Source organism: Ambystoma mexicanum, chromosome 9 (genome assembly GCF_040938575.1).
Source record: "Ambystoma mexicanum isolate Mex_15411 chromosome 9, UKY_AmexF1_1, whole genome shotgun sequence".
NCBI classification, from domain to species: domain Eukaryota; kingdom Metazoa; phylum Chordata; class Amphibia; order Caudata; family Ambystomatidae; genus Ambystoma; species Ambystoma mexicanum.
The window spans coordinates 508,819,134-508,891,222 of NC_090931.1; positions in this window are offsets into that span (position 1 = coordinate 508,819,134).

The window sequence follows — 72,089 nt, forward strand, 5'->3', positions numbered from 1 at the left end:
TCTAAAACCAAACATGAGAACCATCCTATAACATGAGATGTGAAATCCAAATCCTTCCCTTCCCAAATCTGAGACCCTTCTTATAGCTTGAGATGTGATATCTCAATGCTTCTAATACCAAACCTGAGACCCGTCCTAAAACATGAGATGTGAGATCCAAATCCTTCCCCTTCCAAACCTGACACCTTTCCTTTAGCATGAGATGTGATATCCAACTCCTTCCCATTCCAAACCTGAGACCCTTCCTATACCATGAGATGTTATATCTTAATGCTTCTAAAACCAAACCTGAGACCTTTCCTATAACATGAATTGTAATATCCAAGTCCTTCCCATTCCAATCCTGAGACCCTTCCGATAGCAGAGATGTGATATCGCAATGCTTATACCAAACCTGAGACCCTTCCGATAGCATGAGATGTGATATCTCAATGCTTCTAATACCAAACCTGAGATCCTTCCTATAACATGAGATGTGATATCCAAATCCTTCCCCTTCCAAACCTTAGACCCTCCCTTTAGCATGAGATGTGATATCCAACTCCTTCCCATTCCAATCCTGAGACCCTTCTGATAGCATGAGATGTGATATCTCAATGCCTCTAATACCAAACCTGAGATCCTACCTCTAACATGAAATGTGATATCCAACTCCTTCCCCTTCCAACCCTGAGAGCCTTCCTATAGAATGAGATGTTATATCCAAGTCCTTCCCATTCCAATCCTGAGACCCTTCCTATAACATGAGATGTGATATCCAACTCCTTCCCATTCCAACCTTAGACCCTTCCTTTAGCATGAGATGGGATATCCAACTCCTTCCAAATCCAATCCTGATACCCTTCCGATAGCATGAGATGTGATATCCCAATGCCTCTACAAAACCTGAGACCCATACCATGGCATTAGATGTGATTTCAAACTCCTTCCCATTCCAATCCTGAGACCCTTCCTATAGCTTGAGATTTGATATCCAACTCCTTCCCATTCCAATTCTGAGACCCGTCCTATACCATGAGAATTGATATTTCAATGCTTCTAATACCAAACCTGAGACCGGTCCTATAACATGAGATGTGATATCCAAATCCTTCCCCTTCCAAACCTTAGACCCTTCCTATAGCAGAGATGTTATATCTCAATGCTTATACCAAACCTGTGACCCTTCCTATGGCATGAGATGTCATATACAACTCCTTCTGATTCCAATCCTGAGACCCTTCCTATAGCATGAGATGGGATATCTCAATGCTTATACCAAACCTGAGACCCTTCCTATAGCATGAGATGTGATATCCAACTACTTCCCATTCCAATCCTGAGACCCTTCATATAGCTTGAGATGTGATATCTCAATGCTTCTAATACCAAACCTGAGATCCTTCCTATAACATGAGGTGTGATATCAAACTCCTTCCCATTCCAAACCTTTGCTTCTATCAAACCTGAGACGCTTCCTTTAGCATGAGATGTGATATCCAACTCCTTCCCATTCCAATCCTGAGACCCTTCCTATAACATGAGACGTGATATCCAACTCCTTCCCATTCCAAACCTTTGCTTCTATCAAACCTGAGACCCTTCCTTTAGCATGAGATGTGATATCCAACTCCTTCCCATTCCAATCCTGAGACCCGTCCTAAAACATGAGATGTGAGATCCAAATCCTTCCCCTTCCAAACCTAAGACCTTTCCTTTAGCATGAGAAGTGATATCCAACTCCTTCCCATTCCAAACCTGAGACCCTTCCTATAGCATGAGATGTTATATCTTAATGCTTCTAAAACCAAACCTGAGAACCATCCTATAACATGTGAAATCCAAATCCTTCCATTTTTAAACCTGAGACCCTTCCGATAGCATGAGATGTGATATCTCAATGCTTCGAAAACCAAACATGAGAACCATCCTATAACATGAGATGTGAAATCCAGATCCTTCCCTTTCCAAACATGAGACCCTTCCTATAGCTTGAGATTTGATATCAAACTCCTTCCCATTCCAATTCTGAGACCCTTCCTATACCATGAGATGTGATATCTCAATGCTTCTAATACCAAACCTGAGACCCGTCCTAAAACATGAGATGTGAGATCCTAATCCTTCCCCTTCCAAACCTGAGACCATTCCTATAGCTTGAGATGTGATATCAAACTCCTTCCCATTCCAATACTGAGATAGCTTGAGATGTGATATCCAACTCCATCCCATTCCAATCCTGAGACCCTTCTGATAGCATGAGATATGATATCTCAATGCTTCTAATATCAAAACTGAGACCCTCCCTATATTATGAGATGTGATATCTAAGTCCTTCCCATTCCTATCCTGAGACCCTTCCGATAGCAGAGATGTGATATCTCAATGCTTATACCAAACCTGATGACCCTTCCTATGGCATGAGATGTGATATCCAACTCCTTCCCATTCCAAACCTGAGACCCTTCCGATAGCATGAGATGAGATATCTCAATGCTTCTAAAACCAAACATGAGAACCATCCTATAACATGAGATGTGAAATCCAAATCCTTCCCTTCCCAAACCTGAGAGCCTCCCTATAGCATGAGATGTGATATCCAAGTCCTTCCCATTCCAATCCTGAGACCCTTCCTATAGCATGAGAAGTGATATCTCAATGCTTATACCAAACCTGAGACCCTTCCTATAGCATGAGATGTGATATCCAACTCCTTCCCATTCCAATCCTGAGACCCTTCCTATAGCATGAGATGTGATATCTCAATGCTTCTACCAAAACTGAGACCCTTCCTTTAGCATCAGATGTGATATCCAACTCCTTCCCATTCCAATCCTGAGACCCTTCCTATAGCATGAGATGTGATATCTCAATGCTTCTAATACCAAACCTGAGATCCTTCCTATAACATGAGATGCGATATCCAACTCCTTCCCATTCCAATCCTGAGACCCTTCCTATAGCATGAGATGTGATATCTCAATGCTTCTAATACCAAACCTGAGACCTTTCCTATAACATGAATTGTAATATCCAAGTCCTTCCCATTCCAATCCTGAGACCCTTCCGATAGCAGAGATGTGATATCTCAATGCTTATACCAAACCTGAGACCCTTCCTATAACATGAGATGTGATATCCAAATCCTTCCCCTTCCAAACCTTAGCCCCTCCCTTTAGCATGAGATGTGATATCCAACTCCTTCCCATTCCAATCCTGAGACCCTTCTGATAGCATGAGATGTGACATCTCAATGCCTCTAATACCAAACCTGAGATCCTACCTCTAACATGAAATGTGATATCCAACTCCTTCCCCTTCCAACCCTGAGAGCCTTCCTATAGAATGAGATGTTATATCCAAGTCCTTCCCATTCCAATTCTGAGACCCGTCCTATACCATGAGTCTTGATATTTCAATGCTTCTAATACCAAACCTGAGACCGGTCCTATAACATGAGATGTGATATCCAAATCCTTCCCCTTCCAAACCTGAGACCCTTCCTATAGCAGAGATGTGATATCTCAATGCTTATACCAAACCTGTGACCCTTCCTATGGCATGAGATGTCATATACAACTCCTTCCGATTCCAATCCTGAGACCCTTCCTATAGCATGTGATGGGATATCTCAATGCATATACCAAACCTGAGACCCTTCCTATAGCATGAGATGTGATATCCAACTCCTTCCCATTCCAATCCTGAGACCCTTCATATAGCATGAGATGTGATATCTCAATGCTTCTAATACCAAACCTGAGATCCTTCCTATAACATGAGACGTGATATCCAACTCCTTCCCATTCCAAACCTTTGCTTCTATCAAACCTGAGACCCTTCCTTTAGCATGAGATGTGATATCTCAATGCTTCTACCAAAACTGAGACCCTTCCTTTAGCATCAGATGTAATATCCAACTCCTTCCCATTCCAATCCTGAGACCCTTCCTATAGCATGAGATGTGATATCTCAATGCTTCTAATACCAAACCTGAGATCCTTCCTATAACATGAGATGCGATATCCAACTCCTTCCCATTCCAATCCTGAGACCCTTCCTATAGCATGAGATGTGATATCTCAATGCTTCTAAAACCAAACCTGAGATCCTTCCTATAACATGAGATGTGATATCCAAATCCTTCCCCTTCCAAACCTGAGACCCTCCCTTTAGCATGAGATGTGATATCCAACTCCTTCCCATTCCAATCCTGAGACCCTTCCTATAGCATGAGATGTGATATCTCAATGCTTCTACCAAAACTGACACCCTTCCTTTAGCATCAGATGTGATATCCAACTCCTTCCCATTCCAATTCTGAGACCCTTCCTATAGCATGAGATGTGATATCCAACTCCTTCCCATTCCAACCTGAGACCCTTCCTATAGCATGAGATGGGATATCCAACTCCTTCCAAATCCAATCCTGATACCCTTCCATGATATGTGATATCCCAATGCTTCTACAAAACCTGAAACCCATACCATGGCATGAGATGTGATATCAAACTCCCGTCCTATACCATGAGACTTGATATCTCAATGCTTCTAATACCAAACCTGAGACCGGTCCAATAACATGAGATGTGATATCCAAATCCTTCCCCTTCCAAACCTTAGACCCTTCCTTTATCATGAGATGTGATATCCAAGTCATTCCCATGCCATTCCTGAGACCCTTCCTATAGCCTGAGATGTGATATCTCAATGCTTCTAATACCAAACCTGAGACCCTTCCAATAACATGAGATGTGATATCCAAGTGCTTCCCATTCCAATCCTGAAACCCTTCCTAAAGCATGAGATGTGATATCTCAATGCTTTTAATACCAAACCTGAGACCTTTCCTATAACATGAATTGTAATATCCAAGTCCTTCCCATTCCAATCCTGAGACCCTTCCGATAGCAGAGATGTAATATCTCAATGCTTATACCAAACCTGAGACCCTTCCGATAGCATGAGATGTGATATCTCAATGCTTCTAATACCAAACCTGAGATCCTTCCTATAACATGAGATGTGATATCCAAATCCTTCCCCTTCCAAACCTTAGACCCTCCCTTTAGCATGAGATGTGATATCCAACTCCTTCCCATTCCAATCCTGAGACCCTTCTGATAGCATGAGATGTGATATCTCAATGCCTCTAATACCAAACCTGAGATCCTACCTCTAACATGAAATGTGATATCCAACTCCTTCCCCTTCCAAACCTGAGAGCCTTCCTATAGAATGAGATGTTATATCCAAGTCCTTCCCATTCCAATCCTGAGACCCTTCCTATAAAATGAGATGTGATATCCAACTCCTTCCCATTCCAACCTTAGACCCTTCCTATAGCATGAGATGGGATATCCAACTCCTTCCAAATCCAATCCTGATACCCTTCCGATAGCATGAGATGTGATATCCCAATGCCTCTACAAAACCTGAGACCCATACCATGGCATGAGATGTGATATCAAACTCCTTCCCATTCCAATCCTGAGACCCTTCCTATAGCTTGAGATTTGATATCCAACTCCTTCCCATTCCAATTCTGAGACCCGTCCTATACCATGAGACTTGATATTTCAATGCTTCTAATACCAAACCTGAGACGGTCCTATAACATGAGATGTGATATCCAAATCCTTCCCCTTCCAAACCTTAGACCCTTCCTATAGCAGAGATGTTATATCTCAATGCTTATACCAAACCTGTGACCCTTCCTATGGCATGAGATGTCATATACAACTCCTTCCGATTCCAATCCTGAGACCCTTCCTATAGCATGAGATGGGATATCTCAATGCTTATACCAAACCTGAGACCCTTCCTATAGCATGAATTGTGATATCCAACTACTTCCCATTCCAATCCTGAGACCCTTCATATAGCATGAGATGTGATATCTCAATGCTTCTAATACCAAACCTGAGATCCTTCCTATAACATGAGGTGTGATATCAAACTCCTTCCCATTCCAAACCTTTGCTTCTATCAAACCTGAGACCCTTCCTTTAGCATGAGATGTGATATCCAACTCCTTCCCATTCCAATCCTGAGACCCTTCCTATAACATGAGACGTGATATCCAACTCCTTCCCATTCCAAACCTTTGCTTCTATCAAACCTGAGACCCTTCCTTTAGCATGAGATGTGATATCCAACTCCTTCCCATTCCAATCCTGAGACCCGTCCTAAAACATGAGATGTGAGATCCAAATCCTTCCCCTTCCAAACCCGAGACCTTTCCTTTAGCATGAGAAGTGATATCCAACTCCTTCCCATTCCAAACCTGAGTCCCTTCCTATAGCATGAGATGTTATATCTTAATGCTTCTAAAACCAAACCTGAGAACCATCCTATAACATGTGAAATCCAAATCCTTCCCTTTCTAAACCTGAGACCCTTCCGATAGCATGAGATGTGATATCTCAATGCTTCGAAAACCAAACATGAGAACTATCCTTTAACATGAGATGTGAAATCCAGATCCTTCCCTTTCCAAACATGAGACCCTTCCTATAGCTTGAGATTTGATATCAAACTCCTTCCCATTCCAATCCTGAGACCCTTCCTATACCATGAGATGTGATATCTCAATGCTTCTAATACCAAACCTGAGACCCGTCCTAAAACATGAGATGTGAGATCCTAATCCTTCCCCTTCCAAACCTGAGACCATTCCTATAGCTTGAGATGTGATATCAAACTCCTTCCCATTCCAATCCTGAGATAGCTTGAGATGTGATATCCAACTCCATCCCATTCCAATCCTGAGACTCTTCTGATAGCATGAGATATGATATCTCAATGCTTCTAATATCAAAACTGAGACCCTCCCTATAGTATGAGATGTGATATCTAAGTCCTTCCCATTCCTATCCTGAGACCCTTCCGATAGCAGAGATGTGATATCTCAATGCTTATACCAAACCTGATGACCCTTCCTATGGCATGAGATGTGATATCCAACTCCTTCCCATTCCAAACCTGAGACCCTTCCGATAGAATGAGATGTTATATCCAAGTCCTTCCCATTCCAATCCTGAGACCCTTCCTATAACATGAGATGTGATATTCAACTCCTTCCCATTCCAACCTTAGACCCTTCCTATAGCATGAGATGGGATATCCAACTCCTTCCAAATCCAATCCTGATACCCTTCCGATAGCATGAGATGTGATATCCCAATGCCTCTACAAAACCTCAGACCCATACCATGGCATGAGATGTGATATCCAACTCCTTCCCATTCCAATTCTGAGACCCGTCCTATACCATGAGTCTTGATATTTCAATGCTTCTAATACCAAACCTGAGACCGGTCCTATAACATGAGATGTGATATCCAAATCCTTCCCCTTCCAAACCTGAGACCCTTCCTATAGCAGAGATGTGATATCTCAATGCTTATACCAAACCTGTGACCCTTCCTATGGCATGAGATGTCATATACAACTCCTTCCGATTCCAATCCTGAGACCCTTCCTATAGCATGTGATGGGATATCTCAATGCATATACCAAACCTGAGACCCTTCCTATAGCATGAGATGTGATATCCAACTCCTTCCCATTCCAATCCTGAGACCCTTCATATAGCATGAGATGTGATATCTCAATGCTTCTAATACCAAACCTGAGATCCTTCCTATAACATGAGACGTGATATCCAACTCCTTCCCATTCCAAACCTTTGCTTCTATCAAACCTGAGACCCTTCCTTTAGCATGAGATGTGATATCCAACTCATTCCCATTCCAATCCTGAGACCCTTCCTATAGCATGAGATGTGATATCTCAATGCTTCTACCAAAACTGAGACCCTTCCTTTAGCATCAGATGTGATATCCAACTCCTTCCCATTCCAATCCTGAGACCCTTCCTATAGCATGAGATGTGATATCTCAATGCTTCTAATACCAAACCTGAGATCCTTCCTATAACATGAGATGCGATATCCAACTCCTTCCCATTCCAATCCTGAGACCCTTCCTATAGCATGAGATGTGATATCTCAATGCTTCTAAAACCAAACCTGAGATCCTTCCTATAACATGAGATGTGATATCCAAATCCTTCCCCTTCCAAACCTGAGACCCTCCCTTTAGCATGAGATGTGATATCCAACTCCTTCCCATTCCAATCCTGAGACCCTTCCTATATAGCATGAGATGTGATATCTCAATGCTTCTACCAAAACTGACACCCTTCCTTTAGCATCAGATGTGATATCCAACTCCTTCCCATTCCAATTCTGAGACCCTTCCTATAGCATGAGATGTGATATCCAACTCCTTCCCATTCCAACCTGAGACCCTTCCTATAGCATGAGATGGGATATCCAACTCCTTCCAAATCCAATCCTGATACCCTTCCATGATATGTGATATCCCAATGCTTCTACAAAACCTGAGACCCATACCATGGCATGAGATGTGATATCAAACTCCCGTCCTATACCATGAGACTTGATATCTCAATGCTTCTAATACCAAACCTGAGACCGGTCCAATAACATGAGATGTGATATCCAAATCCTTCCCCTTCCAAACCTTAGACCCTTCCTTTATCATGAGATGTGATATCCAAGTCATTCCCATGCCATTCCTGAGACCCTTCCTATAGCCTGAGATGTGATATCTCAATGCTTCTAATACCAAACCTGAGACCCTTCCAATAACATGAGATGTGATATCCAAGTGCTTCCCATTCCAATCCTGAAACCCTTCCTAAAGCATGAGATGTGATATCTCAATGCTTCTAATACCAAACCTGAGACCTTTCCTATAACATGAATTGTAATATCCAAGTCCTTCCCATTCCAATCCTGAGACCCTTCCGATAGCAGAGATGTAATATCTCAATGCTTATACCAAACCTGAGACCCTTCCGATAGCATGAGATGTGATATCTCAATGCTTCTAATACCAAACCTGAGATCCTTCCTATAACATGAGATGTGATATCCAAATCCTTCCCCTTCCAAACCTTAGACCCTCCCTTTAGCATGAGATGTGATATCCAACTCCTTCCCATTCCAATCCTGAGACCCTTCTGATAGCATGAGATGTGATATCTCAATGCCTCTAATACCAAACCTGAGATCCTACCTCTAACATGAAATGTGATATCCAACTCCTTCCCCTTCCAACCCTGAGAGCCTTCCTATAGAATGAGATGTTATATCCAAGTCCTTCCCATTCCAATCCTGAGACCCTTCCTATAAAATGAGATGTGATATCCAACTCCTTCCCATTCCAACCTTAGACCCTTCCTATAGCATGAGATGGGATATCCAACTCCTTCCAAATCCAATCCTGATACCCTTCCGATAGCATGAGATGTGATATCCCAATGCCTCTACAAAACCTGAGACCCATACCATGGCATGAGATGTGATATCAAACTCCTTCCCATTCCAATCCTGAGACCCTTCCTATAGCTTGAGATTTGATATCCAACTCCTTCCCATTCCAATTCTGAGACCCGTCCTATACCATGAGACTTGATATTTCAATGCTTCTAATACCAAACCTGAGACGGTCCTATAACATGAGATGTGATATCCAAATCCTTCCCCTTCCAAACCTTAGACCCTTCCTATAGCAGAGATGTTATATCTCAATGCTTATACCAAACCTGTGACCCTTCCTATGGCATGAGATGTCATATACAACTCCTTCCGATTCCAATCCTGAGACCCTTCCTATAGCATGAGATGGGATATCTCAATGCTTATACCAAACCTGAGACCCTTCCTATAGCATGAATTGTGATATCCAACTACTTCCCATTCCAATCCTGAGACCCTTCATATAGCATGAGATGTGATATCTCAATGCTTCTAATACCAAACCTGAGATCCTTCCTATAACATGAGGTGTGATATCAAACTCCTTCCCATTCCAAACCTTTGCTTCTATCAAACCTGAGACCCTTCCTTTAGCATGAGATGTGATATCCAACTCCTTCCCATTCCAATCCTGAGACCCTTCCTATAACATGAGACGTGATATCCAACTCCTTCCCATTCCAAACCTTTGCTTCTATCAAACCTGAGACCCTTCCTTTAGCATGAGATGTGATATCCAACTCCTTCCCATTCCAATCCTGAGACCCGTCCTAAAACATGAGATGTGAGATCCAAATCCTTCCCCTTCCAAACCCGAGACCTTTCCTTTAGCATGAGAAGTGATATCCAACTCCTTCCCATTCCAAACCTGAGTCCCTTCCTATAGCATGAGATGTTATATCTTAATGCTTCTAAAACCAAACCTGAGAACCATCCTATAACATGTGAAATCCAAATCCTTCCCTTTCTAAACCTGAGACCCTTCCGATAGCATGAGATGTGATATCTCAATGCTTCGAAAACCAAACATGAGAACTATCCTTTAACATGAGATGTGAAATCCAGATCCTTCCCTTTCCAAACATGAGACCCTTCCTATAGCTTGAGATTTGATATCAAACTCCTTCCCATTCCAATCCTGAGACCCTTCCTATACCATGAGATGTGATATCTCAATGCTTCTAATACCAAACCTGAGACCCGTCCTAAAACATGAGATGTGAGATCCTAATCCTTCCCCTTCCAAACCTGAGACCATTCCTATAGCTTGAGATGTGATATCAAACTCCTTCCCATTCCAATCCTGAGATAGCTTGAGATGTGATATCCAACTCCATCCATTCCAATCCTGAGACTCTTCTGATAGCATGAGATATGATATCTCAATGCTTCTAATATCAAAACTGAGACCCTCCCTATAGTATGAGATGTGATATCTAAGTCCTTCCCATTCCTATCCTGAGACCCTTCCGATAGCAGAGATGTGATATCTCAATGCTTATACCAAACCTGATGACCCTTCCTATGGCATGAGATGTGATATCCAACTCCTTCCCATTCCAAACCTGAGACCCTTCCGATAGCATGAGATGAGATATCTCAATGCTTCTAAAACCAAACATGAGAACCATCCTATAACATGAGATGTGAAATCCAAATCCTTCCCTTCCCAAACCTGAGAGCCTCCCTATAGCATGAGATGTGATATCCAAGTCCTTCCCATTCCCATCCTGAGACCCTTCCTATAGCATGAGAAGTGATATCTCAATGCTTATACCAAACCTGAGACCCTTCCTATAGCATGAGATGTGATATCGAACTCCTTCCCATTCCAATCCTGAGACCCTTCCTATAGCATGAGATGTGATATCTCAATGCTTCTACCAAAACTGAGACCCTTCCTTTAGCATCAGATGTGATATCCAACTCCTTCCCATTCCAATCCTGAGACCCTTCCTATAGCATGAGATGTGATATCTCAATGCTTCTAATACCAAACCTGAGATCCTTCCTATAACATGAGATGCGATATCCAACTCCTTCCCATTCCAATCCTGAGACCCTTCCTATAGCATGAGATGGGATATCCAACTCCTTCCAAATCCAATCCTGATACCCTTCCATGGGATGTGATATCCCAATGCTTCTACAAAACCTGAGACCCATACCATGGCATGAGATGTGATATCAAACTCCCGTCCTATACCATGAGACTTGATATCTCAATGCTTCTAATACCAAACCTGAGACCGGTCCAATAACATGAGATGTGATATCCAAATCCTTCCCCTTCCAAACCTTAGACCCTTCCTTTATCATGAGATGTGATATCCAAGTCCTTCCCATGCCATTCCTGAGACCCTTCCGATAGCCTGAGATGTGATATCTCAATGCTTCTAATACCAAACCTGAGACCCTTCCAATAACATGAGATGTGATATCCAAGTCCTTCCCATTCCAATCCTGAAACCCTTCCTAAAGCATGAGATGTGATATCTCAATGCTTCTAATACCAAACCTGAGACCTTTCCTATAACATGAATTGTAATATCCAAGTCCTTCCCATTCCAATCCTGAGACCCTTCCGATAGCAGAGATGTGATATCTCAATGCTTATACCAAACCTGAGACCCTTCCTATAACATGAGATGTGATATCCAAATCCTTCCCCTTCCAAACCTTAGACCCTCCCTTTAGCATGAGATGTGATATCCAACTCCTTCCCATTCCAATCCTGAGGCCCTTCTGATAGCATGAGATGTGACATCTCAATGCCTCTAATACCAAACCTGAGATCCTACCTCTAACATGAAATGTGATATCCAACTCCTTCCCCTTCCAACCCTGAGAGCCTTCCTATAGAATGAGATGTTATATCCAAGTCCTTCCCATTCCAATCCTGAGACCCTTCCTATAACATGAGATGTGATATCCAACTCCTTCCCATTCCAACCTTAGACCCTTCCTATAGCATGAGATGGGATATCCAACTCCTTCCAAATCCAATCCTGATACCCTTCCGATAGCATGAGATGTGATATCCCAATGCCTCTACAAAACCTCAGACCCATACCATGGCATGAGATGTGATATCAAACTCCTTCCCATTCCAATCATGAGACGCTTCCTATAGCTTGAGATGTGATATCCAACTCCTTCCCATTCCAATTCTGAGACCCGTCCTATACCATGAGACTTGATATTTCAATGCTTCTAATACCAAACCTGAGACCGGTCCTATAACATGAGATGTGATATCCAAATCCTTCCCCTTCCAAACCTGAGACCCTTCCTATAGCAGAGATGTGATATCTCAATGCATATACCAAACCTGTGACCCTTCCTATGGCATGAGATGTCATATACAACTCCTTCCGATTCCAATCCTGAGACCCTTCCTATAGCATGTGATGGGATATCTCAATGCATATACCAAACCTGAGACCCTTCCTATAGCATGAGATGTGATATCCAACTCCTTCCCATTCCAATCCTGAGACCCTTCATATAGCATGAGATGTGATATCTCAATGCTTCTAATACCAAACCTGAGATCCTTCCTATAACATGAGACGTGATATCCAACTCCTTCCCATTCCAAACCTTTGCTTCTATCAAACCTGAGACCCTTCCTTTAGCATGAGATGTGATATCCAACTCCTTCCCATTCCAATCCTGAGACCCTTCCTATAGCATGAGATGTGATATCTCAATGCTTCTACCAAAACTGAGACCCTTCCTTTAGCATCAGATGTGATATCCAACTCCTTCCCATTCCAATCCTGAGACCCTTCCTATAGCATGAGATGTTATATCTCAATGCTTCTAATACCAAACCTGAGATCCTTCCTATAACATGAGATGCAATATCCAACTCCTTCCCATTCCAATCCTGAGACCCTTCCTATAGCATGAGATGTGATATCTCAATGCTTCTAAAACCAAACCTGAGATCCTTCCTATAACATGAGATGTGATATCCAAATCCTTCCCCTTCCAAACCTGAGACCCTCCCTTTAGCATGAGATGTGATATCCAACTCCTTCCCATTCCAATCCTGAGACCCTTCCTATAGCATGAGATGTGATATCTCAATGCTTCTACCAAAACTGACACCCTTCCTTTACCATCAGATGTGATATCCAACTCCTTCCCATTCCAATCCTGAGACCCTTCCTATAGCATGAGATGTGATATCCAACTCCTTCCCATTCCAACCTGAGACCCTTCCTATAGCATGAGATGGGATATCCAACTCCTTCCAAATCCAATCCTGATACCCTTCCATGAGATGTGATATCCCAATGCTTCTACAAAACCTGAGACCCATACCATGGCATGAGATGTGATATCAAACTCCCGTCCTATACCATGAGACTTGATATCTCAATGCTTCTAATACCAAACCTGAGACCGGTCCAATAACATGAGATGTGATATCCAAATCCTTCCCCTTCCAAACCTTAGACCCTTCCTTTATCATGAGATGTGATATCCAAGTCCTTCCCATGCCATTCCTGAGACCCTTCCGATAGCCTGAGATGTGATATCTCAATGCTTCTAATACCAAACCTGAGACCCTTCCAATAACATGAGATGTGATATCCAAGTCCTTCCCATTCCAATCCTGAAACCCTTCCTAAAGCATGAGATGTGATATCTCAATGCTTCTAATACCAAACCTGAGACCTTTCCTATAACATGAATTGTAATATCCAAGTCCTTCCCATTCCAATCCTGAGACCCTTCCGATAGCAGAGATGTGATATCTCAATGCTTATACCAAACCTGAGACCCTTCCTATAACATGAGATGTGATATCCAAATCCTTCCCCTTCCAAACCTTAGACCCTCCCTTTAGCATGAGATGTGATATCCAACTCCTTCCCATTCCAATCCTGAGGCCCTTCTGATAGCATGAGATGTGACATCTCAATGCCTCTAATACCAAACCTGAGATCCTACCTCTAACATGAAATGTGATATCCAACTCCTTCCCCTTCCAACCCTGAGAGCCTTCCTATAGAATGAGATGTTATATCCAAGTCCTTCCCATTCCAATCCTGAGACCCTTCCTATAACATGAGATGTGATATCCAACTCCTTCCCATTCCAACCTTAGACCCTTCCTATAGCATGAGATGGGATATCCAACTCCTTCCAAATCCAATCCTGATACCCTTCCGATAGCATGAGATGTGATATCCCAATGCCTCTACAAAACCTCAGACCCATACCATGGCATGAGATGTGATATCAAACTCCTTCCCATTCCAATCATGAGACGCTTCCTATAGCTTGAGATGTGATATCCAACTCCTTCCCATTCCAATTCTGAGACCCGTCCTATACCATGAGACTTGATATTTCAATGCTTCTAATACCAAACCTGAGACCGGTCCTATAACATGAGATGTGATATCCAAATCCTTCCCCTTCCAAACCTGAGACCCTTCCTATAGCAGAGATGTGATATCTCAATGCATATACCAAACCTGTGACCCTTCCTATGGCATGAGATGTCATATACAACTCCTTCCGATTCCAATCCTGAGACCCTTCCTATAGCATGTGATGGGATATCTCAATGCATATACCAAACCTGAGACCCTTCCTATAGCATGAGATGTGATATCCAACTCCTTCCCATTCCAATCCTGAGACCCTTCATATAGCATGAGATGTGATATCTCAATGCTTCTAATACCAAACCTGAGATCCTTCCTATAACATGAGACGTGATATCCAACTCCTTCCCATTCCAAACCTTTGCTTCTATCAAACCTGAGACCCTTCCTTTAGCATGAGATGTGATATCCAACTCCTTCCCATTCCAATCCTGAGACCCTTCCTATAGCATGAGATGTGATATCTCAATGCTTCTACCAAAACTGAGACCCTTCCTTTAGCATCAGATGTGATATCCAACTCCTTCCCATTCCAATCCTGAGACCCTTCCTATAGCATGAGATGTTATATCTCAATGCTTCTAATACCAAACCTGAGATCCTTCCTATAACATGAGATGCAATATCCAACTCCTTCCCATTCCAATCCTGAGACCCTTCCTATAGCATGAGATGTGATATCTCAATGCTTCTAAAACCAAACCTGAGATCCTTCCTATAACATGAGATGTGATATCCAAATCCTTCCCCTTCCAAACCTGAGACCCTCCCTTTAGCATGAGATGTGATATCCAACTCCTTCCCATTCCAATCCTGAGACCCTTCCTATAGCATGAGATGTGATATCTCAATGCTTCTACCAAAACTGACACCCTTCCTTTACCATCAGATGTGATATCCAACTCCTTCCCATTCCAATCCTGAGACCCTTCCTATAGCATGAGATGTGATATCCAACTCCTTCCCATTCCAACCTGAGACCCTTCCTATAGCATGAGATGGGATATCCAACTCCTTCCAAATCCAATCCTGATACCCTTCCATGAGATGTGATATCCCAATGCTTCTACAAAACCTGAGACCCATACCATGGCATGAGATGTGATATCAAACTCCCGTCCTATACCATGAGACTTGATATCTCAATGCTTCTAATACCAAACCTGAGACCGGTCCAATAACATGAGATGTGATATCCAAATCCTTCCCCTTCCAAACCTTAGACCCTTCCTTTATCATGAGATGTGATATCCAAGTCATTCCCATGCCATTCCTGAGACCCTTCCTATAGCCTGAGATGTGATATCTCAATGCTTCTAATACCAAACCTGAGACCCTTCCAATAACATGAGATGTGATAACCAAGTCCTTCCCATTCCAATCCTGAAACCCTTCCTAAAGCATGAGATGTGATATCTCAATGCTTCTAATACCAAACCTGAGACCTTTCCTATAACATGAATTGTAATATCCAAGTCCTTCCCATTCCAATCCTGAGACCCTTCCGATAGCAGAGATGTGATATCTCAATGCTTATACCAAACCTGAGACCCTTCCTATAACATGAGATGTGATATCCAAATCCTTCCCCTTCCAAACCTTAGACCCTCCCTTTAGCATGAGATGTGATATCCAACTCCTTCCCATTCCAATCCTGAGACCCTTCTGATAGCATGAGATGTGACATCTCAATGCCTCTAATACCAAACCTGAGATCCTACATCTAACATGAAATGTGATATCCAACTCCTTCCCCTTCCAACCCTGAGAGCCTTCCTATAGAATGAGATGTTATATCCAAGTCCTTCCCATTCCAATCCTGAGACCCTTCCTATAACATGAGATGTGATATCCAACTCCTTCCCATTCCAACCTTAGACCCTTCCTATAGCATGAGATGGGATATCCAACTCCTTCCAAATCCAATCCTGATACCCTTCCGATAGCATGAGATGTGATATCCCAATGCCTCTACAAAACCTCAGACCCATACCATGGCATGAGATGTGATATCAAACTCCTTCCCATTCCAATCATGAGACGCTTCCTATAGCTTGAGATGTGATATCCAACTCCTTCCCATTCCAATTCTGAGACCCGTCCTATACCATTAGACTTGATATTTCAATGCTTCTAATACCACACCTGAGACCGGTCCTATAACATGAGATGTGATATCCAAATCCTTCCCCTTCCAAACCTGAGACCCTTCCTATAGCAGAGATGTGATATCTCAATGCTTATACCAAACCTGTGACCCTTCCTATGGCATGAGATGTCATATACAACTCCTTCCCATTCCAATCCTGAGACCCTTCCTATAGCATGTGATGGGATATCTCAATGCATATACCAAACCTGAGACCCTTCCTATAGCATGAGATGTGATATCCAACTCCTTCCCATTCCAATCCTGAGACCCTTCATATAGCATGAGATGTGATATCTCAATGCTTCTAATACCAAACCTGAGATCCTTCCTATAACATGAGACGTGATATCCAACTCCTTCCCATTCCAAACCTTTGCTTCTATCAAACCTGAGACCCTTCCTTTAGCATGAGATGTGATATCCAACTCCTTCCCATTCCTATACTGAGACCCTTCCTATAACATGAGACGTGATATCCAACTCCTTCCCATTCCAAACCTTTGCTTCTATCAAACCTGAGACCCTTCCTTTAGCATGAGATGTGATATCCAACTCCTTCCCATTCCAATCCTGAGACTCTTCCTATAGCATGAGATGTGATAGCTCAATGCTTCTAAAACCAAACATGAGAACCATCCTATAACATGAGATGTGAAATCCAAATCATTCCCTTTCCAAACCTGAGACCCTTCCTATAGCTTCAGATGTGATATCAAACTCCTTCCCATTCAATGTGATATCCAACTCCTTCCCATTCCAATCCTGAGATCCTTCCTATACCTTGAGATGTGATATCTCAATGCTTCTAATACCAAACCTGAGACCCGTCCTAAAACATGAGATGTGAGATCCAAATCCTTCCCCTTCCAAACCTGAGACCTTTCCTTTAACATGAGATGTCATATCCAATTCCTTCCCATTCCAAACCTGAGGCCCTTCCTATAGCATGAGATGTTATATCTTAATGCTTCTAAAACCAAACCTGAGAACCATCCTATAACATGTGAAATCCAAATCCTTCCCTTTCTAAACCTGAGACCCTTCCGATAGCATGAGATGTGATATCTCAATGCTTCGAAAACCAAACATGAGAACCATCCTATAACATGAGATGTGAAATCCAGATCCTTCCCTTTCCAAACCTGAGACCCTTCCTATAGCTTGAGGTGTGATATCAAACTCCTTCCCATTCCAATCCTGAGATAGCTTGAGATGTGATATCCAACTCCTTCCGATTCCAATCCTGAGACCCTTCCTATATCATGAGATGTGATATCTCAATGCTTCTAATACCAAACCTGAGACCCGTCCTAAAACATGAGATGTGAGATCCTAATCCTTCCCCTTCCAAACCTGAGACCTTTCCTATAGCTTGAGATGTGATATCAAACTCCTTCCCATTCCAATCCTGAGATAGCTTGAGATGTGATATCCAACTCCATCCCATTCCAATCCTGAGACCCTTCCGATAGCATGAGATATGATATCTCAATGCTTCTAATATCAAAACTGAGACCCTCCCTATAGTATGAGATGTGATATCTAAGTCCTTCCCATTCCTATCCTGAGACCCTTCCGATAGCAGAGATGTGATATTTCAATGCTTATACCAAACCTGATGACCCTTCCTATTGCATGAGATGTGATATCCAACTCCTTCCCATTTCAATCCTGAGTTCCTTCCTATAACATGAGAAGTGATATCCAACTCCTTCCCATTCCAATCCTGAGACTCTTCCTATAGCATGAGATGTGATATCCAAATCCTTCCCCTTCCAAACCTGAGACCCTTCCTTTAGCATGAGATGTGATATCCAAATCCTTCCCATTCCAATCCTGAAACCCTTCCTATAGCATGAGATGTGATATCTCAATGTTTCTAATAAAAAACCTGAGACCTTCCTATAGCAAGAGATGTGATATCCAAATCCTTCCCAGTCAAATCCTGAGACCATTCCTATAGTGAGATGTGATATCCAACTCTTTCCCATTCCAACCTGAGACCCTTCCTATAGCATGAGAAGGGATATCCAACTCGTTCCCATTCCAATCCTGAGACCCTTCCTATACCATGAGATGTGATATCTCAATGCTGCTAATACCAAACCTGGGACCCGTCCTATAACATGAGATATGATATCCAAATCCTTCCCCTTCCAAACCTGAGACCCTTCCTTTAGCATGAGATGTGATATCCAAATCCTTCCCATTCCAATCCTCAAACCCTTCCTATAGCATGAGATGTGATATCTCAATGTTTCTAATAAAAAACTCGAGACCCTTCCTATAGCAAGAGATGTAATATCCAAATCCTTCCCATTCCAATCTTGAGACACTTCCTATAACATGAGATGTGATATCCAACTCCTTCCCATTCCAACCTGAGATCCTTCCTATAGCATGAGAAGGGATATCCAACTCCTTCCCAATCCAATCCTGAGACCCTTCCGATAGCAGAGATGTGATATCTCAATGCTTCTAATACGAAACCTGAGACCCGTCCTAAAACATGAGATGTGAGATACAAATCCTTCCCCTTCCAAACCTGAGACCTTTCCTTTAGCATGAGATGTGATATCCAACTCCTTCCCATTCCAAACCCGAGACCCTTCCTATAGCATGAGATTTTATATCTTAATGCTTCTAAAACCAAACCTGACAACCATCCTATAACATGTGAAATCCAAATCCTTCCCTTTCCAAACCTGAGACCCTTCCGATAGCATATGTGATATCTCAATGCTTCTAAAACCAAACATGAGAACCATCCTATAACATTAGATGTGAAATCCAGATCCTTCCGTTTCCAATCCTGAGACCGTTCCTATAGCTTGAGATGTGATATCAAACTTCTTCCCATTCCAATCCTGAGATAGCTTGAGATGTGATATCCAACTCCTTCCCATTCCTATCCTGAGACCCTTCCGAGAGCAGAGATGTGATATCTCAATGCTTATACCAAACCTGATGACCCTTCCTATGGCATGAGATGTGATATCCAACTCCTTCCCATTCCAATCCTGAGACTCTTCCTGTAGCATGAGATGTGATATCTCAATGCTTCTAATACCAAACATGGGACCAGTCATATAGCATGAGATATGATATCCAAATCCTTCCCCTTCCAAACCTGAGACCCTTCCTTTAGCATGAGATGTGATATCCAACTCCTTCCCATTCCAATCCTGAGACTCTTCCTGTAGCATGAGATGTGATATCTCAATGCTTCTAATACCAAACATGGGACCAGTCATATAGCATGAGATATGATATCCAAATCCTTCCCCTTCCAAACCTGAGACCCTTCCTTTAGCATGAGATGTGATATCCAACTCCTTCCCATTCCAACCTGCGATCCTTCCTATAGCATGAGAAGGGATATCCAACTCCTTCCCAATCCAATCCTGAGACCCTTCCAATAGCAGAGATGTGATATCTCAATGCTTATACCAAACCTGAGACCCTTCCTATGGCATGAGATATGATATCCAACTCCTTCCCATTCCAATCCTGAGACCCTTCCTATAGCATGAGATGTGATATCTCAATGCGTCTATTAAACCTGAGACTCTTCCTTTAGCATGAGATGTGATATCCAAATCCTTCACATTCCAATCCTGAGACCCTTCCTATAGCATATGTGATATCTCAATGCTTCTAAAACCAAACATGAGAACCATCCTATAACATGAGATGTGAAATCCAAATCCTTCCCTTCCCAAATCTGAGACCCTTCTTATAGCTTGAGATGTGATATCTCAATGCTTCTAATACCAAACCTGAGACACGTCCTAAAACATGAGATGTGAGATCCAAATCCTTCCCCTTCCAAACCTGACACCTTTCCTTTAGCATGAGATGTGATATCCAACTCCTTCCCATTCCAATCCTGAGACCCTTCTGATAGCATGAGATGTGATATCTCAATGCTTCTAATATCAAACCTGAGAACCTCCCTATAGCATGAGATGTGATATCCAACTCCTTCCAATTCCAATACTGAGACCCTTCCAATAGCATATGTGATATCTCAATGCTTCTAATATCAAAACTGAGACCCTCCCTATAGCATGAGATGTGATATCCAACTCCTTCCCATTCCAATCCTGAGACTATTCCTATAACATGAGATGTGATATCTCTATGCTTCTAATAGCAAACCTGAGGCCCTTCCCGTAGTATATGTGATATCCAACTCCTTCCCATTCCAAACCTGTGACCCTTCCTGTAGCATGAAATGTGATTTCTCACCCCTTCCAATACCAAACCCGAGACCATTCCCACAGCCTGAGATTTGTAATCTCATTTCTTCCAATACCAAACCCGAGACCCTTCCGATAGGATGAGATTTACTATCTCACTCCTTAAAATAGCAAACTCGAGTCCCTTCCTAAAGGATGTGATTTGATTTCTCAGTGCTTCTAATGCCAAACCTGAGACCCTCCGTATAACAAGAGATATATCCAACTCCTTCCCATTCCAATACTGAGACTCTTCCGATAGCATGAGATGTGATATCTCAATGCTTCTAATACCAAACCTGAGACCCGTCCTAAAACATGAGATGTGAGATCCTAATCCTTCCCCTTCCAAACCTGAGACCATTCCTATAGCTTGAGATGTGATATCAAACTCCTTCCCATTCCAATCCTGAGATAGCTTGAGATGTGATATCCAACTCCATCCCATTCCAATCCTGAGACTCTTCTGATAGCATGAGATATGATATCTCAATGCTTCTAATATCAAAACTGAGACCGTCCCTATAGTATGAGATGTGATATCTAAGTCCTTCCCATTCCTATCCTGAGACCCTTCCGATAGCAGAGATGTGATATCTCAATGCTTATACCAAACCTGATGACCCTTCCTATGGCATGAGATGTGATATCCAACTCCTTCCCATTCCAAACCTGAGACCCTTCCGATAGCATGAGATGAGATATCTCAATGCTTCTAAAACCAAACATGAGAACCATCCTATAACATGAGATGTGAAATCCAAATCCTTCCCTTCCCAAACCTGAGAGCCTCCCTATAGCATGAGATGTGATATCCAAGTCCTTCCCATTCCAATCCTGAGACCCTTCCTATAGCATGAGAAGTGATATCTCAATGCTTATACCAAACCTGAGACCCTTCCTATAGCATGAGATGTGATATCCAACTCCTTCCCATTCCAATCCTGAGACCCTTCCTATAGCATGAGATGTGATATCTCAATGCTTCTACCAAAACTGAGACCCTTCCTTTAGCATCAGATGTGATATCCAAATCCTTCCCATTCCAATCCTGAGACCCTTCCTATAGCATGAGATGTGATATCTCAATGCTTCTAATACCAAACCTGAGATCCTTCCTATAACATGAGATGCGATATCCAACTCCTTCCCATTCCAATCCTGAGACCCTTCCTATAGTATGAGATGTGATATCTCAATGCTTCTAAAACCAAACATGAGATCCTTCCTATAACATGAGATGTGATATCCAAATCCTTCCCCTTCCAAACCTGAGACCCTCCCTTTAGCATGAGATGTGATATCCAACTCCTTCCCATTCCAATCCTGAGACCCTTCCTATAGCATGAGATGTGATATCTCAATGCTTCTACCAAAACTGACACCCTACCTTTAGCATCAGATGTGATATCCAACTCCTTCCCATTCCAATCCTGAGACCCTTCCTATAGCATGAGATGTGATGTCCAACTCCTTCCCATTCCAACCTGAGACCCTTCCTATAGCATGAGATGGGATATCCAACTCCTTCCAAATCCAATCCTGATACCCTTCCATGAGATGTGATATCCCAATGCTTCTACAAAACCTGAGACCCATACCATGGCATGAGATGTGATATCAAACTCCCGTCCTATACCATGAGACTTGATATCTCAATGCTTCTAATACCAAACCTGAGACCGGTCCAATAACATGAGATGTGATATCCAAATCCTTCCCCTTCCAAACCTTAGACCCTTCCTTTACCATGAGATGTGATATCCAAGTCCTTCCCATGCCATTCCTGAGACCCTTCCTATAGCCTGAGATGTGATATCTCAATGCTTCTAATACCAAACCTGAGACCCTTCCAATAACATGAGATGTGATATCCAAGTCCTTCCCATTCCAATCCTGAAACCCTTCCTAAAGCATGAGATGTGATATCTCAATGCTTCTAATACCAAACCTGAGACCTTTCCTATAACATGAATTGTAATATCCAAGTCCTTCCCATTCCAATCCTGAGACCCTTCCGATAGCAGAGATGTGATATCTCAATGCTTATACCAAACCTGAGACCCTTCCTATAACATGAGATGTGATATCCAAATCCTTCCCCTTCCAAACCTTAGACCCTCCCTTTAGCATGAGATGTGATATCCAACTCCTTCCCATTCCAATCCTGAGACCCTTCTGATAGCATGAGATGTGACATCTCAATGCCTCTAATACCAAACCTGAGATCCTACCTCTAACATGAAATGTGATATCCAACTCCTTCCCCTTCCAACCCTGAGAGCCTTCCTATAGAATGAGATGTTATATCCAAGTCCTTCCCATTCCAATCCTGAGACCCTTCCTATAACATGAGATGTGATATCCAACTCCTTCCCATTCCAACCTTAGACCCTTCCTATAGCATGAGATGGGATATCCAACTCCTTCCAAATCCAATCCTGATACCCTTCCGATAGCATGAGATGTGATATCCCAATGCTTCTAATATCAAAACTGAGACCCTCCCTATATTATGAGATGTGATATCTAAGTCCTTCCCATTCCTATCCTGAGACCCTTCCGATAGCAGAGATGTGATATCTCAATGCTTATACCAAACCTGATGACCCTTCCTATGGCATGAGATGTGATATCCAACTCCTTCCCATTCCAAACCTGAGACCCTTCCGATAGCATGAGATGAGATATCTCAATGCTTCTAAAACCAAACATGAGAACCATCCTATAACATGAGATGTGAAATCCAAATCCTTCCCTTCCCAAACCTGAGAGCCTCCCTATAGCATGAGATGTGATATCCAAGTCCTTCCCATTCCAATCCTGAGACCCTTCCTATAGCATGAGAAGTGATATCTCAATGCTTATACCAAACCTGAGACCCTTCCTATAGCATGAGATGTGATATCCAACTCCTTCCCATTCCAATCCTGAGACCCTTCCTATAGCATGAGATGTGATATCTCAATGCTTCTACCAAAACTGAGACCCTTCCTTTAGCATCAGATGTGATATCCAACTCCTTCCCATTCCAATCCTGAGACCCTTCCTATAGCATGAGATGTGATATCTCAATGCTTCTAATACCAAACCTGAGATCCTTCCTATAACATGAGATGCGATATCCAACTCCTTCCCATTCCAATCCTGAGACCCTTCCTATAGCATGAGATGTGATATCTCAATGCTTCTAATACCAAACCTGAGACCTTTCCTATAACATGAATTGTAATATCCAAGTCCTTCCCATTCCAATCCTGAGACCCTTCCGATAGCAGAGATGTGATATCTCAATGCTTATACCAAACCTGAGACCCTTCCTATAACATGAGATGTGATATCCAAATCCTTCCCCTTCCAAACCTTAGCCCCTCCCTTTAGCATGAGATGTGATATCCAACTCCTTCCCATTCCAATCCTGAGACCCTTCTGATAGCATGAGATGTGACATCTCAATGCCTCTAATACCAAACCTGAGATCCTACCTCTAACATGAAATGTGATATCCAACTCCTTCCCCTTCCAACCCTGAGAGCCTTCCTATAGAATGAGATGTTATATCCAAGTCCTTCCCATTCCAATTCTGAGACCCGTCCTATACCATGAGTCTTGATATTTCAATGCTTCTAATACCAAACCTGAGACCGGTCCTATAACATGAGATGTGATATCCAAATCCTTCCCCTTCCAAACCTGAGACCCTTCCTATAGCAGAGATGTGATATCTCAATGCTTATACCAAACCTGTGACCCTTCCTATGGCATGAGATGTCATATACAACTCCTTCCGATTCCAATCCTGAGACCCTTCCTATAGCATGTGATGGGATATCTCAATGCATATACCAAACCTGAGACCCTTCCTATAGCATGAGATGTGATATCCAACTCCTTCCCATTCCAATCCTGAGACCCTTCATATAGCATGAGATGTGATATCTCAATGCTTCTAATACCAAACCTGAGATCCTTCCTATAACATGAGACGTGATATCCAACTCCTTCCCATTCCAAACCTTTGCTTCTATCAAACCTGAGACCCTTCCTTTAGCATGAGATGTGATATCTCAATGCTTCTACCAAAACTGAGACCCTTCCTTTAGCATCAGATGTAATATCCAACTCCTTCCCATTCCAATCCTGAGACCCTTCCTATAGCATGAGATGTGATATCTCAATGCTTCTAATACCAAACCTGAGATCCTTCCTATAACATGAGATGCGATATCCAACTCCTTCCCATTCCAATCCTGAGACCCTTCCTATAGCATGAGATGTGATATCTCAATGCTTCTAAAACCAAACCTGAGATCCTTCCTATAACATGAGATGTGATATCCAAATCCTTCCCCTTCCAAACCTGAGACCCTCCCTTTAGCATGAGATGTGATATCCAACTCCTTCCCATTCCAATCCTGAGACCCTTCCTATAGCATGAGATGTGATATCTCAATGCTTCTACCAAAACTGACACCCTTCCTTTAGCATCAGATGTGATATCCAACTCCTTCCCATTCCAATTCTGAGACCCTTCCTATAGCATGAGATGTGATATCCAACTCCTTCCCATTCCAACCTGAGACCCTTCCTATAGCATGAGATGGGATATCCAACTCCTTCCAAATCCAATCCTGATACCCTTCCATGATATGTGATATCCCAATGCTTCTACAAAACCTGAAACCCATACCATGGCATGAGATGTGATATCAAACTCCCGTCCTATACCATGAGACTTGATATCTCAATGCTTCTAATACCAAACCTGAGACCGGTCCAATAACATGAGATGTGATATCCAAATCCTTCCCCTTCCAAACCTTAGACCCTTCCTTTATCATGAGATGTGATATCCAAGTCATTCCCATGCCATTCCTGAGACCCTTCCTATAGCCTGAGATGTGATATCTCAATGCTTCTAATACCAAACCTGAGACCCTTCCAATAACATGAGATGTGATATCCAAGTGCTTCCCATTCCAATCCTGAAACCCTTCCTAAAGCATGAGATGTGATATCTCAATGCTTTTAATACCAAACCTGAGACCTTTCCTATAACATGAATTGTAATATCCAAGTCCTTCCCATTCCAATCCTGAGACCCTTCCGATAGCAGAGATGTAATATCTCAATGCTTATACCAAACCTGAGACCCTTCCGATAGCATGAGATGTGATATCTCAATGCTTCTAATACCAAACCTGAGATCCTTCCTATAACATGAGATGTGATATCCAAATCCTTCCCCTTCCAAACCTTAGACCCTCCCTTTAGCATGAGATGTGATATCCAACTCCTTCCCATTCCAATCCTGAGACCCTTCTGATAGCATGAGATGTGATATCTCAATGCCTCTAATACCAAACCTGAGATCCTACCTCTAACATGAAATGTGATATCCAACTCCTTCCCCTTCCAAACCTGAGAGCCTTCCTATAGAATGAGATGTTATATCCAAGTCCTTCCCATTCCAATCCTGAGACCCTTCCTATAAAATGAGATGTGATATCCAACTCCTTCCCATTCCAACCTTAGACCCTTCCTATAGCATGAGATGGGATATCCAACTCCTTCCAAATCCAATCCTGATACCCTTCCGATAGCATGAGATGTGATATCCCAATGCCTCTACAAAACCTGAGACCCATACCATGGCATGAGATGTGATATCAAACTCCTTCCCATTCCAATCCTGAGACCCTTCCTATAGCTTGAGATTTGATATCCAACTCCTTCCCATTCCAATTCTGAGACCCGTCCTATACCATGAGACTTGATATTTCAATGCTTCTAATACCAAACCTGAGACGGTCCTATAACATGAGATGTGATATCCAAATCCTTCCCCTTCCAAACCTTAGACCCTTCCTATAGCAGAGATGTTATATCTCAATGCTTATACCAAACCTGTGACCCTTCCTATGGCATGAGATGTCATATACAACTCCTTCCGATTCCAATCCTGAGACCCTTCCTATAGCATGAGATGGGATATCTCAATGCTTATACCAAACCTGAGACCCTTCCTATAGCATGAATTGTGATATCCAACTACTTCCCATTCCAATCCTGAGACCCTTCATATAGCATGAGATGTGATATCTCAATGCTTCTAATACCAAACCTGAGATCCTTCCTATAACATGAGGTGTGATATCAAACTCCTTCCCATTCCAAACCTTTGCTTCTATCAAACCTGAGACCCTTCCTTTAGCATGAGATGTGATATCCAACTCCTTCCCATTCCAATCCTGAGACCCTTCCTATAACATGAGACGTGATATCCAACTCCTTCCCATTCCAAACCTTTGCTTCTATCAAACCTGAGACCCTTCCTTTAGCATGAGATGTGATATCCAACTCCTTCCCATTCCAATCCTGAGACCCGTCCTAAAACATGAGATGTGAGATCCAAATCCTTCCCCTTCCAAACCCGAGACCTTTCCTTTAGCATGAGAAGTGATATCCAACTCCTTCCCATTCCAAACCTGAGTCCCTTCCTATAGCATGAGATGTTATATCTTAATGCTTCTAAAACCAAACCTGAGAACCATCCTATAACATGTGAAATCCAAATCCTTCCCTTTCTAAACCTGAGACCCTTCCGATAGCATGAGATGTGATATCTCAATGCTTCGAAAACCAAACATGAGAACTATCCTTTAACATGAGATGTGAAATCCAGATCCTTCCCTTTCCAAACATGAGACCCTTCCTATAGCTTGAGATTTGATATCAAACTCCTTCCCATTCCAATCCTGAGACCCTTCCTATACCATGAGATGTGATATCTCAATGCTTCTAATACCAAACCTGAGACCCGTCCTAAAACATGAGATGTGAGATCCTAATCCTTCCCCTTCCAAACCTGAGACCATTCCTATAGCTTGAGATGTGATATCAAACTCCTTCCCATTCCAATCCTGAGATAGCTTGAGATGTGATATCCAACTCCATCCCATTCCAATCCTGAGACTCTTCTGATAGCATGAGATATGATATCTCAATGCTTCTAATATCAAAACTGAGACCCTCCCTATAGTATGAGATGTGATATCTAAGTCCTTCCCATTCCTATCCTGAGACCCTTCCGATAGCAGAGATGTGATATCTCAATGCTTATACCAAACCTGATGACCCTTCCTATGGCATGAGATGTGATATCCAACTCCTTCCCATTCCAAACCTGAGACCCTTCCGATAGAATGAGATGTTATATCCAAGTCCTTCCCATTCCAATCCTGAGACCCTTCCTATAACATGAGATGTGATATTCAACTCCTTCCCATTCCAACCTTAGACCCTTCCTATAGCATGAGATGGGATATCCAACTCCTTCCAAATCCAATCCTGATACCCTTCCGATAGCATGAGATGTGATATCCCAATGCCTCTACAAAACCTCAGACCCATACCATGGCATGAGATGTGATATCCAACTCCTTCCCATTCCAATTCTGAGACCCGTCCTATACCATGAGTCTTGATATTTCAATGCTTCTAATACCAAACCTGAGACCGGTCCTATAACATGAGATGTGATATCCAAATCCTTCCCCTTCCAAACCTGAGACCCTTCCTATAGCAGAGATGTGATATCTCAATGCTTATACCAAACCTGTGACCCTTCCTATGGCATGAGATGTCATATACAACTCCTTCCGATTCCAATCCTGAGACCCTTCCTATAGCATGTGATGGGATATCTCAATGCATATACCAAACCTGAGACCCTTCCTATAGCATGAGATGTGATATCCAACTCCTTCCCATTCCAATCCTGAGACCCTTCATATAGCATGAGATGTGATATCTCAATGCTTCTAATACCAAACCTGAGATCCTTCCTATAACATGAGACGTGATATCCAACTCCTTCCCATTCCAAACCTTTGCTTCTATCAAACCTGAGACCCTTCCTTTAGCATGAGATGTGATATCCAACTCATTCCCATTCCAATCCTGAGACCCTTCCTATAGCATGAGATGTGATATCTCAATGCTTCTACCAAAACTGAGACCCTTCCTTTAGCATCAGATGTGATATCCAACTCCTTCCCATTCCAATCCTGAGACCCTTCCTATAGCATGAGATGTGATATCTCAATGCTTCTAATACCAAACCTGAGATCCTTCCTATAACATGAGATGCGATATCCAACTCCTTCCCATTCCAATCCTGAGACCCTTCCTATAGCATGAGATGTGATATCTCAATGCTTCTAAAACCAAACCTGAGATCCTTCCTATAACATGAGATGTGATATCCAAATCCTTCCCCTTCCAAACCTGAGACCCTCCCTTTAGCATGAGATGTGATATCCAACTCCTTCCCATTCCAATCCTGAGACCCTTCCTATATAGCATGAGATGTGATATCTCAATGCTTCTACCAAAACTGACACCCTTCCTTTAGCATCAGATGTGATATCCAACTCCTTCCCATTCCAATTCTGAGACCCTTCCTATAGCATGAGATGTGATATCCAACTCCTTCCCATTCCAACCTGAGACCCTTCCTATAGCATGAGATGGGATATCCAACTCCTTCCAAATCCAATCCTGATACCCTTCCATGATATGTGATATCCCAATGCTTCTACAAAACCTGAGACCCATACCATGGCATGAGATGTGATATCAAACTCCCGTCCTATACCATGAGACTTGATATCTCAATGCTTCTAATACCAAACCTGAGACCGGTCCAATAACATGAGATGTGATATCCAAATCCTTCCCCTTCCAAACCTTAGACCCTTCCTTTATCATGAGATGTGATATCCAAGTCATTCCCATGCCATTCCTGAGACCCTTCCTATAGCCTGAGATGTGATATCTCAATGCTTCTAATACCAAACCTGAGACCCTTCCAATAACATGAGATGTGATATCCAAGTGCTTCCCATTCCAATCCTGAAACCCTTCCTAAAGCATGAGATGTGATATCTCAATGCTTCTAATACCAAACCTGAGACCTTTCCTATAACATGAATTGTAATATCCAAGTCCTTCCCATTCCAATCCTGAGACCCTTCCGATAGCAGAGATGTAATATCTCAATGCTTATACCAAACCTGAGACCCTTCCGATAGCATGAGATGTGATATCTCAATGCTTCTAATACCAAACCTGAGATCCTTCCTATAACATGAGATGTGATATCCAAATCCTTCCCCTTCCAAACCTTAGACCCTCCCTTTAGCATGAGATGTGATATCCAACTCCTTCCCATTCCAATCCTGAGACCCTTCTGATAGCATGAGATGTGATATCTCAATGCCTCTAATACCAAACCTGAGATCCTACCTCTAACATGAAATGTGATATCCAACTCCTTCCCCTTCCAACCCTGAGAGCCTTCCTATAGAATGAGATGTTATATCCAAGTCCTTCCCATTCCAATCCTGAGACCCTTCCTATAAAATGAGATGTGATATCCAACTCCTTCCCATTCCAACCTTAGACCCTTCCTATAGCATGAGATGGGATATCCAACTCCTTCCAAATCCAATCCTGATACCCTTCCGATAGCATGAGATGTGATATCCCAATGCCTCTACAAAACCTGAGACCCATACCATGGCATGAGATGTGATATCAAACTCCTTCCCATTCCAATCCTGAGACCCTTCCTATAGCTTGAGATTTGATATCCAACTCCTTCCCATTCCAATTCTGAGACCCGTCCTATACCATGAGACTTGATATTTCAATGCTTCTAATACCAAACCTGAGACGGTCCTATAACATGAGATGTGATATCCAAATCCTTCCCCTTCCAAACCTTAGACCCTTCCTATAGCAGAGATGTTATATCTCAATGCTTATACCAAACCTGTGACCCTTCCTATGGCATGAGATGTCATATACAACTCCTTCCGATTCCAATCCTGAGACCCTTCCTATAGCATGAGATGGGATATCTCAATGCTTATACCAAACCTGAGACCCTTCCTATAGCATGAATTGTGATATCCAACTACTTCCCATTCCAATCCTGAGACCCTTCATATAGCATGAGATGTGATATCTCAATGCTTCTAATACCAAACCTGAGATCCTTCCTATAACATGAGGTGTGATATCAAACTCCTTCCCATTCCAAACCTTTGCTTCTATCAAACCTGAGACCCTTCCTTTAGCATGAGATGTGATATCCAACTCCTTCCCATTCCAATCCTGAGACCCTTCCTATAACATGAGACGTGATATCCAACTCCTTCCCATTCCAAACCTTTGCTTCTATCAAACCTGAGACCCTTCCTTTAGCATGAGATGTGATATCCAACTCCTTCCCATTCCAATCCTGAGACCCGTCCTAAAACATGAGATGTGAGATCCAAATCCTTCCCCTTCCAAACCCGAGACCTTTCCTTTAGCATGAGAAGTGATATCCAACTCCTTCCCATTCCAAACCTGAGTCCCTTCCTATAGCATGAGATGTTATATCTTAATGCTTCTAAAACCAAACCTGAGAACCATCCTATAACATGTGAAATCCAAATCCTTCCCTTTCTAAACCTGAGACCCTTCCGATAGCATGAGATGTGATATCTCAATGCTTCGAAAACCAAACATGAGAACTATCCTTTAACATGAGATGTGAAATCCAGATCCTTCCCTTTCCAAACATGAGACCCTTCCTATAGCTTGAGATTTGATATCAAACTCCTTCCCATTCCAATCCTGAGACCCTTCCTATACCATGAGATGTGATATCTCAATGCTTCTAATACCAAACCTGAGACCCGTCCTAAAACATGAGATGTGAGATCCTAATCCTTCCCCTTCCAAACCTGAGACCATTCCTATAGCTTGAGATGTGATATCAAACTCCTTCCCATTCCAATCCTGAGATAGCTTGAGATGTGATATCCAACTCCATCCATTCCAATCCTGAGACTCTTCTGATAGCATGAGATATGATATCTCAATGCTTCTAATATCAAAACTGAGACCCTCCCTATAGTATGAGATGTGATATCTAAGTCCTTCCCATTCCTATCCTGAGACCCTTCCGATAGCAGAGATGTGATATCTCAATGCTTATACCAAACCTGATGACCCTTCCTATGGCATGAGATGTGATATCCAACTCCTTCCCATTCCAAACCTGAGACCCTTCCGATAGCATGAGATGAGATATCTCAATGCTTCTAAAACCAAACATGAGAACCATCCTATAACATGAGATGTGAAATCCAAATCCTTCCCTTCCCAAACCTGAGAGCCTCCCTATAGCATGAGATGTGATATCCAAGTCCTTCCCATTCCCATCCTGAGACCCTTCCTATAGCATGAGAAGTGATATCTCAATGCTTATACCAAACCTGAGACCCTTCCTATAGCATGAGATGTGATATCGAACTCCTTCCCATTCCAATCCTGAGACCCTTCCTATAGCATGAGATGTGATATCTCAATGCTTCTACCAAAACTGAGACCCTTCCTTTAGCATCAGATGTGATATCCAACTCCTTCCCATTCCAATCCTGAGACCCTTCCTATAGCATGAGATGTGATATCTCAATGCTTCTAATACCAAACCTGAGATCCTTCCTATAACATGAGATGCGATATCCAACTCCTTCCCATTCCAATCCTGAGACCCTTCCTATAGCATGAGATGGGATATCCAACTCCTTCCAAATCCAATCCTGATACCCTTCCATGGGATGTGATATCCCAATGCTTCTACAAAACCTGAGACCCATACCATGGCATGAGATGTGATATCAAACTCCCGTCCTATACCATGAGACTTGATATCTCAATGCTTCTAATACCAAACCTGAGACCGGTCCAATAACATGAGATGTGATATCCAAATCCTTCCCCTTCCAAACCTTAGACCCTTCCTTTATCATGAGATGTGATATCCAAGTCCTTCCCATGCCATTCCTGAGACCCTTCCGATAGCCTGAGATGTGATATCTCAATGCTTCTAATACCAAACCTGAGACCCTTCCAATAACATGAGATGTGATATCCAAGTCCTTCCCATTCCAATCCTGAAACCCTTCCTAAAGCATGAGATGTGATATCTCAATGCTTCTAATACCAAACCTGAGACCTTTCCTATAACATGAATTGTAATATCCAAGTCCTTCCCATTCCAATCCTGAGACCCTTCCGATAGCAGAGATGTGATATCTCAATGCTTATACCAAACCTGAGACCCTTCCTATAACATGAGATGTGATATCCAAATCCTTCCCCTTCCAAACCTTAGACCCTCCCTTTAGCATGAGATGTGATATCCAACTCCTTCCCATTCCAATCCTGAGGCCCTTCTGATAGCATGAGATGTGACATCTCAATGCCTCTAATACCAAACCTGAGATCCTACCTCTAACATGAAATGTGATATCCAACTCCTTCCCCTTCCAACCCTGAGAGCCTTCCTATAGAATGAGATGTTATATCCAAGTCCTTCCCATTCCAATCCTGAGACCCTTCCTATAACATGAGATGTGATATCCAACTCCTTCCCATTCCAACCTTAGACCCTTCCTATAGCATGAGATGGGATATCCAACTCCTTCCAAATCCAATCCTGATACCCTTCCGATAGCATGAGATGTGATATCCCAATGCCTCTACAAAACCTCAGACCCATACCATGGCATGAGATGTGATATCAAACTCCTTCCCATTCCAATCATGAGACGCTTCCTATAGCTTGAGATGTGATATCCAACTCCTTCCCATTCCAATTCTGAGACCCGTCCTATACCATGAGACTTGATATTTCAATGCTTCTAATACCAAACCTGAGACCGGTCCTATAACATGAGATGTGATATCCAAATCCTTCCCCTTCCAAACCTGAGACCCTTCCTATAGCAGAGATGTGATATCTCAATGCATATACCAAACCTGTGACCCTTCCTATGGCATGAGATGTCATATACAACTCCTTCCGATTCCAATCCTGAGACCCTTCCTATAGCATGTGATGGGATATCTCAATGCATATACCAAACCTGAGACCCTTCCTATAGCATGAGATGTGATATCCAACTCCTTCCCATTCCAATCCTGAGACCCTTCATATAGCATGAGATGTGATATCTCAATGCTTCTAATACCAAACCTGAGATCCTTCCTATAACATGAGACGTGATATCCAACTCCTTCCCATTCCAAACCTTTGCTTCTATCAAACCTGAGACCCTTCCTTTAGCATGAGATGTGATATCCAACTCCTTCCCATTCCAATCCTGAGACCCTTCCTATAGCATGAGATGTGATATCTCAATGCTTCTACCAAAACTGAGACCCTTCCTTTAGCATCAGATGTGATATCCAACTCCTTCCCATTCCAATCCTGAGACCCTTCCTATAGCATGAGATGTTATATCTCAATGCTTCTAATACCAAACCTGAGATCCTTCCTATAACATGAGATGCAATATCCAACTCCTTCCCATTCCAATCCTGAGACCCTTCCTATAGCATGAGATGTGATATCTCAATGCTTCTAAAACCAAACCTGAGATCCTTCCTATAACATGAGATGTGATATCCAAATCCTTCCCCTTCCAAACCTGAGACCCTCCCTTTAGCATGAGATGTGATATCCAACTCCTTCCCATTCCAATCCTGAGACCCTTCCTATAGCATGAGATGTGATATCTCAATGCTTCTACCAAAACTGACACCCTTCCTTTACCATCAGATGTGATATCCAACTCCTTCCCATTCCAATCCTGAGACCCTTCCTATAGCATGAGATGTGATATCCAACTCCTTCCCATTCCAACCTGAGACCCTTCCTATAGCATGAGATGGGATATCCAACTCCTTCCAAATCCAATCCTGATACCCTTCCATGAGATGTGATATCCCAATGCTTCTACAAAACCTGAGACCCATACCATGGCATGAGATGTGATATCAAACTCCCGTCCTATACCATGAGACTTGATATCTCAATGCTTCTAATACCAAACCTGAGACCGGTCCAATAACATGAGATGTGATATCCAAATCCTTCCCCTTCCAAACCTTAGACCCTTCCTTTATCATGAGATGTGATATCCAAGTCATTCCCATGCCATTCCTGAGACCCTTCCTATAGCCTGAGATGTGATATCTCAATGCTTCTAATACCAAACCTGAGACCCTTCCAATAACATGAGATGTGATAACCAAGTCCTTCCCATTCCAATCCTGAAACCCTTCCTAAAGCATGAGATGTGATATCTCAATGCTTCTAATACCAAACCTGAGACCTTTCCTATAACATGAATTGTAATATCCAAGTCCTTCCCATTCCAATCCTGAGACCCTTCCGATAGCAGAGATGTGATATCTCAATGCTTATACCAAACCTGAGACCCTTCCTATAACATGAGATGTGATATCCAAATCCTTCCCCTTCCAAACCTTAGACCCTCCCTTTAGCATGAGATGTGATATCCAACTCCTTCCCATTCCAATCCTGAGACCCTTCTGATAGCATGAGATGTGACATCTCAATGCCTCTAATACCAAACCTGAGATCCTACATCTAACATGAAATGTGATATCCAACTCCTTCCCCTTCCAACCCTGAGAGCCTTCCTATAGAATGAGATGTTATATCCAAGTCCTTCCCATTCCAATCCTGAGACCCTTCCTATAACATGAGATGTGATATCCAACTCCTTCCCATTCCAACCTTAGACCCTTCCTATAGCATGAGATGGGATATCCAACTCCTTCCAAATCCAATCCTGATACCCTTCCGATAGCATGAGATGTGATATCCCAATGCCTCTACAAAACCTCAGACCCATACCATGGCATGAGATGTGATATCAAACTCCTTCCCATTCCAATCATGAGACGCTTCCTATAGCTTGAGATGTGATATCCAACTCCTTCCCATTCCAATTCTGAGACCCGTCCTATACCATTAGACTTGATATTTCAATGCTTCTAATACCACACCTGAGACCGGTCCTATAACATGAGATGTGATATCCAAATCCTTCCCCTTCCAAACCTGAGACCCTTCCTATAGCAGAGATGTGATATCTCAATGCTTATACCAAACCTGTGACCCTTCCTATGGCATGAGATGTCATATACAACTCCTTCCCATTCCAATCCTGAGACCCTTCCTATAGCATGTGATGGGATATCTCAATGCATATACCAAACCTGAGACCCTTCCTATAGCATGAGATGTGATATCCAACTCCTTCCCATTCCAATCCTGAGACCCTTCATATAGCATGAGATGTGATATCTCAATGCTTCTAATACCAAACCTGAGATCCTTCCTATAACATGAGACGTGATATCCAACTCCTTCCCATTCCAAACCTTTGCTTCTATCAAACCTGAGACCCTTCCTTTAGCATGAGATGTGATATCCAACTCCTTCCCATTCCTATACTGAGACCCTTCCTATAACATGAGACGTGATATCCAACTCCTTCCCATTCCAAACCTTTGCTTCTATCAAACCTGAGACCCTTCCTTTAGCATGAGATGTGATATCCAACTCCTTCCCATTCCAATCCTGAGACTCTTCCTATAGCATGAGATGTGATAGCTCAATGCTTCTAAAACCAAACATGAGAACCATCCTATAACATGAGATGTGAAATCCAAATCATTCCCTTTCCAAACCTGAGACCCTTCCTATAGCTTCAGATGTGATATCAAACTCCTTCCCATTCAATGTGATATCCAACTCCTTCCCATTCCAATCCTGAGATCCTTCCTATACCTTGAGATGTGATATCTCAATGCTTCTAATACCAAACCTGAGACCCGTCCTAAAACATGAGATGTGAGATCCAAATCCTTCCCCTTCCAAACCTGAGACCTTTCCTTTAACATGAGATGTCATATCCAATTCCTTCCCATTCCAAACCTGAGGCCCTTCCTATAGCATGAGATGTTATATCTTAATGCTTCTAAAACCAAACCTGAGAACCATCCTATAACATGTGAAATCCAAATCCTTCCCTTTCTAAACCTGAGACCCTTCCGATAGCATGAGATGTGATATCTCAATGCTTCGAAAACCAAACATGAGAACCATCCTATAACATGAGATGTGAAATCCAGATCCTTCCCTTTCCAAACCTGAGACCCTTCCTATAGCTTGAGGTGTGATATCAAACTCCTTCCCATTCCAATCCTGAGATAGCTTGAGCTGTGATATCCAACTCCTTCCGATTCCAATCCTGAGACCCTTCCTATATCATGAGATGTGATATCTCAATGCTTCTAATACCAAACCTGAGACCCGTCCTAAAACATGAGATGTGAGATCCTAATCCTTCCCCTTCCAAACCTGAGACCTTTCCTATAGCTTGAGATGTGATATCAAACTCCTTCCCATTCCAATCCTGAGATAGCTTGAGATGTGATATCCAACTCCATCCCATTCCAATCCTGAGACCCTTCCGATAGCATGAGATATGATATCTCAATGCTTCTAATATCAAAACTGAGACCCTCCCTATAGTATGAGATGTGATATCTAAGTCCTTCCCATTCCTATCCTGAGACCCTTCCGATAGCAGAGATGTGATATTTCAATGCTTATACCAAACCTGATGACCCTTCCTATTGCATGAGATGTGATATCCAACTCCTTCCCATTTCAATCCTGAGTTCCTTCCTATAACATGAGAAGTGATATCCAACTCCTTCCCATTCCAATCCTGAGACTCTTCCTATAGCATGAGATGTGATATCCAAATCCTTCCCCTTCCAAACCTGAGACCCTTCCTTTAGCATGAGATGTGATATCCAAATCCTTCCCATTCCAATCCTGAAACCCTTCCTATAGCATGAGATGTGATATCTCAATGTTTCTAATAAAAAACCTGAGACCTTCCTATAGCAAGAGATGTGATATCCAAATCCTTCCCAGTCAAATCCTGAGACCATTCCTATAGTGAGATGTGATATCCAACTCTTTCCCATTCCAACCTGAGACCCTTCCTATAGCATGAGAAGGGATATCCAACTCGTTCCCATTCCAATCCTGAGACCCTTCCTATACCATGAGATGTGATATCTCAATGCTGCTAATACCAAACCTGGGACCCGTCCTATAACATGAGATATGATATCCAAATCCTTCCCCTTCCAAACCTGAGACCCTTCCTTTAGCATGAGATGTGATATCCAAATCCTTCCCATTCCAATCCTCAAACCCTTCCTATAGCATGAGATGTGATATCTCAATGTTTCTAATAAAAAACTCGAGACCCTTCCTATAGCAAGAGATGTAATATCCAAATCCTTCCCATTCCAATCTTGAGACACTTCCTATAACATGAGATGTGATATCCAACTCCTTCCCATTCCAACCTGAGATCCTTCCTATAGCATGAGAAGGGATATCCAACTCCTTCCCAATCCAATCCTGAGACCCTTCCGATAGCAGAGATGTGATATCTCAATGCTTCTAATACGAAACCTGAGACCCGTCCTAAAACATGAGATGTGAGATACAAATCCTTCCCCTTCCAAACCTGAGACCTTTCCTTTAGCATGAGATGTGATATCCAACTCCTTCCCATTCCAAACCCGAGACCCTTCCTATAGCATGAGATTTTATATCTTAATGCTTCTAAAACCAAACCTGACAACCATCCTATAACATGTGAAATCCAAATCCTTCCCTTTCCAAACCTGAGACCCTTCCGATAGCATATGTGATATCTCAATGCTTCTAAAACCAAACATGAGAACCATCCTATAACATTAGATGTGAAATCCAGATCCTTCCGTTTCCAATCCTGAGACCGTTCCTATAGCTTGAGATGTGATATCAAACTTCTTCCCATTCCAATCCTGAGATAGCTTGAGATGTGATATCCAACTCCATCCCATTCCAATCCTGAGACCCTTCCGATAGCATGAGATGTGATATCTCAATGCTTCTAATATCAAAACTGAGACCCTCCCTATAGTATGAGATGTGATATCTAAGTCCTTCCCATTCCTATCCTGAGACCCTTCCGAGAGCAGAGATGTGATATCTCAATGCTTATACCAAACCTGATGACCCTTCCTATGGCATGAGATGTGATATCCAACTCCTTCCCATTCCAATCCTGAGACTCTTCCTGTAGCATGAGATGTGATATCTCAATGCTTCTAATACCAAACATGGGACCAGTCATATAGCATGAGATATGATATCCAAATCCTTCCCCTTCCAAACCTGAGACCCTTCCTTTAGCATGAGATGTGATATCCAACTCCTTCCCATTCCAATCCTGAGACTCTTCCTGTAGCATGAGATGTGATATCTCAATGCTTCTAATACCAAACATGGGACCAGTCATATAGCATGAGATATGATATCCAAATCCTTCCCCTTCCAAACCTGAGACCCTTCCTTTAGCATGAGATGTGATATCCAACTCCTTCCCATTCCAACCTGCGATCCTTCCTATAGCATGAGAAGGGATATCCAACTCCTTCCCAATCCAATCCTGAGACCCTTCCAATAGCAGAGATGTGATATCTCAATGCTTATACCAAACCTGAGACCCTTCCTATGGCATGAGATATGATATCCAACTCCTTCCCATTCCAATCCTGAGACCCTTCCTATAGCATGAGATGTGATATCTCAATGCGTCTATTAAACCTGAGACTCTTCCTTTAGCATGAGATGTGATATCCAAATCCTTCACATTCCAATCCTGAGACCCTTCCTATAGCATATGTGATATCTCAATGCTTCTAAAACCAAACATGAGAACCATCCTATAACATGAGATGTGAAATCCAAATCCTTCCCTTCCCAAATCTGAGACCCTTCTTATAGCTTGAGATGTGATATCTCAATGCTTCTAATACCAAACCTGAGACACGTCCTAAAACATGAGATGTGAGATCCAAATCCTTCCCCTTCCAAACCTGACACCTTTCCTTTAGCATGAGATGTGATATCCAACTCCTTCCCATTCCAATCCTGAGACCCTTCTGATAGCATGAGATGTGATATCTCAATGCTTCTAATATCAAACCTGAGAACCTCCCTATAGCATGAGATGTGATATCCAACTCCTTCCAATTCCAATACTGAGACCCTTCCAATAGCATATGTGATATCTCAATGCTTCTAATATCAAAACTGAGACCCTCCCTATAGCATGAGATGTGATATCCAACTCCTTCCCATTCCAATCCTGAGACTATTCCTATAACATGAGATGTGATATCTCTATGCTTCTAATAGCAAACCTGAGGCCCTTCCCGTAGTATATGTGATATCCAACTCCTTCCCATTCCAAACCTGTGACCCTTCCTGTAGCATGAAATGTGATTTCTCACCCCTTCCAATACCAAACCCGAGACCATTCCCACAGCCTGAGATTTGTAATCTCATTTCTTCCAATACCAAACCCGAGACCCTTCCGATAGGATGAGATTTACTATCTCACTCCTTAAAATAGCAAACTCGAGTCCCTTCCTAAAGGATGTGATTTGATTTCTCAGTGCTTCTAATGCCAAACCTGAGACCCTCCGTATAACAAGAGATATATCCAACTCCTTCCCATTCCAATACTGAGACTCTTCCGATAGCATGAGATGTGATATCTCAATGCTTCTAATACCAAACCTGAGACCCGTCCTAAAACATGAGATGTGAGATCCTAATCCTTCCCCTTCCAAACCTGAGACCATTCCTATAGCTTGAGATGTGATATCAAACTCCTTCCCATTCCAATCCTGAGATAGCTTGAGATGTGATATCCAACTCCATCCCATTCCAATCCTGAGACTCTTCTGATAGCATGAGATATGATATCTCAATGCTTCTAATATCAAAACTGAGACCGTCCCTATAGTATGAGATGTGATATCTAAGTCCTTCCCATTCCTATCCTGAGACCCTTCCGATAGCAGAGATGTGATATCTCAATGCTTATACCAAACCTGATGACCCTTCCTATGGCATGAGATGTGATATCCAACTCCTTTCCATTCCAAACCTGAGACCCTTCCGATAGCATGAGATGAGATATCTCAATGCTTCTAAAACCAAACATGAGAACCATCCTATAACATGAGATGTGAAATCCAAATCCTTCCCTTCCCAAACCTGAGAGCCTCCCTATAGCATGAGATGTGATATCCAAGTCCTTCCCATTCCAATCCTGAGACCCTTCCTATAGCATGAGAAGTGATATCTCAATGCTTATACCAAACCTGAGACCCTTCCTATAGCATGAGATGTGATATCCAACTCCTTCCCATTCCAATCCTGAGACCCTTCCTATAGCATGAGATGTGATATCTCAATGCTTCTACCAAAACTGAGACCCTTCCTTTAGCATCAGATGTGATATCCAACTCCTTCCCATTCCAATCCTGAGACCCTTCCTATAGCATGAGATGTGATATCTCAATGCTTCTAATACCAAACCTGAGATCCTTCCTATAACATGAGATGCGATATCCAACTCCTTCCCATTCCAATCCTGAGACCCTTCCTATAGTATGAGATGTGATATCTCAATGCTTCTAAAACCAAACATGAGATCCTTCCTATAACATGAGATGTGATATCCAAATCCTTCCCCTTCCAAACCTGAGACCCTCCCTTTAGCATGAGATGTGATATCCAACTCCTTCCCATTCCAATCCTGAGACCCTTCCTATAGCATGAGATGTGATATCTCAATGCTTCTACCAAAACTGACACCCTACCTTTAGCATCAGATGTGATATCCAACTCCTTCCCATTCCAATCCTGAGACCCTTCCTATAGCATGAGATGTGATGTCCAACTCCTTCCCATTCCAACCTGAGACCCTTCCTATAGCATGAGATGGGATATCCAACTCCTTCCAAATCCAATCCTGATACCCTTCCATGAGATGTGATATCCCAATGCTTCTACAAAACCTGAGACCCATACCATGGCATGAGATGTGATATCAAACTCCCGTCCTATACCATGAGACTTGATATCTCAATGCTTCTAATACCAAACCTGAGACCGGTCCAATAACATGAGATGTGATATCCAAATCCTTCCCCTTCCAAACCTTAGACCCTTCCTTTACCATGAGATGTGATATCCAAGTCCTTCCCATGCCATTCCTGAGACCCTTCCTATAGCCTGAGATGTGATATCTCAATGCTTCTAATACCAAACCTGAGACCCTTCCAATAACATGAGATGTGATATCCAAGTCCTTCCCATTCCAATCCTGAAACCCTTCCTAAAGCATGAGATGTGATATCTCAATGCTTCTAATACCAAACCTGAGACCTTTCCTATAACATGAATTGTAATATCCAAGTCCTTCCCATTCCAATCCTGAGACCCTTCCGATAGCAGAGATGTGATATCTCAATGCTTATACCAAACCTGAGACCCTTCCTATAACATGAGATGTGATATCCAAATCCTTCCCCTTCCAAACCTTAGACCCTCCCTTTAGCATGAGATGTGATATCCAACTCCTTCCCATTCCAATCCTGAGACCCTTCTGATAGCATGAGATGTGACATCTCAATGCCTCTAATACCAAACCTGAGATCCTACCTCTAACATGAAATGTGATATCCAACTCCTTCCCCTTCCAACCCTGAGAGCCTTCCTATAGAATGAGATGTTATATCCAAGTCCTTCCCATTCCAATCCTGAGACCCTTCCTATAACATGAGATGTGATATCCAACTCCTTCCCATTCCAACCTTAGACCCTTCCTATAGCATGAGATGGGATATCCAACTCCTTCCAAATCCAATCCTGATACCCTTCCGATAGCATGAGATGTGATATCCCAATGCCTCTACAAAACCTCAGACCCATACCATGGCATGAGATGTGATATCAAACTCCTTCCCATTCCAATCATGAGACGCTTCCTATAGCTTGAGATGTGATATCCAACTCCTTCCCATTCCAATTCTGAGACCCGTCCTATACAATGAGACTTGATATTTCAATGCTTCTAATACCAAACCTGAGACCGGTCCTATAACATGAGATGTGATATCCAAATCCTTCCCCTTCCAAACCTGAGACCCTTCCTATAGCAGAGATGTGATATCTCAATGCTTATACCAAACCTGAGACCCTTCCTATAGCATGAGATGTGATATCCAACTCCTTCCCATTCCAATCCTGAGACCCTTCATATAGCATGAGATGTGATATCTCAATGCTTCTAATACCAAACCTGAGATCCTTCCTATAACATGAGACGTGATATCCAACTCCTTCCCATTCCAAACCTTTGCTTCTATCAAACCTGAGATCCTTCCTTTAGCATGAGATGTGATATCCAACTCCTTCCCATTCCTATACTGAGACCCTTCCTATAACATGAGACGTGATATCCAACTCCTTCCCATTCCAAACCTTTGCTTCTATCAAACCTGAGACCCTTCCTTTAGCATGAGATGTGATATCCAACTCCTTCCCATTCCAATCCTGAGACTCTTCCTATAGCATGAGATGTGATAGCTCAATGCTTCTAAAACAAAACATGAGAACCATCCTATAACATGAGATGTGAAATCCAAATCATTCCCTTTCCAAACCTGAGACCCTTCCTATAGCTTCAGATGTGATATCAAACTCCTTCCCATTCAATGTGATATCCAACTCCTTCCCATTCCAATCCTGAGACCCTTCCTATACCTTGAGATGTGATATCTCAATGCTTCTAATACCAAACCTGAGACCCGTCCTAAAACATGAGATGTGAGATCCAAATCCTTCCCCTTCCAAACCTGAGACCTTTCCTTTAACATGAGATGTCATATCCAACTCCTTCCCATTCCAAACCTGAGGCCCTTCCTATAGCATGAGATGTTATATCTTAATGCTTCTAAAACCAAACCTGAGAACCATCCTATAACATGTGAAATCCAAATCCTTCCCTTTCTAAACCTGAGACCCTTCCGATAGCATGAGATGTGATATCTCAATGCTTCGAAAACCAAACATGAGAACCATCCTATAACATGAGATGTGAAATCCAGATCCTTCCCTTTCCAAACCTGAGACCCTTCCGATAGCAGAGATGTGATATCTCAATGCTTATACCAAACCTGATGACCCTTCCTATGGCATGAGATGTGATATCCAACTCCTTCCCATTCCAAACCTGAGACCCTTCCGATAGAATGAGATGTTATATCCAAGTCCTTCCCATTCCAATCCTGAGACCCTTCCTATAACATGAGATGTGATATCCAACTCCTTCCCATTCCAACCTTAGACCCTTCCTATAGCATGAGATGGGATATCCAACTCCTTCCAAATCCAATCCTGATACCCTTCCGATAGCATGAGATGTGATATCCCAATGCCTCTACAAAACCTCAGACCCATACCATGGCATGAGATGTGATATCAAACTCCTTCCCATTCCAATCATGAGACGCTTCCTATAGCTTGAGATGTGATATCCAACTCCTTCCCATTCCAATTCTGAGACCCGTCCTATACCATGAGTCTTGATATTTCAATGCTTCTAATACCAAACCTGAGACCGGTCCCATAACATGAGATGTGATATCCAAATCCTTCCCCTTCCAAACCTGAGACCCTTCCTATAGCAGAGATGTGATATCTCAATGCTTATACCAAACCTGTGACCCTTCCTATGGCATGAGATGTCATATACAACTCCTTCCGATTCCAATCCTGAGACCCTTCCTATAGCATGTGATGGGATATCTCAATGCATATACCAAACCTGAGACCCTTCCTATAGCATGAGATGGGATATCCAACTCCTTCCCATTCCAATCCTGAGACCCTTCATATAGCATGAGATGTGATATCTCAATGCTTCTAATACCAAACCTGAGATCCTTCCTATAACATGAGACGTGATATCCAACTCCTTCCCATTCCAAACCTTTGCTTCTATCAAACCTGAGACCCTTCCTTTAGCATGAGATGTGATATCCAACTCCTTCCCATTCCAATCCTGAGACCCTTCCTATAGCATGAGATGTGATATCTCAATGCTTCTACCAAAACTGAGACCCTTCCTTTAGCATCAGATGTGATATCCAACTCCTTCCCATTCCAATCCTGAGACCCTTCCTATAGCATGAGATGTGATATCTCAATGCTTCTAATACCAAACCTGAGATCCTTCCTATAACATGAGATGCGATATCCAACTCCTTCCCATTCCAATCCTGAGACCCTTCCTATAGCATGAGATGTGATATCTCAATGCTTCTAAAACCAAACCTGAGATCCTTCCTATAACATGAGATGTGATATCCAAATCCTTCCCCTTCCAAACCTGAGACCCTCCCTTTAGCATGAGATGTGATATCCAACTCCTTCCCATTCCAATCCTGAGACCCTTCCTATATAGCATGAGATGTGATATCTCAATGCTTCTACCAAAACTGACACCCTTCCTTTAGCATCAGATGTGATATCCAACTCCTTCCCATTCCAATTCTGAGACCCTTCCTATAGCATGAGATGTGATATCCAACTCCTTCCCATTCCAACCTGAGACCCTTCCTATAGCATGAGATGGGATATCCAACTCCTTCCAAATCCAATCCTGATACCCTTCCATGATATGTGATATCCCAATGCTTCTACAAAACCTGAGACCCATACCATGGCATGAGATGTGATATCAAACTCCCGTCCTATACCATGAGACTTGATATCTCAATGCTTCTAATACCAAACCTGAGACCGGTCCAATAACATGAGATGTGATATCCAAATCCTTCCCCTTCCAAACCTTAGACCCTTCCTTTATCATGAGATGTGATATCCAAGTCATTCCCATGCCATTCCTGAGACCCTTCCTATAGCCTGAGATGTGATATCTCAATGCTTCTAATACCAAACCTGAGACCCTTCCAATAACATGAGATGTGATATCCAAGTGCTTCCCATTCCAATCCTGAAACCCTTCCTAAAGCATGAGATGTGATATCTCAATGCTTCTAATACCAAACCTGAGACCTTTCCTATAACATGAATTGTAATATCCAAGTCCTTCCCATTCCAATCCTGAGACCCTTCCGATAGCAGAGATGTAATATCTCAATGCTTATACCAAACCTGAGACCCTTCCGATAGCATGAGATGTGATATCTCAATGCTTCTAATACCAAACCTGAGATCCTTCCTATAACATGAGATGTGATATCCAAATCCTTCCCCTTCCAAACCTTAGACCCTCCCTTTAGCATGAGATGTGATATCCAACTCCTTCCCATTCCAATCCTGAGACCCTTCTGATAGCATGAGATGTGATATCTCAATGCCTCTAATACCAAACCTGAGATCCTACCTCTAACATGAAATGTGATATCCAACTCCTTCCCCTTCCAACCCTGAGAGCCTTCCTATAGAATGAGATGTTATATCCAAGTCCTTCCCATTCCAATCCTGAGACCCTTCCTATAAAATGAGATGTGATATCCAACTCCTTCCCATTCCAACCTTAGACCCTTCCTATAGCATGAGATGGGATATCCAACTCCTTCCAAATCCAATCCTGATACCCTTCCGATAGCATGAGATGTGATATCCCAATGCCTCTACAAAACCTGAGACCCATACCATGGCATGAGATGTGATATCAAACTCCTTCCCATTCCAATCCTGAGACCCTTCCTATAGCTTGAGATTTGATATCCAACTCCTTCCCATTCCAATTCTGAGACCCGTCCTATACCATGAGACTTGATATTTCAATGCTTCTAATACCAAACCTGAGACGGTCCTATAACATGAGATGTGATATCCAAATCCTTCCCCTTCCAAACCTTAGACCCTTCCTATAGCAGAGATGTTATATCTCAATGCTTATACCAAACCTGTGACCCTTCCTATGGCATGAGATGTCATATACAACTCCTTCCGATTCCAATCCTGAGACCCTTCCTATAGCATGAGATGGGATATCTCAATGCTTATACCAAACCTGAGACCCTTCCTATAGCATGAATTGTGATATCCAACTACTTCCCATTCCAATCCTGAGACCCTTCATATAGCATGAGATGTGATATCTCAATGCTTCTAATACCAAACCTGAGATCCTTCCTATAACATGAGGTGTGATATCAAACTCCTTCCCATTCCAAACCTTTGCTTCTATCAAACCTGAGACCCTTCCTTTAGCATGAGATGTGATATCCAACTCCTTCCCATTCCAATCCTGAGACCCTTCCTATAACATGAGACGTGATATCCAACTCCTTCCCATTCCAAACCTTTGCTTCTATCAAACCTGAGACCCTTCCTTTAGCATGAGATGTGATATCCAACTCCTTCCCATTCCAATCCTGAGACCCGTCCTAAAACATGAGATGTGAGATCCAAATCCTTCCCCTTCCAAACCCGAGACCTTTCCTTTAGCATGAGAAGTGATATCCAACTCCTTCCCATTCCAAACCTGAGTCCCTTCCTATAGCATGAGATGTTATATCTTAATGCTTCTAAAACCAAACCTGAGAACCATCCTATAACATGTGAAATCCAAATCCTTCCCTTTCTAAACCTGAGACCCTTCCGATAGCATGAGATGTGATATCTCAATGCTTCGAAAACCAAACATGAGAACTATCCTTTAACATGAGATGTGAAATCCAGATCCTTCCCTTTCCAAACATGAGACCCTTCCTATAGCTTGAGATTTGATATCAAACTCCTTCCCATTCCAATCCTGAGACCCTTCCTATACCATGAGATGTGATATCTCAATGCTTCTAATACCAAACCTGAGACCCGTCCTAAAACATGAGATGTGAGATCCTAATCCTTCCCCTTCCAAACCTGAGACCATTCCTATAGCTTGAGATGTGATATCAAACTCCTTCCCATTCCAATCCTGAGATAGCTTGAGATGTGATATCCAACTCCATCCATTCCAATCCTGAGACTCTTCTGATAGCATGAGATATGATATCTCAATGCTTCTAATATCAAAACTGAGACCCTCCCTATAGTATGAGATGTGATATCTAAGTCCTTCCCATTCCTATCCTGAGACCCTTCCGATAGCAGAGATGTGATATCTCAATGCTTATACCAAACCTGATGACCCTTCCTATGGCATGAGATGTGATATCCAACTCCTTCCCATTCCAAACCTGAGACCCTTCCGATAGCATGAGATGAGATATCTCAATGCTTCTAAAACCAAACATGAGAACCATCCTATAACATGAGATGTGAAATCCAAATCCTTCCCTTCCCAAACCTGAGAGCCTCCCTATAGCATGAGATGTGATATCCAAGTCCTTCCCATTCCCATCCTGAGACCCTTCCTATAGCATGAGAAGTGATATCTCAATGCTTATACCAAACCTGAGACCCTTCCTATAGCATGAGATGTGATATCGAACTCCTTCCCATTCCAATCCTGAGACCCTTCCTATAGCATGAGATGTGATATCTCAATGCTTCTACCAAAACTGAGACCCTTCCTTTAGCATCAGATGTGATATCCAACTCCTTCCCATTCCAATCCTGAGACCCTTCCTATAGCATGAGATGTGATATCTCAATGCTTCTAATACCAAACCTGAGATCCTTCCTATAACATGAGATGCGATATCCAACTCCTTCCCATTCCAATCCTGAGACCCTTCCTATAGCATGAGATGGGATATCCAACTCCTTCCAAATCCAATCCTGATACCCTTCCATGGGATGTGATATCCCAATGCTTCTACAAAACCTGAGACCCATACCATGGCATGAGATGTGATATCAAACTCCCGTCCTATACCATGAGACTTGATATCTCAATGCTTCTAATACCAAACCTGAGACCGGTCCAATAACATGAGATGTGATATCCAAATCCTTCCCCTTCCAAACCTTAGACCCTTCCTTTATCATGAGATGTGATATCCAAGTCCTTCCCATGCCATTCCTGAGACCCTTCCGATAGCCTGAGATGTGATATCTCAATGCTTCTAATACCAAACCTGAGACCCTTCCAATAACATGAGATGTGATATCCAAGTCCTTCCCATTCCAATCCTGAAACCCTTCCTAAAGCATGAGATGTGATATCTCAATGCTTCTAATACCAAACCTGAGACCTTTCCTATAACATGAATTGTAATATCCAAGTCCTTCCCATTCCAATCCTGAGACCCTTCCGATAGCAGAGATGTGATATCTCAATGCTTATACCAAACCTGAGACCCTTCCTATAACATGAGATGTGATATCCAAATCCTTCCCCTTCCAAACCTTAGACCCTCCCTTTAGCATGAGATGTGATATCCAACTCCTTCCCATTCCAATCCTGAGGCCCTTCTGATAGCATGAGATGTGACATCTCAATGCCTCTAATACCAAACCTGAGATCCTACCTCTAACATGAAATGTGATATCCAACTCCTTCCCCTTCCAACCCTGAGAGCCTTCCTATAGAATGAGATGTTATATCCAAGTCCTTCCCATTCCAATCCTGAGACCCTTCCTATAACATGAGATGTGATATCCAACTCCTTCCCATTCCAACCTTAGACCCTTCCTATAGCATGAGATGGGATATCCAACTCCTTCCAAATCCAATCCTGATACCCTTCCGATAGCATGAGATGTGATATCCCAATGCCTCTACAAAACCTCAGACCCATACCATGGCATGAGATGTGATATCAAACTCCTTCCCATTCCAATCATGAGACGCTTCCTATAGCTTGAGATGTGATATCCAACTCCTTCCCATTCCAATTCTGAGACCCGTCCTATACCATGAGACTTGATATTTCAATGCTTCTAATACCAAACCTGAGACCGGTCCTATAACATGAGATGTGATATCCAAATCCTTCCCCTTCCAAACCTGAGACCCTTCCTATAGCAGAGATGTGATATCTCAATGCATATACCAAACCTGTGACCCTTCCTATGGCATGAGATGTCATATACAACTCCTTCCGATTCCAATCCTGAGACCCTTCCTATAGCATGTGATGGGATATCTCAATGCATATACCAAACCTGAGACCCTTCCTATAGCATGAGATGTCTTATCCAACTCCTTCCCATTCCAATCCTGAGACCCTTCATATAGCATGAGATGTGATATCTCAATGCTTCTAATACCAAACCTGAGATCCTTCCTATAACATGAGACGTGATATCCAACTCCTTCCCATTCCAAACCTTTGCTTCTATCAAACCTGAGACCCTTCCTTTAGCATGAGATGTGATATCCAACTCCTTCCCATTCCAATCCTGAGACCCTTCCTATAGCATGAGATGTGATATCTCAATGCTTCTACCAAAACTGAGACCCTTCCTTTAGCATCAGATGTGATATCCAACTCCTTCCCATTCCAATCCTGAGACCCTTCCTATAGCATGAGATGTTATATCTCAATGCTTCTAATACCAAACCTGAGATCCTTCCTATAACATGAGATGCAATATCCAACTCCTTCCCATTCCAATCCTGAGACCCTTCCTATAGCATGAGATGTGATATCTCAATGCTTCTAAAACCAAACCTGAGATCCTTCCTATAACATGAGATGTGATATCCAAATCCTTCCCCTTCCAAACCTGAGACCCTCCCTTTAGCATGAGATGTGATATCCAACTCCTTCCCATTCCAATCCTGAGACCCTTCCTATAGCATGAGATGTGATATCTCAATGCTTCTACCAAAACTGACACCCTTCCTTTACCATCAGATGTGATATCCAACTCCTTCCCATTCCAATCCTGAGACCCTTCCTATAGCATGAGATGTGATATCCAACTCCTTCCCATTCCAACCTGAGACCCTTCCTATAGCATGAGATGGGATATCCAACTCCTTCCAAATCCAATCCTGATACCCTTCCATGAGATGTGATATCCCAATGCTTCTACAAAACCTGAGACCCATACCATGGCATGAGATGTGATATCAAACTCCCGTCCTATACCATGAGACTTGATATCTCAATGCTTCTAATACCAAACCTGAGACCGGTCCAATAACATGAGATGTGATATCCAAATCCTTCCCCTTCCAAACCTTAGACCCTTCCTTTATCATGAGATGTGATATCCAAGTCATTCCCATGCCATTCCTGAGACCCTTCCTATAGCCTGAGATGTGATATCTCAATGCTTCTAATACCAAACCTGAGACCCTTCCAATAACATGAGATGTGATAACCAAGTCCTTCCCATTCCAATCCTGAAACCCTTCCTAAAGCATGAGATGTGATATCTCAATGCTTCTAATACCAAACCTGAGACCTTTCCTATAACATGAATTGTAATATCCAAGTCCTTCCCATTCCAATCCTGAGACCCTTCCGATAGCAGAGATGTGATATCTCAATGCTTATACCAAACCTGAGACCCTTCCTATAACATGAGATGTGATATCCAAATCCTTCCCCTTCCAAACCTTAGACCCTCCCTCTAGCATGAGATGTGATATCCAACTCCTTCCCATTCCAATCCTGAGACCCTTCTGATAGCATGAGATGTGACATCTCAATGCCTCTAATACCAAACCTGAGATCCTACCTCTAACATGAAATGTGATATCCAACTCCTTCCCCTTCCAACCCTGAGAGCCTTCCTATAGAATGAGATGTTATATCCAAGTCCTTCCCATTCCAATCCTGAGACCCTTCCTATAACATGAGATGTGATATCCAACTCCTTCCCATTCCAACCTTAGACCCTTCCTATAGCATGAGATGGGATATCCAACTCCTTCCAAATCCAATCCTGATACCCTTCCGATAGCATGAGATGTGATATCCCAATGCCTCTACAAAACCTCAGACCCATACCATGGCATGAGATGTGATATCAAACTCCTTCCCATTCCAATCATGAGACGCTTCCTATAGCTTGAGATGTGATATCCAACTCCTTCCCATTCCAATTCTGAGACCCGTCCTATACCATTAGACTTGATATTTCAATGCTTCTAATACCACACCTGAGACCGGTCCTATAACATGAGATGTGATATCCAAATCCTTCCCCTTCCAAACCTGAGACCCTTCCTATAGCAGAGATGTGATATCTCAATGCTTATACCAAACCTGTGACCCTTCCTATGGCATGAGATGTCATATACAACTCCTTCCCATTCCAATCCTGAGACCCTTCCTATGGCATGTGATGGGATATCTCAATGCATATACCAAACCTGAGACCCTTCCTATAGCATGAGATGTGATATCCAACTCCTTCCCATTCCAATCCTGAGACCCTTCATATAGCATGAGATGTGATATCTCAATGCTTCTAATACCAAACCTGAGATCCTTCCTATAACATGAGACGTGATATCCAACTCCTTCCCATTCCAAACCTTTGCTTCTATCAAACCTGAGACCCTTCCTTTAGCATGAGATGTGATATCCAACTCCTTCCCATTCCTATACTGAGACCCTTCCTATAACATGAGACGTGATATCCAACTCCTTCCCATTCCAAACCTTTGCTTCTATCAAACCTGAGACCCTTCCTTTAGCATGAGATGTGATATCCAACTCCTTCCCATTCCCATCCTGAGACTCTTCCTATAGCATGAGATGTGATAGCTCAATGCTTCTAAAACCAAACATGAGAACCATCCTATAACATGAGATGTGAAATCCAAATCATTCCCTTTCCAAACCTGAGACCCTTCCTATAGCTTCAGATGTGATATCAAACTCCTTCCCATTCAATGTGATATCCAACTCCTTCCCATTCCAATCCTGAGATCCTTCCTATACCTTGAGATGTGATATCTCAATGCTTCTAATACCAAACCTGAGACCCGTCCTAAAACATGAGATGTGAGATCCAAATCCTTCCCCTTCCAAACCTGAGACCTTTCCTTTAACATGAGATGTCATATCCAATTCCTTCCCATTCCAAACCTGAGGCCCTTCCTATAGCATGAGATGTTATATCTTAATGCTTCTAAAACCAAACCTGAGAACCATCCTATAACATGTGAAATCCAAATCCTTCCCTTTCTAAACCTGAGACCCTTCCGATAGCATGAGATGTGATATCTCAATGCTTCGAAAACCAAACATGAGAACCATCCTATAACATGAGATGTGAAATCCAGATCCTTCCCTTTCCAAACCTGAGACCCTTCCTATAGCTTGAGGTGTGATATCAAACTCCTTCCCATTCCAATCCTGAGATAGCTTGAGATGTGATATCCAACTCCTTCCGATTCCAATCCTGAGACCCTTCCTATATCATGAGATGTGATATCTCAATGCTTCTAATACCAAACCTGAGACCCGTCCTAAAACATGAGATGTGAGATCCTAATCCTTCCCCTTCCAAACCTGAGACCTTTCCTATAGCTTGAGATGTGATATCAAACTCCTTCCCATTCCAATCCTGAGATAGCTTGAGATGTGATATCCAACTCCATCCCATTCCAATCCTGAGACCCTTCCGATAGCATGAGATATGATATCTCAATGCTTCTAATATCAAAACTGAGACCCTCCCTATAGTATGAGATGTGATATCTAAGTCCTTCACATTCCTATCCTGAGACCCTTCCGATAGCAGAGATGTGATATTTCAATGCTTATACCAAACCTGATGACCCTTCCTATTGCATGAGATGTGATATCCAACTCCTTCCCATTTCAATCCTGAGTTCCTTCCTATAACATGAGAAGTGATATCCAACTCCTTCCCATTCCAATCCTGAGACTCTTCCTATAGCATGAGATGTGATATCCAAATCCTTCCCCTTCCAAACCTGAGACCCTTCCTTTAGCATGAGATGTGATATCCAAATCCTTCCCATTCCAATCCTGAAACCCTTTCTATAGCATGAGATGTGATATCTCAATGTTTCTAATAAAAAACCTGAGACCTTCCTATAGCAAGAGATGTGATATCCAAATCCTTCCCAGTCAAATCCTGAGACCATTCCTATAGTGAGATGTGATATCCAACTCTTTCCCATTCCAACCTGAGACCCTTCCTATAGCATGAGAAGGGATATCCAACTCGTTCCCATTCCAATCCTGAGACCCTTCCTATACCATGAGATGTGATATCTCAATGCTGCTAATACCAAACCTGGGACCCGTCCTATAACATGAGATATGATATCCAAATCCTTCCCCTTCCAAACCTGAGACCCTTCCTTTAGCATGAGATGTGATATCCAAATCCTTCCCATTCCAATCCTCAAACCCTTCCTATAGCATGAGATGTGATATCCCAATGTTTCTAATAAAAAACTCGAGACCCTTCCTATAGCAAGAGATGTAATATCCAAATCCTTCCCATTCCAATCTTGAGACACTTCCTATAACATGAGATGTGATATCCAACTCCTTCCCATTCCAACCTGAGATCCTTCCTATAGCATGAGAAGGGATATCCAACTCCTTCCCAATCCAATCCTGAGACCCTTCCGATAGCAGAGATGTGATATCTCAATGCTTCTAATACGAAACCTGAGACCCGTCCTAAAACATGAGATGTGAGATACAAATCCTTCCCCTTCCAAACCTGAGACCTTTCCTTTAGCATGAGATGTGATATCCAACTCCTTCCCATTCCAAACCCGAGACCCTTCCTATAGCATGAGATTTTATATCTTAATGCTTCTAAAACCAAACCTGACAACCATCCTATAACATGTGAAATCCAAATCCTTCCCTTTCCAAACCTGAGACCCTTCCGATAGCATATGTGATATCTCAATGCTTCTAAAACCAAACATGAGAACCATCCTATAACATTAGATGTGAAATCCAGATCCTTCCGTTTCCAATCCTGAGACCGTTCCTATAGCTTGAGATGTGATATCAAACTTCTTCCCATTCCAATCCTGAGATAGCTTGAGATGTGATATCCAACTCCATCCCATTCCAATCCTGAGACCCTTCCGATAGCATGAGATGTGATATCTCAATGCTTCTAATATCAAAACTGAGACCCTCCCTATAGTATGAGATGTGATATCTAAGTCCTTCCCATTCCTATCCTGAGACCCTTCCGAGAGCAGAGATGTGATATCTCAATGCTTATACCAAACCTGATGACCCTTCCTATGGCATGAGATGTGATATCCAACTGCTTCCCATTCCAATCCTGAGACCCTTCCTATAACATGAGATGTGATATCCAACTCCTTCCCATTCCAATCCTGAGACTCTTCCTGTAGCATGAGATGTGATATCTCAATGCTTCTAATACCAAACATGGGACCAGTCATATAGCATGAGATATGATATCCAAATCCTTCCCCTTCCAAACCTGAGACCCTTCCTTTAGCATGAGATGTGATATCCAACTCCTTCCCATTCCAACCTGCGATCCTTCCTATAGCATGAGAAGGGATATCCAACTCCTTCCCAATCCAATCCTGAGACCCTTCCAATAGCAGAGATGTGATATCTCAATGCTTATACCAAACCTGAGACCCTTCCTATGGCATGAGATATGATATCCAACTCCTTCCCATTCCAATCCTGAGACCCTTCCTATAGCATGAGATGTGATATCTCAATGCGTCTATTAAACCTGAGACTCTTCCTTTAGCATGGGATGTGATATCCAAATCCTTCACATTCCAATCCTGAGACCCTTCCTATAGCATATGTGATATCTCAATGCTTCTAAAACCAAACATGAGAACCATCCTATAACATGAGATGTGAAATCCAAATCCTTCCCTTCCCAAATCTGAGACCCTTCTTATAGCTTGAGATGTGATATCTCAATGCTTCTAATACCAAACCTGAGACACGTCCTAAAACATGAGATGTGAGATCCAAATCCTTCCCCTTCCAAACCTGACACCTTTCCTTTAGCATGAGATGTGATATCCAACTCCTTCCCATTCCAATCCTGAGACCCTTCTGATAGCATGAGATGTGATATCTCAATGCTTCTAATATCAAACCTGAGAACCTCCCTATAGCATGAGATGTGATATCCAACTCCTTCCAATTCCAATACTGAGACCCTTCCAATAGCATATGTGATATCTCAATGCTTCTAATATCAAAACTGAGACCCTCCCTATAGCATGAGATGTGATATCCAACTCCTTCCCATTCCAATCCTGAGACTATTCCTATAACATGAGATGTGATATCTCTATGCTTCTAATAGCAAACCTGAGGCCCTTCCCGTAGTATATGTGATATCCAACTCCTTCCCATTCCAAACCTGTGACCCTTCCTGTAGCATGAAATGTGATTTCTCACCCCTTCCAATACCAAACCCGAGACCATTCCCACAGCCTGAGATTTGTAATCTCATTTCTTCCAATACCAAACCCGAGACCCTTCCGATAGGATGAGATTTACTATCTCACTCCTTAAAATAGCAAACTCGAGTCCCTTCCTAAAGGATGTGATTTGATTTCTCAGTGCTTCTAATGCCAAACCTGAGACCCTCCGTATAACAAGAGATATATCCAACTCCTTCCCATTCCAATACTGAGACTCTTCCGATAGCATGAGATGTGATATCTCAATGCTTCTAATACCAAACCTGAGACCCGTCCTAAAACATGAGATGTGAGATCCTAATCCTTCCCCTTCCAAACCTGAGACCATTCCTATAGCTTGAGATGTGATATCAAACTCCTTCCCATTCCAATCCTGAGATAGCTTGAGATGTGATATCCAACTCCATCCCATTCCAATCCTGAGACTCTTCTGATAGCATGAGATATGATATCTCAATGCTTCTAATATCAAAACTGAGACCCTCCCTATAGTATGAGATGTGATATCTAAGTCCTTCCCATTCCTATCCTGAGACCCTTCCGATAGCAGAGATGTGATATCTCAATGCTTATACCAAACCTGATGACCCTTCCTATGGCATGAGATGTGATATCCAACTCCTTCCCATTCCAAACCTGAGACCCTTCCGATAGCATGAGATGAGATATCTCAATGCTTCTAAAACCAAACATGAGAACCATCCTATAACATGAGATGTGAAATCCAAATCCTTCCCTTCCCAAACCTGAGAGCCTCCCTATAGCATGAGATGTGATATCCAAGTCCTTCCCATTCCAATCCTGAGACCCTTCCTATAGCATGAGAAGTGATATCTCAATGCTTATACCAAACCTGAGACCCTTCCTATAGCATGAGATGTGATATCCAACTCCTTCCCATTCCAATCCTGAGACCCTTCCTATAGCATGAGATGTGATATCTCAATGCTTCTACCAAAACTGAGACCCTTCCTTTAGCATCAGATGTGATATCCAACTCCTTCCCATTCCAATCCTGAGACCCTTCCTATAGCATGAGATGTGATATCTCAATGCTTCTAATACCAAACCTGAGATCCTTCCTATAACATGAGATGCGATATCCAACTCCTTCCCATTCCAATCCTGAGACCCTTCCTATAGTATGAGATGTGATATCTCAATGCTTCTAAAACCAAACCTGAGATCCTTCCTATAACATGAGATGTGATATCCAAATCCTTCCCCTTCCAAACCTGAGACCCTCCCTTTAGCATGAGATGTGATATCCAACTCCTTCCCATTCCAATCCTGAGACCCTTCCTATAGCATGAGATGTGATATCTCAATGCTTCTACCAAAACTGACACCCTACCTTTAGCATCAGATGTGATATCCAACTCCTTCCCATTCCAATCCTGAGACCCTTCCTATAGCATGAGATGTGATGTCCAACTCCTTCCCATTCCAACCTGAGACCCTTCCTATAGCATGAGATGGGATATCCAACTCCTTCCAAATCCAATCCTGATACCCTTCCATGAGATGTGATATCCCAATGCTTCTACAAAACCTGACACCCATACCATGGCATGAGATGTGATATCAAACTCCCGTCCTATACCATGAGACTTGATATCTCAATGCTTCTAATACCAAACCTGAGACCGGTCCAATAACATGAGATGTGATATCCAAATCCTTCCCCTTCCAAACCTTAGACCCTTCCTTTACCATGAGATGTGATATCCAAGTCCTTCCCATGCCATTCCTGAGACCCTTCCTATAGCCTGAGATGTGATATCTCAATGCTTCTAATACCAAACCTGAGACCCTTCCAATAACATGAGATGTGATATCCAAGTCCTTCCCATTCCAATCCTGAAACCCTTCCTAAAGCATGAGATATGATATCTCAATGCTTCTAATACCAAACCTGAGACCTTTCCTATAACATGAATTGTAATATCCAAGTCCTTCCCATTCCAATCCTGAGACCCTTCCGATAGCAGAGATGTGATATCTCAATGCTTATACCAAACCTGAGACCCTTCCTATAACATGAGATGTGATATCCAAATCCTTCCCCTTCCAAACCTTAGACCCTCCCTTTAGCATGAGATGTGATATCCAACTCCTTCCCATTCCAATCCTGAGACCCTTCTGATAGCATGAGATGTGACATCTCAATGCCTCTAATACCAAACCTGAGATCCTACCTCTAACATGAAATGTGATATCCAACTCCTTCCCCTTCCAACCCTGAGAGCCTTCCTATAGAATGAGATGTTATATCCAAGTCCTTCCCATTCCAATCCTGAGACCCTTCCTATAACATGAGATGTGATATCCAACTCCTTCCCATTCCAACCTTAGACCCTTCCTATAGCATGAGATGGGATATCCAACTCCTTCCAAATCCAATCCTGATACCCTTCCGATAGCATGAGATGTGATATCCCAATGCCTCTACAAAACCTCAGACCCATACCATGGCATGAGATGTGATATCAAACTCCTTCCCATTCCAATCATGAGACGCTTCCTATAGCTTGAGATGTGATATCCAACTCCTTCCCATTCCAATTCTGAGACCCGTCCTATACCATGAGACTTGATATTTCAATGCTTCTAATACCAAACCTGAGACCGGTCCTATAACATGAGATGTGATATCCAAATCCTTCCCCTTCCAAACCTGAGACCCTTCCTATAGCAGAGATGTGATATCTCAATGCTTATACCAAACCTGAGACCCTTCCTATAGCATGAGATGTGATATCCAACTCCTTCCCATTCCAATCCTGAGACCCTTCATATAGCATGAGATGTGATATCTCAATGCTTCTAATACCAAACCTGAGATCCTTCCTATAACATGAGACGTGATATCCAACTCCTTCCCATTCCAAACCTTTGCTTCTATCAAACCTGAGATCCTTCCTTTAGCATGAGATGTGATATCCAACTCCTTCCCATTCCTATACTGAGACCCTTCCTATAACATGAGACGTGATATCCAACTCCTTCCCATTCCAAACCTTTGCTTCTATCAAACCTGAGACCCTTCCTTTAGCATGAGATGTGATATCCAACTCCTTCCCATTCCAATCCTGAGACTCTTCCTATAGCATGAGATGTGATAGCTCAATGCTTCTAAAACAAAACATGAGAACCATCCTATAACATGAGATGTGAAATCCAAATCATTCCCTTTCCAAACCTGAGACCCTTCCTATAGCTTCAGATGTGATATCAAACTCCTTCCCATTCAATGTGATATCCAACTCCTTCCCATTCCAATCCTGAGACCCTTCCTATACCTTGAGATGTGATATCTCAGTGCTTCTAATACCAAACCTGAGACCCGTCCTAAAACATGAGATGTGAGATCCAAATCCTTCCCCTTCCAAACCTGAGACCTTTCCTTTAACATGAGATGTCATATCCAACTCCTTCCCATTCCAAACCTGAGGCCCTTCCTATAGCATGAGATGTTATATCTTAATGCTTCTAAAACCAAACCTGAGAACCATCCTATAACATGTGAAATCCAAATCCTTCCCTTTCTAAACCTGAGACCCTTCCGATAGCATGAGATGTGATATCTCAATGCTTCGAAAACCAAACATGAGAACCATCCTATAACATGAGATGTGAAATCCAGATCCTTCCCCTTCCAAACCTGAGACCTTTTCTATAGCTTGAGATGTGATATCAAACTCCTTCCCATTCCAATCCTGAGATAGCTTGAGATGTGATATCCAACTCCATCCCATTCCAATCCTGAGACCCTTCCGATAGCATGAGATATGATATCTCAATGCTTCTAATATCAAAACTGAGACCCTCCCTATAGTATGAGATGTGATATCTAAGTCCTTCCCTTTCCTATCCTGAGACCCTTCCGATAGCAGAGATGTGATATCTCAATGCTTATACCAAACCTGATGACCCTTCCTATTGCATGAGATGTGATATCCAACTCCTTCCCATTTCAATCCTGAGTTCCTTCCTATAACATGAGAAGTGATATCCAACTCCTTCCCATTCCAATCCTGAGACTCTTCCTATAGCATGAGATGTGATATCCAAATCCTTCCCCTTCCAAACCTGAGACCCTTCCTTTAGCATGAGAAGGGATATCCAACTCTTTCCCATTCCAACCTGAGACCCTTCCTATAGCATGAGAAGGGATATCCAACTCCTTCCCATTCCAATCCTGAGACCCTTCCTATACCATGAGATGTGATATCTCAATGCTGCTAATACCAAACCTGGGACCCGTCCTATAACATGAGATATGATATCCAAATCCTTCCCAATCCAATCCTGAGACCCTTCCGATAGCAGAGATGTGATATCTCAATGCTTCTAATACGAAACCTGAGACCCGTCCTAAAACATGAGATGTGAGATACAAATCCTTCCCCTTCCAAACCTGAGACCTTTCCTTTAGCATGAGATGTGATATCCAACTCCTTCCCATTCCAAACCCGAGACCCTTCCTATAGCATGAGATTTTATATCTTAATGCTTCTAAAACCAAACCTGACAACCATCCTATAACATGTGAAATCCAAATCCTTCCCTTTCCAAACCTGAGACCCTTCCGATAGCATATGTGATATCTCAATGCTTCTAAAACCAAACATGAGAACCATCCTATAACATTAGATGTGAAATCCAGATCCTTCCGTTTCCAATCCTGAGACCGTTCCTATAGCTTGAGATGTGATATCAAACTTCTTCCCATTCCAATCCTGAGATAGCTTGAGATGTGATATCCAACTCCATCCCATTCCAATCCTGAGACCCTTCCGATAGCATGAGATGTGATATCTCAATGCTTCTAATATCAAAACTGAGACCCTCCCTATAGTATGAGATGTGATATCTAAGTCCTTCCCATTCCTATCCTGAGACCCTTCCGAGAGCAGAGATGTGATATCTCAATGCTTATACCAAACCTGATGACCCTTCCTATGGCATGAGATGTGATATCCAACTGCTTCCCATTCCAATCTTGAGACCCTTCCTATAACATGAGATGTGATATCCAACTCCTTCCCATTCCAATCCTGAGACTCTTCCTTTAGCATGAGATGTGATATCTCAATGCTTCTAATACCAAACATGGGACCAGTCATATAGCATGAGATATGATATCCAAATCCTTCCCCTTCCAAACCTGAGACCCTTCCTTTAGCATGAGATGTGATATCCAACTCCTTCCCATTCCAACCTGCGATCCTTCCTATAGCATGAGAAGGGATATCCAACTCCTTCCCAATCCAATCCTGAGACCCTTCCAATAGCAGAGATGTGATATCTCAATGCTTATACCAAACCTGAGACCCTTCCTATGGCATGAGATGTGATATCCAACTCCTTCCCATTCCAATCCTGAGACCCATCCTATAGCATGAGATGTGATATCTCAATGCGTCTATTAAACCTGAGACTCTTCCTTTAGCATGAGATGTGATATCCAAATCCTTCACATTCCAATCCCGAGACCCTTCCTATAGCATATGTGATATCTCAATGCTTCTAAAACCAAACATGAGAACCATCCTATAACATGAGATGTGAAATCCAAATCCTTCCCTTCCCAAATCTGAGACCCTTCTTATAGCTTGAGATGTGATATCTCAATGCTTCTAATACCAAACCTGAGACCCGTCCTAAAACATGAGATGTGAGATCCAAATCCTTCCCCTTCCAAACCTGACACCTTTCCTTTAGCATGAGATGTGATATCCAACTCCTTCCCATTCCAATCCTGAGACCCTTCTGATAGCATGAGATGTGATATCTCAATGCTTCTAATATCAAACCTGAGAACCTCCCTATAGCATGAGATGTGATATCCAACTCCTTCCAATTCCAATACTGAGACCCTTCCAATAGCATATGTGATATCTCAATGCTTCTAATATCAAAACTGAGACCCTCCCTATAGCATGAGATGTGATATCCAACTCCTTCCCATTCCAACCCTGAGACTATTCCTATAACATGAGATGTGATATCTCTATGCTTCTAATAGCAAACCTGAGGCCCTTCCCGTAGTATATGTGATATCCAACTCCTTCCCATTCCAAACCTGTGACCCTTCCTGTAGCATGAAATGTGATTTCTCACCCCTTCCAATACCAAACCCGAGACCATTCCCACAGCCTGAGATTTGTAATCTCATTTCTTCCAATACCAAACCCGAGACCCTTCCGATAGGATGAGATTTACTATCTCACTCCTTAAAATAGCAAACTCGAGTCCCTTCCTAAAGGATGTGATTTGATTTCTCAGTGCTTCTAATGCCAAACCTAAGACCCTCCGTATAACAAGAGATATATCCAACTCCTTCCCATTCCAATACTGAGACTCTTCCGATAGCATGAGATGTGATATCTCAATGCTTCTAATACCAAACCTGAGACCCGTCCTAAAACATGAGATGTGAGATCCTAATCCTTCCCCTTCCAAACCTGAGACCATTCCTATAGCTTGAGATGTGATATCAAACTCCTTCCCATTCCAATCCTGAGATAGCTTGAGATGTGATATCCAACTCCATCCCATTCCAATCCTGAGACTCTTCTGATAGCATGAGATATGATATCTCAATGTTTCTAATATCAAAACTGAGACCCTCCCTATAGTATGAGATGTGATATCTAAGTCCTTCCCATTCCTATCCTGAGACCCTTCCGATAGCAGAGATGTGATATCTCAATGCTTATACCAAACCTGATGACCCTTCCTATGGCATGAGATGTGATATCCAACTCCTTCCCATTCCAAACCTGAGACCCTTCCGATAGCATGAGATGAGATATCTCAATGCTTCTAAAACCAAACATGAGAACCATCCTATAACATGAGATGTGAAATCCAAATCCTTCCCTTCCCAAACCTGAGAGCCTCCCTATAGCATGAGATGTGATATCCAAGTCCTTCCCATTCCAATCCTGAGACCCTTCCTATAGCATGAGAAGTGATATCTCAATGCTTATACCAAACCTGAGACCCTTCCTATAGCATGAGATGTGATATCCAACTCCTTCCCATTCCAATCCTGAGACCCTTCCTATAGCATGAGATGTGATATCTCAATGCTTCTACCAAAACTGAGACCCTTCCTTTAGCATCAGATGTGATATCCAACTCCTTCCCATTCCAATCCTGAGACCCTTCCTATAGCATGAGATGTGATATCCCAATGCTTCTAATACCAAACCTGAGATCCTTCCTATAACATGAGATGCGATATCCAACTCCTTCCCATTCCAATCCTGAGACCCTTCCTATAGCATGAGATGTGATATCTCAATGCTTCTAAAACCAAACCTGAGATCCTTCCTATAACATGAGATGTGATATCCAAATCCTTCCCCTTCCAAACCTGAGACCCTCCCTTTAGCATGAGATGTGATATCCAACTCCTTCCCATTCCAATCCTGAGACCCTTCCTATAGCATGAGATGTGATATCTCAATGCTTCTACCAAAACTGACACCCTTCCTTTAGCATCAGATGTGATATCCAACTCCTTCCCATTCCAATCCTGAGACCCTTCCTATAGCATGAGATGTGATATCCAACTCCTTCCCATTCCAACCTGAGACCCTTCCTATAGCATGAGATGGGATATCCAACTCCTTCCCATTCCAAACCTTTGCTTCTATCAAACCTGAGACCCTTCCTTTAGCATGAGATGTGATATCCAACTCCTTCCCATTCCAATCCTGAGACTCTTCCTATAGCATGAGATGTGATAGCTCAATGCTTCTAAAACCAAACATGAGAACCATCCTATAACATGAGATGTGAAATCCAAATCATTCCCTTTCCAAACCTGAGACCCTTCCTATAGCTTCAGATGTGATATCAAACTCCTTCCCATTCAATGTGATATCCAACTCCTTCCCATTCCAATCCTGAGACCCTTCCTATACCTTGAGATGTGATATCTCAATGCTTCTAATACCAAACCTGAGACCCGTCCTAAAACATGAGATGTGAGATCCAAATCCTTCCCCTTCCAAACCTGAGACCTTTCCTTTAACATGAGATGTCATATCCAACTCCTTCCCATTCCAAACCTGAGGCCCTTCCTATAGCATGAGATGTTATATCTTAATGCTTCTAAAACCAAACCTGAGAACCATCCTATAACATGTGAAATCCAAATCCTTCCCTTTCTAAACCTGAGACCCTTCCGATAGCATGAGATGTGATATCTCAATGATTCGAAAACCAAACATGAGAACCATCCTATAACATGAGATGTGAAATCCAGATCCTTCCCTTTCCAAACCTGAGACCCTTCCTATAGCTTGAGGTGTGATATCAAACTCCTTCCCATTCCAATCCTGAGATAGCTTGAGATGTGATATCCAACTCCTTCCGATTCCAATCCTGAGACCCTTCCTATATCATGAGATGTGATATCTCAATGCTTCTAATACCAAACCTGAGACCCGTCCTAAAACATGAGATGTGAGATCCTAATCCTTCCCCTTCCAAACCTGAGACCTTTCCTATAGCTTGAGATGTGATATCAAACTCCTTCCCATTCCAATCCTGAGACAGCTTGAGATGTGATATCCAACTCCATCCCATTCCTATCCTGAGACCCTTCCGATAGCAGAGATGTGATATCTCAATGCTTATACCAAACCTGATGACCCTTCCTATTGCATGAGATGTGATATCCAACTCCTTCCCATTTCAATCCTGAGTTCCTTCCTATAACATGAGAAGTGATATCAAACTCCTTCCCATTCCAATCCTGAGACTCTTCCTATAGCATGAGATGTGATATCCAAATCCTTCCCCTTCCAAACCTGAGACCCTTCCTTTAGCATGAGATGTGATATCCAAATCCTTCCCAATCCAATCCTGAAACCCTTCCTATAGCATGAGATGTGATATCTCAATGTTTCTAATAAAAAACCTGAGACCTTCCTATAGCAAGAGATGTGATATCCAAATCCTTCCCAGTCAAATCCTGAGACCATTCCTATAATGAGATGTGATATCCAACTCTTTCCCATTCCAACCTGAGACCCTTCCTATAGCATGAGAAGGGATATCCAACTCCTTCCCATTCCAATCCTGAGACCCTTCCTATACCATGAGATGTGATATCTCAATGCTGCTAATACCAAACCTGGGACCCGTCCTATAACATGAGATATGATATCCAAATCCTTCCCCTTCCAAACCTGAGACCCTTCCTTTAGCATGAGATGTGATATCCAAATCCTTCCCATTCCAATCCTCAAACCCTTCCTATAGCATGAGATGTGATATCTCAATGTTTCTAATAAAAAACTCGAGACCCTTCCTTTAGCAAGAGATGTAATATCCAAATCCTTCCCATTCCAATCTTGAGACACTTCCTATAACATGAGATGTGATATCCAACTCCTTCCCAATCCAATCCTGAGACCCTTCCGATAGCAGAGATGTGATATCTCAATGCTTCTAATACGAAACCTGAGACCCGTCCTAAAACATGAGATGTGAGATACAAATCCTTCCCCTTCCAAACCTGAGACCTTTCCTTTAGCATGAGATGTGATATCCAACTCCTTCCCATTCCAAACCCGAGACCCTTCCTATAGCATGAGATTTTATATCTTAATGCTTCTAAAACCAAACCTGACAACCATCCTATAACATGTGAAATCCAAATCCTTCCCTTTCCAAACCTGAGACCCTTCCGATAGCATATGTGATATCTCAATGCTTCTAAAACCAAACATGAGAACCATCCTATAACATTAGATGTGAAATCCAGATCCTTCCGTTTCCAATCCTGAGACCGTTCCTATAGCTTGAGATGTGATATCAAACTTCTTCCCATTCCAATCCTGAGATAGCTTGAGATGTGATATCCAACTCCATCCCATTCCAATCCTGAGACCCTTCCGATAGCATGAGATGTGATATCTCAATGCTTCTAATATCAAAACTGAGACCCTCCCTATAGTATGAGATGTGATATCTAAGTCCTTCCCATTCCTATCCTGAGACCCTTCCGAGAGCAGAGATGTGATATCTCAATGCTTATACCAAACCTGATGACCCTTCCTATGGCATGAGATGTGATATCCAACTGCTTCCCATTCCATTCCTGAGACCCTTCCTATAACATGAGATGTGATATCCAACTCCTTCCCATTCCAATCCTGAGACTCTTCCTGTAGCATGAGATGTGATATCTCAATGCTTCTAATACCAAACATGGGACCAGTCATATAGCATGAGATATGATATCCAAATCCTTCCCCTTCCAAACCTGAGACCCTTCCTTTAGCATGAGATGTGATATCCAACTCCTTCCCATTCCAACCTGCGATCCTTCCTATAGCATGAGAAGGGATATCCAACTCCTTCCCAATCCAATCCTGAGACCCTTCCAATAGCAGAGATGTGATATCTCAATGCTTATACCAAACCTGAGACCCTTCCTATGGCATGAGATGTGATATCCAACTCCTTCCCATTCCAATCCTGAGACCCTTCCTATAGCATGAGATGTGATATCTCAATGCGTCTATTAAACCTGAGACTCTTCCTTTAGCATGAGATGTGATATCCAAATCCTTCACATTCCAATCCTGAGACCCTTCCTATAGCATATGTGATATCTCAATGCTTCTAAAACCAAACATGAGAACCATCCTATAACATGAGATGTGAAATCCAAATCCTTACCTTCCCAAATCTGAGACCCTTCTTATAGCTTGAGATGTGATATCTCAATGCTTCTAATACCAAACCTGAGACCCGTCCTAAAACATGAGATGTGAGATCCAAATCCTTCCCCTTCCAAACCTGTCACCTTACCTTTAGCATGAGATGTGATATCCAACTCCTCCCCATTCCAATCCTGAGACCCTACTGATAGCATGAGATGTGATATCTCAATGCTTCTAATATCAAACCTGAGAACCTCCCTATAGCATGAGATGTGATATCCAACTCCTTCCAATTCCAATACTGAGACCCTTCCAATAGCATATGTGATATCTCAATGCTTCTAATATCAAAACTGAGACCCTCCCTATAGCATGAGATGTGATATCCAACTCCTTCCCATTCCAATCCTGAGACTATTCCTATAACATGAGATGTGATATCTCTATGCTTCTAATAGCAAACATGAGGCCCTTCCCGTAGTATATGTGATATCCAACTCCTTCCCATTCCAAACCTGTGACCCTTCCTGTAGCATGAAATGTGATTTCTCACCCCTTCCAATACCAAACCCGAGACCATTCCCACAGCCTGAGATTTGTAATCTCATTTCTTCCAATACCAAACCCGAGACCCTTCCGATAGGATGAGATTTACTATCTCACTCCTTAAAATAGCAAACTCGAGTCCCTTCCTAAAGGATGTGATTTGATTTCTCAGTGCTTCTAATGCCAAACCTGAGACCCTCCGTATAACAAGAGATATATCCAACTCCTTCCCATTCCAATACTGAGACTCTTCCGATAGCATGAGATGTGATATCTCAATGCTTCTAATACCAAACCTGAGACCCGTCCTAAAACATGAGATGTGAGATCCTAATCCTTCCCCTTCCAAACCTGAGACCATTCCTATAGCTTGAGATGTGATATCAAACTCCTTCCCATTCCAATCCTGAGATAGCTTGAGATGTGATATCCAACTCCATCCCATTCCAATCCTGAGACTCTTCTGATAGCATGAGATATGATATCTCAATGCTTCTAATATCAAAACTGAGACCCTCCCTATAGTATGAGATGTGATATCTAAGTCCTTCCCATTCCTATCCTGAGACCCTTCCGATAGCAGAGATGTGATATCTCAATGCTTATACCAAACCTGATGACCCTTCCTATGGCATGAGATGTGATATCCAACTCCTTCCCATTCCAAACCTGAGACCCTTCCGATAGCATGAGATGAGATATCTCAATGCTTCTAAAACCAAACATGAGAACCATCCTATAACATGAGATGTGAAATCCAAATCCTTCCCTTCCCAAACCTGAGAGCCTCCCTATAGCATGAGATGTGATATCCAAGTCCTTCCCATTCCAATCCTGAGACCCTTCCTATAGCATGAGAAGTGATATCTCAATGCTTATACCAAACCTGAGACCCTTCCTATAGCATGAGATGTGATATCCAACTCCTTCCCATTCCAATCCTGAGACCCTTCCTATAGCATGAGATGTGATATCTCAATGCTTCTACCAAAACTGAGACCCTTCCTTTAGCATCAGATGTGATATCCAACTCCTTCCCATTCCAATCCTGAGACCCTTCCTATAGCATGAGATGTGATATCTCAATGCTTCTAATACCAAACCTGAGATCCTTCCTATAACATGAGATGCGATATCCAACTCCTTCCCATTCCAATCCTGAGACCCTTCCTATAGCATGAGATGTGATATCTCAATGCTTCTAAAACCAAACCTGAGATCCTTCCTATAACATGAGATGTGATATCCAAATCCTTCCCCTTCCAAACCTGAGACCCTCCCTTTAGCATGAGATGTGATATCCAACTTCTTCCCATTCCAATCCTGAGACCCTTCCTATAGCATGAGATGTGATATCTCAATGCTTCTACCAAAACTGACACCCTTCCTTTAGCATCAGATGTGATATCCAACTCCTTCCCATTCCAATCCTGAGACCCTTCCTATAGCATGAGATGTGATATCCAACTCCTTCCCATTCCAACCTGAGACCCTTCCTATAGCATGAGATGGGATATCCAACTCCTTCCAAATCCAATCCTGATACCCTTCCATGAGATGTGATATCCCAATGCTTCTACAAAACCTGAGACCCATACCATGGCATGAGATGTGATATCAAACTCCCGTCCTATACCATGAGACTTTATATCTCAATGCTTCTAATACCAAACCTGAGACCGGTCCAATAACATGAGATGTGATATCCAAATCCTTCCCCTTCCAAACCTTAGACCCTTCCTTTACCATGAGATGTGATATCCAAGTCCTTCCCATGCCATTCCTGAGACCCTTCCTATAGCCTGAGATGTGATATCTCAATGCTTCTAATACCAAACCTGAGACCCTTCCAATAACATGAGATGTGATATCCAAGTCCTTCCCATTCCAATCCTGAAACCCTTCCTAAAGCATGAGATGTGATATCTCAATGCTTCTAATACCAAACCTGAGACCTTTCCTATAACATGAATTGTAATATCCAAGTCCTTCCCATTCCAATCCTGAGACCCTTCCGATAGCAGAGATGTGATATCTCAATGCTTATACCAAACCTGAGACCCTTCCTATAACATGAGATGTGATATCCAAATCCTTCCCCTTCCAAACCTTAGACCCTCCCTTTAGCATGAGATGTGATATCCAACTCCTTCCCATTCCAATCCTGAGACCCTTCTGATAGCATGAGATGTGACATCTCAATGCCTCTAATACCAAACCTGAGATCCTACCTCTAACATGAAATGTGATATCCAACTCCTTCCCCTTCCAACCCTGAGAGCCTTCCTATAGAATGAGATGTTATATCCAAGTCCTTCCCATTCCAATCCTGAGACCCTTCCTATAACATGAGATGTGATATCCAACTCCTTCCCATTCCAACCTTAGACCCTTCCTATAGCATGAGATGGGATATCCAACTCCTTCCAAATCCAATCCTGATACCCTTCCGATAGCATGAGATGTGATATCCCAATGCCTCTACAAAACCTCAGACCCATACCATGGCATGAGATGTGATATCAAACTCCTTCCCATTCCAATCATGAGACGCTTCCTATAGCTTGAGATGTGATATCCAACTCCATCCCATTCCAATCCTGAGACCCTTCCGATAGCATGAGATGTGATATCTCAATGCTTCTAATATCAAAACTGAGACCCTCCCTATAGTATGAGATGTGATATCTAAGTCCTTCCCATTCCTATCCTGAGACCCTTCCGAGAGCAGAGATGTGATATCTCAATGCTTATACCAAACCTGATGACCCTTCCTATGGCATGAGATGTGATATCCAACTGCTTCCCATTCCAATCCTGAGACCCTTCCTATAACATGAGATGTCATATCCAACTCCTTCCCATTCCAATCCTGAGACTCTTCCTGTAGCATGAGATGTGATATCTCAATGCTTCTAATACCAAACATGGGATCAGTCATATAGCATGAGATATGATATCCAAATCCTTCCCCTTCCAAACCTGAGACCCTTCCTTTAGCATGAGATGTGATATCCAACTCCTTCCCATTCCAACCTGCGATCCTTCCTATAGCATGAGAAGGGATATCCAACTCCTTCCCAATCCAATCCTGAGACCCTTCCAATAGCAGAGATGTGATATCTCAATGCTTATAACAAACCTGAGACCCTTCCTATGGCATGAGATGTGATATCCAACTCCTTCCCATTCCAATCCTGAGACCCTTCGTATAGCATGAGATGTGATATCTCAATGCGTCTATTAAACCTGAGACTCTTCCTTTAGCATGAGATGTGATATCCAAATCCTTCACATTCCAATCCTGAGACCCTTCCTATAGCATATGTGATATCTCAATGCTTCTAAAACCAAACATGAGAACCATCCTATAACATGAGATGTGAAATCCAAATCCTTCCCTTCCCAAATCTGAGACCCTTCTTATAGCTTGAGATGTGATATCTCAATGCTTCTAATACCAAACCTGAGACCCGTCCTAAAACATGAGATGTGAGATCCAAATCCTTCCCCTTCCAAACCTGTCACCTTTCCTTTAGCATGAGATGTGATATCCAACTCCTTCCCATTCCAATCCTGAGACCCTTCTGATAGCATGAGATGTGATATCTCAATGCTTCTAATATCAAACCTGAGAACCTCCCTATAGCATGAGATGTGATATCCAACTCCTTCCAATTCCAATACTGAGACCCTTCCAATAGCATATGTGATATCTCAATGCTTCTAATATCAAAACTGAGACCCTCCCTATAGCATGAGATGTGATATCCAACTCCTTCCCATTCCAATCCTGAGACTATTCCTATAACATGAGATGTGATATCTCTATGCTTCTAATAGCAAACCTGAGGCCCTTCCCGTAGTATATGTGATATCCAACTCCTTCCCATTCCAAACCTGTGACGCTTCCTGTAGCATGAAATGTGATTTCTCACCCCTTCCAATACCAAACCCGAGACCATTCCCACAGCCTGAGATTTGTAATCTCATTTCTTCCAATACCTTAAAATAGCAAACTCGAGTCCCTTCCTAAAGGATGTGATTTGATTTCTCAGTGCTTCTAATGCCAAACCTGAGACCCTCCGTATAACAAGAGATATATCCAACTCCTTCCCATTCCAATACTGAGACTCTTCCGATAGCATGAGATGTGATATCTCAATGCTTCTAATACCAAACCTGAGACCCGTCCTAAAACATGAGATGTGAGATCCTAATCCTTCCCCTTCCAAACCTGAGACCATTCCTATAGCTTGAGATGTGATATCAAACTCCTTCCCATTCCAATCCTGAGATAGCTTGAGATGTGATATCCAACTCCATCCCATTCCAATCCTGAGACTCTTCTGATAGCATGAGATATGATATCTCAATGCTTCTAATATCAAAACTGAGACCCTCCCTATAGTATGAGATGTGATATCTAAGTCCTTCCCATTCCTATCCTGAGACCCTTCCGATAGCAGAGATGTGATATCTCAATGCTTATACCAAACCTGATGACCCTTCCTATGGCATG